The 70,904-nt window shown below is 46.9% G+C and overlaps 4 protein-coding genes across 6 annotated transcripts in view; 3 read left to right on the plus strand and 1 right to left on the minus strand.

Annotated features, from left to right (window-relative positions):
• Positions 1 to 13,947: 13,947 nt before the first annotated feature.
• Positions 13,948 to 27,874, minus strand: zc3h12ab (zinc finger CCCH-type containing 12Ab). The gene is made up of 6 exons (XM_055054973.1): positions 27,805 to 27,874; positions 26,980 to 27,432; positions 18,797 to 18,936; positions 16,365 to 16,599; positions 16,184 to 16,284; positions 13,948 to 15,795 (listed from the first exon to the last, which is right to left on the minus strand). Exons 2-6 carry the CDS (start codon positions 27,366 to 27,368, stop codon positions 15,005 to 15,007), a joined length of 1,656 nt encoding a protein of 551 aa, XP_054910948.1. The 5' UTR covers positions 27,369 to 27,432; positions 27,805 to 27,874; the 3' UTR covers positions 13,948 to 15,004.
• A 1,953-nt stretch (positions 27,875 to 29,827) lies between these two features.
• smim13 (small integral membrane protein 13) lies at positions 29,828 to 31,901 on the plus strand. Its single transcript, XM_055055011.1, has 2 exons — positions 29,828 to 30,202; positions 30,966 to 31,901. Exons 1-2 carry the CDS (start codon positions 30,127 to 30,129, stop codon positions 31,148 to 31,150), a joined length of 261 nt encoding a protein of 86 aa, XP_054910986.1. The 5' UTR covers positions 29,828 to 30,126; the 3' UTR covers positions 31,151 to 31,901.
• A 21,150-nt stretch (positions 31,902 to 53,051) lies between these two features.
• On the plus strand, positions 53,052 to 59,116 carry si:ch211-195b13.1 (STKc_SGK domain-containing protein). Its single transcript, XM_055054977.1, has 13 exons — positions 53,052 to 53,267; positions 53,564 to 53,639; positions 54,036 to 54,099; positions 54,814 to 54,854; positions 54,932 to 54,989; positions 55,064 to 55,147; positions 55,223 to 55,354; positions 55,427 to 55,539; positions 55,621 to 55,744; positions 56,975 to 57,070; positions 57,154 to 57,309; positions 57,382 to 57,471; positions 57,963 to 59,116. The coding sequence occupies exons 1-13, from the start codon at positions 53,198 to 53,200 to the stop codon at positions 58,125 to 58,127; spliced, it is 1,269 nt and encodes a 422-aa protein (XP_054910952.1). The 5' UTR covers positions 53,052 to 53,197; the 3' UTR covers positions 58,128 to 59,116.
• A 6,456-nt stretch (positions 59,117 to 65,572) lies between these two features.
• The window catches only part of eya3 (EYA transcriptional coactivator and phosphatase 3), a 13,413-nt gene continuing 8,081 nt past the window's right edge, over positions 65,573 to 70,904 (plus strand). The window contains exons 1-6 of one of the 3 annotated variants that reach the window (XM_055054971.1): positions 65,573 to 65,764; positions 67,620 to 67,717; positions 67,999 to 68,048; positions 68,127 to 68,221; positions 68,340 to 68,420; positions 68,491 to 68,542. In XM_055054971.1, the coding sequence (XP_054910946.1) occupies positions 67,694 to 67,717; positions 67,999 to 68,048; positions 68,127 to 68,221; positions 68,340 to 68,420; positions 68,491 to 68,542 (302 nt within the window). In that variant the 5' untranslated portion in view covers positions 65,573 to 65,764; positions 67,620 to 67,693. The remainder of the gene's footprint in view (positions 65,765 to 67,619; positions 67,718 to 67,998; positions 68,049 to 68,126; positions 68,222 to 68,339; positions 68,421 to 68,490; positions 68,543 to 70,904) is intronic. The other 2 variants (XM_055054970.1, XM_055054972.1) reach the window with 2 other exon arrangements.

Raw genomic sequence — 70,904 nt, forward strand, 5'->3', positions numbered from 1 at the left:
TGGCATCAGCCTGGCCTCAGCCTGGCATCAGCCTGGCTTCAGTCTGGCATCAGCCTGGCCTCAGTCTGGCATCAGCCTGGCCTCAGTCTGGCATCAGCCTGGCCTCAGCCTGGCATCAGCCTGGCCTCAGTCTGGCTTCAGTCTGGCCTCAGTCTGGCATCAGTCTGGCCTCAACCTGGCATCAGCCTGGCCTCAGTCTGGCCTCAGCCTGGCATCAGCCTGTCATCAGTCTGGCCTCAGCCTGGCATCAGCCTGGCCTCAGTCTGGCATCAGCCTGGCATCAGTCTGGCCTCAGCCTGGCATCAGCCTGTCATCAGTCTGGCCTCAGCCTGGCATCAGCCTGGCCTCAGTCTGGCATCAGCCTGGCATCAGTCTGGCCTCAGCCTGGCATCAGCCTGGCTTCAGTCTGGCCTCAGCCTGGCATCAGCCTGGCCTCAGTCTGGCATCAGCCTGGCATCAGTCTGGCCTCAGCCTGGCATCAGCCTGGCTTCAGTCTGGCCTCAGCCTGGCATCAGCCTGGCCTCAGTCTGGCATCAGCCTGGCCTCAGTCTGGCATCAGCCTGGCCTCAGCCTGGCATCAGCCTGGCCTCAGTCTGGTATCAGCCTGGCATCAGTCTGGCCTCAGCCTGGCATCAACCTGGCATCAGTCTGGCCTCAGCCTGGCATCAGCCTGGCTTCAGTCTGGCATCAGCCTGGCATCAGCCTGGCATCAGCCTGGCCTCAGCCTGGCATCAGCCTGGCTTCAGTCTGGCATCAGCCTGGCTTCAGTCTGGCATCAGCCTGGCCTCAGTCTGGCCTCAGCCTGGCATCAGCCTGTCATCAGTCTGGCCTCAGCCTGGCATCAGCCTGGCCTCAGTCTGGCATCAGCCTGGCATCAGTCTGGCCTCGGTCTGGCATCAGCCTGGCCTCAGTCTGGCCTCAGCCTGGCATCAGCCTGGCCTCAGTCTGGCCTCAGCCTGGCATCAGCCTGGGCTCAGCCTGGCAGGCATCAGCCTGGCCTCAGCCTGGCCTCAGCCTGGCATCAGCCTGGCGTCAGCCTGGGTGAAGGTCTGTCTCAGGGAACCTGCGTCCTCTCAGAAGAACATCTGGTTCTTCTCTGCTCAGTAAAGTCTGGGATCGTAGAGCTAGATGAAGGTTCTCCAGAGTGATTCCATCAGACTCTACCAGCTGATGATGGTCCTTGAAGCAGAGTCGTCTGAGGGGTCAGAGGTTACATTCTGCTATCTGAAATTTCTCCAGATCCACTCAAAGCCTTCATGATGTTCTTCCTATAACCTCGACTTTCATTAATTGGCTAAAGCCATGTGTGCGAAGATCACGGAGTGTAACTCCTCTGGTCTCTGGGCGAGAGGCGGTGTCCACCGTGGACAGGTCTGCAGTCCATCACAGGACAGACGGACACAGCCTTGCACACACTCACAGCCGAGAGCTGCTTGGAGACCAATTAACAGTCTTTGGATTTATGATCCTCTGGAAACCTTTGATCACCAGGAATAGGAACAAATCAGCGTAAGAATCGGCTGTTTTAAGTTGAGTGTCAATATTTAAAGTTGATGTCACCAGAACGTGAGTTTTGCAGTGCTGGTTCTGCTACGTTTTGTTTCTCTTTCAGACAACCTCATGGAGATGAAGATGAATGAAAAGGCAGAGTCTGTCATCCTGCCCTGTAAAACCACAGCTGGCCTGAAGGAGAACACAGTGGTGGAGTGGAGCCGGTCGGATCCAGATTTTAGGATTGTTCATGTGTATTCCAACACAAGTGAACGCAACACCAAACAGGATGACCTTTACTGCAGCCGTACAGAGATGAACACTGACCCGCTGAGAACTGGTGACCTCAGCCTGACCCTGAAGTTCCCCACAGAGAGGGACAGTGGAAGCTACATCTGTACCGTCTACAGAGATGAGGACATCTTGAGGCAGACAGTGGTACTGCACCATGTCACAGAAGGCCAGAGCTTTGCACCCAGAGAAAAGGACAATGGATGTCCTGCTGGCTCAAAGTACAGATGTTTACTGTAAAATCTAGTGGAGTAAAAGTTAAAAGTTCTCACCATCAAATCTACTCAGATAAAGTAGAGATACATGAAAAATGTACTGCAGTACAGTAATGAATAGTGACGCACGGCGAGGTTCATAGTTGGTGAACCAAAATCAGATCTATAAATATAGACCTGTTAAAACCCCCCAAGACCACTAAGGGTCAAATCTGGCGCTGGGTGTAATACAAAAAACAGTTCATGTTGTAGCAAATATGGATTATTTATTTACAGTGCAGGTAAAATCAACCAGAGCAAAAACAAAACCCAGGGAAGCTGAAAAAAAGTATAAAACCTGAACTGCCTGGCTGTGGCAGAGAACCCCGACCAGCACATGAACATCATGTCAGATCAACGCCCACAAACAAGAAGGGATCCAACACTGCTTGTATGAAGCTCTTTTCATTGCACCTGTGCATCTGAAACTCTAAGAGAGAGCTCTCTTATGAAGAAAGACCCTAGAGGTCAGTGACCTTAGCAAGACCCCTGCATGTTATTGTTTACATAGAGAAATTTCACGCATGCAGACAATTCTTCTGTCTGCCATCCATAGAATAACTCCATTAACTCAGTCAAACTTGGAAATTTAGGTGTTATTGGTTTCATGCTGTGCTGCACAGCAAAGGGAGAAACCCTTAAAGTCCAACTCAAAACCATTTCTTTCTCGCTTGCCATAGCAACTAACAACAACGCCACAAAAGCAAAACACTGAAATATTTCCCACTCAAAACATTCAGTGTGTTGCAGTGGTTTGGCTTTAGGCTGAATGTTTATTTTGTAATTATTAATAAATGATTCCTGTTGAACGAGGAGGAAACTATAAATATATCGCTGCACATATGACTAGCTCCATAGCTAGACTAGGGCTAGCTCCAGGGCTAGCTCCATAGCTAGCTCCAGGGCTAGCTCCATAGCTAGCCCTGGAGCTAGCTATGGCTCCAGGGCCCTCCATAGCCCTAGCTATGGAGGGCTAGCTCCATAGATAGCTCCATAGCTAGCTCCATAGCTAGCTCCAGGGCTAGCTCCATGGCTAGCTCCATAGCTAGCTCCATGGCTAGCTCCATAGCTAGCTCCAGAGCTAGCTCCCGGGCTAGCTCCATGGCTAGGTCCATAGCTAGCTCCATGGTTAGCTCCAGGGCTAGCTCCATGGTTAGCTCCATAGCTAGCTCCATAGCTATCTCCACGGCTAGCTCCATGGTTAGCTCCATGGTTAGCTCCAGGGCTAGCTCGATAGCTAGCTCCATGGTTAGCTCCATGGCTAGGTCCATAGCTAGCTCCATGGTTAGCTCCAGGGCTAGCTCCATGGTTAGCTCCATAGCTAGCTCCATGGCTAGCTCCATAGCTAGCTCCAGGGCTAGCTCCATGGTTAGCTCCAGGGCTAGCTCCATGGTTAGCTCCATAGCTAGCTCCATAGCTAGCTCCACGGCTAGCTCCATGGTTAGCTCCATGGTTAGCTCCAGGGCTAGCTCGATAGCTAGCTCCATGGTTAGCTCCATGGCTAGCTCCATAGCTAGCTCCAGGGCTAGCTCCACGGCTAGCTCCATGGTTAGCTCCATAGCTAGCTCCAGGGTAGCTCCAGGGCTAGCTCCATGGCTATCTCCATAGCTAGCTCCATGGGTAGCTCACAGTGTCTTCCTCTGCAGTGTGGAGTCTCAGTGTCTGGGATCATGAGCGCCCCCTGCCATGAGGCCAGAGAACTGCCTGCCTCACTGCCAGTTCTTTGGTTTATGATCGCTGCTCAGCACGAAACACGTTATACACACAGTTGGCGGCAACAGACACTGTACATCATATACCTGAGCTAAATGATAGCAAATCAGTTCATACATGAAATGTTTTTTAACCATTTTATTGACTCGTTCAGACAGGAGGAACCTGCTCCCATTAAATGGCAGCCAGACCAGTTAGTGAGGGTTGGGGTTATCCAGGTGAGGCTCACCTCACTGCATGTCACTGGTAATGAAGTATTGGTACTTTGCATGTCAGCACTGGAGTTGATGGAAGCCATTAGGCTAAAGAAAGATGCTTTTAGGGCTGGATTATTGGAGAGAGACATAACAGCTGGACCTGTTGCCCTCATGAGCTGATCTCAGATAAGCAGAAGAAAGGTAGATGCATGGGTTTAAATAATACATTTCATAAAAAACGTGAAACATGCCATCACATTGATGGTCTGCAGAGTTTATTCACTGCACCAGTCGGCCAATCAGAGTGAGCTCTCAGGGAAACTAAACATCCAAACAGGACAGGTCTAGATTTTCCATGCTGCTGATTCTCAGTTTGATGCATACAGTAACAATCATTTGAGTCCATTGCTGTATATAAAGGCTTCATGATCATGATGTTCTTCATTAATGATAATGTGGATGTTGCTACAGAGCCGTTTCCAGCATGGGCCTCAGCTCTCTTGGTGTCTGTGGTTCTGGTGTTGGTGGTTGTTGGAGGTTGCATTTGCTGGTATTATTTCTATGCTAAATCTGGTGAGTTTGCTAAACCTGCTCTGTTGCTTCATACAGGGGTTGAGCAACATTAGGATATTTGGTTTTATTTGAGCATATTTTGCTTCTTACCTGCACAGCCCTGGAGGGGAAAATAATGATTTTGTGTTTTGATTAGTTTCTGATTGGCTACTTTAAAGTGATAATATCTGTTGTAGGTTGAAAATGACAGGAAAACAGCAGGTGTGGCACTCTGCTGCTTTGCTACTGATCTCAGTGAATCTGAAATGTAAAGTCAGGTCTGCTGTGAGCAGAGCCACCTTACTCTAATTTGGATTCTTCAACTGATTCATCTCTTTTGGTGGCTGATGGAAAACAACCCACAGACTGCATGAATAATCTGGGTGCACCTAACCCTATGCCACAAACAGTTTCCAACGCATTTCAGGCTCAGAGAATTTATTCCACAGTTTTTGTTACCCTTTACAAGAGCATTGAATCTTAAATAACCTCCACGACAGGTTGGCCAGCGGTGGAGCCAGGGGTGGAGCCAGGGGTGGAGCCAGGGTGGAGCCACGGGTTGGTTGGGCTCCTACACATGCCGAACAGAATTACATGAAGACCAGATGAAAACTGGAGACTTCAGCCTGACATTGAAATATTCAACAGACTGGGACACGGGCACCTACAGCTGCAAAGTGTACGGAGCGAAGGGAACCATCCTGACGAAGAAACGCGTGGCGCTACGTGTCAAAGGTTTGGTGTCCATCCGTCAGTTGATGACTAAATGTAGCGCGAGACGCTTTGGGTCTGGACTTGATACAATGTGGTGTGAAGTACAAGCATTTCACACTTAAGGACACATATAAAATTTGGGTTTTTTTCTGTGCGTATCAATTTGCAAAATTAAAGTTGAATAACTTTGGATAAACATGTTGTTAGTTGCAGCCCTGAAGCTTTTAAATCTAATTAAATCTAAAGCAACTAGAGTCTAAATGAAGGTCAGATGTTGAAATTTGTTGGACTCTTACTGGACTCCAATCCTGCTCTTCATATGACAAATAGTAAAATACCGAGGCCAAAGAATTTGTGTTTTCTGCTTGAAAGCTGGCGCCTGAGCAGCAGATCATTTTGCTCATGTAACTGCTGACCCACAGCAGCAGCCATCCCAGAACCACAAGCACAGAACCTGCAGCTCGATCCAGTTTCCCCCAGAAAACCAGCAAAACCCAGAGGTTTGACAGGAAGTGTCAAATATTACTGGGTAATTATTTCACTGGCAGACATTGCTGACAATACTTAGACACAAACATGGACTCAAAAATAAAATTCTAAATGTTGGAGAAATTGTGATATTATTAATCAATTATTTGTTATTCTCATTGATCTTTATAATGTATCTTTAATTGATGCTTTCCTTAAAGTTAATCTCATTATAGAATTAAGAATGTTTCTTGTATTGTTGATTTACTCTGATTCCTTTCTCAGAAGGCCTCACTGACAGAGAGCAGAAACAAAATCTTCCTGCAGGTTTACCTCTTGGTGAAGAGCTCTGCTTCGGTTGAGTTGCTGGCCTCCAATAAAACCATCATTGATCACTACATATTTTATTAATCTTTGTGCCTGGAAGGACATTATCTAGTGCAGAATGATTGTGTGTTAGTTAGTGAATAACATTTGACGCTGTAGCTGTTTGCCCCCTCCCTTTAGAGCTACAGCGTCCTTGTGATTAGGGATCCTAGAAACAATAAAATAGAGGAGCAGACAGAATGTGCTTCAGAGCGGTAGGAGATTGTAACTGAAGCACATCTCTGTCCGTTCTCCTCGCGAGTGAAAAAGAATCTAACTCTTTTGTCTTTTCTGTCTTTGTTAATGTATGTTTAACAGGTGTTAACCCTAACATTTTTGGTCCTTCGAGCCGGAGGTCATATACTGGAAAGATTCCGGCAGGTGTGGCGGACCCCAGTAAGACCGTGCGCACGGCAAGAGAACCTGTTAAAGGACTGGGCTCGGCCTGCCTGCTGGGATCTGAAGGTTGACGACACTCCAGGGAAAGACAAGAGGGTGAGTGATTCTTTTTAAAAGTGGTGAATGACTGAGGGTCGTTGCGCGTACAGAGAAAACCCTGTCAATTCTAGACTCTAACAGGTAAAAATAGTTGCACAAAATCCGTGTAGGGCAGCGGAGTCCTGGCGCAAAAGTTCCGCGATAAAGTGTACGGAGCCTGGTGCTGCAAGGTTGGAGACCTTGTCCTGTTGTGGGCAACGGGGCCCGACGAATACCCGTGTTTAAACGGACGGCGGAGTCCGGCGATAACAGGCGCTTAAATTCCGTGATAAAAAAAAAGTGTGTATGTGAGTATGATTGGAGGTATAAATACCACTTGGTATTTTATCTCATATAAAACAGTAGGGTTGTAAGCAGCAAACCTCTTGTGGATGCACAGGCAAGAACTCTCCACTCGAAAGAGTTGAAGTGAGAGTTACCACAACAGGTTCTTTCAATTGCTGGCCTACTGAATCAGATCTCCAGTTTCTAGGACTCCCTAGGAGTCGGCAAAAACTGGTCCAAATTTAAATAAAAAAAAAAAAAATGGGTAAATGAATAAGTAAAACTAAGCCAACAGACAGTCTAAAATCAAACGACTGGAAGGTTATTAAAGATCAAGATAAAATAAAACAAAAAACAAATCCAAATAAAAATTGTACGAGGAAGGGTATGATGATGTACAATTTTGGTTAGAAGTAGCGCAAAAAGGAGAAAGTGGGGAGAAAGAAATTACAAAAGAAAAGGAAAAGGTTCCAGGAGCCTTTTTCCAGGATGAGGAACAAGTGTTTTATGAGGACAGGAGAGGAAGAGAAGGCTTTAGGGGCAGAGGTCAGAACCTTAGAGGTTTAAAAGGGAGACGTGGGAGAGGAAACTACAGGCACAGTTACTCAGGGTGCTGGTGTTGCGGGCAGGAAGGACATTTAGCCAGAAAATTGCCCAAGAAAAGAAAACAAAAAAACACAGGACAGTCAGCATGATTAAGATCAGAGAAATTGGGGAGTGAAGAGGTCCAGTTAAATCTTCAGGATTTACTTTCTATGGACAGCATAAGACCTGAAATAACTCTCCTAATAAATAGCAAACCTGTAAATTTCCTCTGTGACACGGGTGCATGTAGAACAACACGTAGAGAAAACATTCTTGGGGTAAAATATTTGTGGTGAAAATGTCAAGATCAGCTACAGGAATAAAAGAAGGGGACTTCTTTGTTGTCCAGGGACACAGGGAACTGTATTACTTTTATTCATTGGATGTGCCCAACAAACCCCCACACAACACTGCACAAACACTTCTGGCAGAGGGGCATAAAGCCATTTCTGCCCTACAGGATCAAAAGTCTCCTGATGATTTGCATGTCACACTTTGGTTCAAAACAGTTCCTGGGCCTGATAGGAACTATGAAGCGAGACTCAACAAGGTCACCCCAGCCAAGATAACTGTGACCTATCTGTACACAGACACAAAACATGTGCCTGATCCACACACATTGTTGAATTCTCTTAGATCAGATGCAAAAGTATTCACGGTTGTAGACATCAGTAAATGCCTTTTTCTCAATACCAGTAGAGAATGAGAGACAATATTGGTTTGCTTTTACTTTTGAAGGGAAAAGATACACATACACCAGACTACTTCAAGGCTACTGTGAAAGCCCTACAATTCTCTTTCAAGTAATGAGTGCAAGTATGTCAACTTTTCAACCCCCAGGAGGGAGCCAAGTTTGTTGTACATAGTTGATGTTTTATTGGTTTCTCCAGACAGGGAAACCTGTAAGCAAAACACTTTAGCGCTTCTGCAACATTTAGCTAAAGAAGGTCATAAGGTTAACAAAATAAACTTTAACTGTGTAAACGACAAGTAAAATATTTGGGTCATAATTTGAGTGAAGGAGGACGAACCATAGCGGAGGATAGAAAAATGACAATTCTCCAAGCTCCCAAACCACGAACAAAAAAAAACAGATGATGTCCTTTTTGGGGTTGACTAACTATTGTCGAAACTGGGTGCCTAATTATGCAGAAATTGTGGCAGCTCTGAATAAATTAATGTATAAAATTTTAAAATATCTTCTTCTTTGTTGTGGGCAGATGAAGCAGAAGAAGCACTTTGGAAACTAAACAGGCCCTCGTGTCAAGCGCTGCGTTAGCGTTACCAGATTATCAATAAAAAAAAACTTTTGTTCAGATGGTGGATTGTAAAGGTCATGTCATGACCTCGGTGCTAGTCTAACAGCATGGTGATAAAATGAGACTAATAGCATATTTTTCTTCAAACTTGATAGTGTAGCGTGTGCCTTACCACATTGTGTGAGAGCTGTAGTTGCTGCTTCTATGGCAGTAGAAGTTAGAGCTCCTATAGTTCTGTTCCACCCATTAACATCAAAAGTAACACATGCAGAATTATTAAAAGAATTATTATAAGTCATGCACCTACCAAAACAACTAGCAATCTGTAAATGTGCGGCGCACACTGCAGGGACAGATAAGGTGTCCCTAGGGAATGCTTTCGAAGACAAAATAATAATAAAAAAAAGCAGCTGAGGGAGAGATAAATGTATTACATGTGGAAAAAAAAATAAATAAAATAAATAAATTTATGAAAGAAACTTTAAGAGACATGCAACAATTAAGTCCTCAAAATGAAAAGGATTTATGGATAAAAAAATGGAGCAAAATTGGAAAATTATATAAAACTGAACCTATTTTACCAAGAAAAAGATGTGTATAAATGGGCTGCAATATTGAGCCATGGCGTTTTCGCATGTCTCAACAGGGGGGATGGTAGGATACATCGACATTACACTACTTATGGATTTATTTCTTATTTTAAAAAAATTCTGTAGGACCTGTTTGATATGTGCAAAACATAACTCTCAGGGCAATCTAAGATCACATAGAGGAAAGTTTCCTACTCTGCAATATCCATTTCAAGTAATGCACATGGACTTCATAGAATTGAATAAAAGTGAAGTATTGTTTAGAAATAATTGATGCTTTTCTAAATGGTTTGAACATTTCACTAAAAACCCAGATGCAGCGGAAAAGCCAACTTGGATACATTTAACACACTGCAAAAAGGAATTTAATTTCAAAAGTAATTGGGAAGCAAGCTCAAGACGCTCACCGACCTACAGGGCAAAGTCCAGGTTACAAAGGGGGTTAAACCGAATAGTTTTTCCGTCTCAAAACTGGTGAAGATTGTCCACAACCCTGTAGTGTCTTTAGGAGCAGAACGGACTTGCACATTAATGAAAATAACAAGTGAATATATCTTTTTGTTTTTATTTTGTGTTTTTCATCTGGGAACAATTCATGTCATAAATGAAAATGTATTTCTTGTAGCACTGTTTACAGAATGAGGATGGGTATTCAGGTGTGTTTTCCACCTAGTTCTGTTATCATTGTTTTAGTCTCCTGGGCAAGTATGACGTCAGCAAAATACAGAGATTAAACTTGATATATGACAAATGATGTTTTTAACATCTGACTGTTCTCTCTGTGAACAATGAATTTAACCCTGTCTTTCGTGCAGATGTCTGGTGGTGGTGCAGTGGTGACAAAACTTTTAATAGATTACCTAGGAAGGTAACAGGGATGTCTGCATTAATTTCTTTATTATTGCCTGTTTCTGTTTATCCTATGACTGCTGATCATCTAATTCATGCTTTAACTGATGTTGTGCCTCAGCAGTGGCGTCAGTTGCAGAAGCGAGACCTGACCTGGAGGAACAATGATCCTACATACATCGATGCCATTGGTGTTCCCCGTGGTGTACCAGATGAGTATAAATTGGCCGACCAAATTGCAGCAGGATTTGAGTCCACAATTTGTTGGTGGTGTACATTAAACAAAAACGTTGACAGAATCAACTACATCCATTACAATGTACAAAAACTGGGCAACTGGACACAGGCAGGCTTCGAGGCGGTGCATGAGCAGCTGACCGCTACATCACTGATGGCTTTCCAGAACCGTATTGCACTTGACATGGTGCTGGCTGAACGAGGGGGAGTGTGTGCAATCTTTGGTGAAAGATGCTGCACTTTTCTACCCAACAACACAGCGGCTGATGGCAGCCTGACGAAGGCCATTGAGGGGCTCCGTACCCTTAATGGTAAGATGAAGGAGTTCTCTGGAGTGAATACTTCCAGGTGGGACGACTGGATGAATGTTTTTGGAAAGAACTGAACCCTTGTGTCCTCTGCTTTAGTGCTGATGGCTGTCTTTGCTGCCATTCTAACCTTGTGTGGATACTGTTGTATTCCTTGCCTGCGTTCTTTGTTTAATAGTCTCATCACTACAGCAATTTAGCCCATGGGAACCAGATGATGCCGATGTATCCTTTACTAGTAAAAGATCCTGAGTCTGACAGAAAAGCTCTGATGAGGACTCTTTTGATGTGTTTCCTGATTCTAAGTTTTGGACTGAGTATAAACCTTGAGTGTAAACATGTTTGCTTTCTTAAAAAATATTAACTCCTAGTTGAAAATTGTTTGAAGTGGCTGTTTAGGAGAGATATGAGAATTAGAACAAATATTTGATAAACAGGGGGAAATGTTGGAGAAATTGTGATATTATTAATCAATTATTTGTTATTCTCATTGATCTTTATAATGTATCTTTAATTGATGCTTTCCTTAAAGTTAATCTCATTATAGAATTAAGAATGTTTCTTGTATTGTTGATTTGCTCTGATTCCTTTCTCAGAAGGCCTCACTGACAGAGAGCAGAAACAAAATCTTCCTGCAGGTTTACCTCTTGGTGAAGAGCTCTGCTTCGGTTGAGTTGCTGGCCTCCAATAAAACCATCATTGATCACTACATATTTTATTAATCTTTGTGCCTGGAAGGAGATTATCTAGTACAGAATGATTGTGTGTTAGTTAGTGAATAACATTTGACGCTGTAGCTGTTTGCCCCCTCCCTTTAGAGCTACAGCGTCCTTGTGATTAGGGATCCTAGAAACAATAAAATAGAGGAGCAGACAAAATGTGCTTCAGAGCGGTAGGAGATTGTAACTGAAGCACATCTCTGTCCGTTCTCCTCGCGAGTGAAAAAGAATCTAACTCTTTTGTCTTTTCTGTCTTTGTTAATGTATGTTTAACAGGTGTTAACCCTAACACTAATAAATCTACAATCTTTTGCACTGATGTGAAATCCCCACTAAGTGATCAGCCAGTGGATCTAAAACCATGATGCTGATCACATTTAGATCTGGCACACAGCACAAGGATCTTATCATCAACTACTGACATATTGATATGTGACCATTAAATTAAAATACAGGGTTTTGTCTCATCCAGAAGGCTGTTCCATAACATAAAGGGCAAAATCTTTCATATTGTAAATTTAGTAAAAACATAATTAAATTTTTACATTTTGTTTTATCTGCTGTATTAAAACAGAATAAACAGAATCTTGTTTTCTCACATTAGTGAAATATAACAGAACCTCTGAGGTTTCAGACAAAGAAAAAAACAAACCGTAAAATATGTCAAGCATGTAATTCCTCATGAACAGAGAGATCCATACAGCAGTAAGATGTGGTTGCTCTGGTGACCTCTGACCTCTGGTGGGTCAGAGGTCAGATGGTCTTTCTGCAGCCGGGTTGTTTTCTGCAACAGACACAGATGATTAGTTCAGAAACGTCTGGTTTCTGAACCAGACATTGTAAATGAGTAATAATAATAATAATCATAATAATAAAGTGCATTTGCTTTATTTTGGCAGACAGTATGCACTGGGTGCTGACTCCATAATGTCAACCCTCCACTGAAAAGATTATAACAGAAATATTAAGCAGTTATCAGAAAAATCAAACTCACAACTTGGAAATATGGCAGGTTAATAAATGCCTTGATCTGAACATGTTGGAACAAACTGTGTTAATGTAACTGGATTATTAGAATTAAACCAGAATTAAAGATGAATCCTTATTATATCCATAGATCCGTTTATTAACATTCAGAGATTTGGAGGCCACAGATGTTGAGCTTCAAACTGATTCTTCCTCCCCAGAATCGTTGGACTCATTGTTGCTTCCTGAACTTAGAGGATCAATAAATGATCAATATGTCTGCAGTCGATCAGTGGAACCAGCTGGCTCTTCTTCATCAGTTCTTCATCATTCTCCCTCTGCAGCTGCACAAAGACTTCTCAAATCTTCTCTTAGATCCTTTCCTCTCAATCACAGAATATGGAGGCTTTCGCAATCTGGTGCAACAGCTGCACGTCTATGTTTGGGCAGCTATCCCAGAGACATTCAAATCAGCTGCGCTGATTGGTGAAATGTGCACTAAGTTACCTAGCAAACACCCCTCATTGGCTAATTAGCTCCACTTGCTGTCACCCAGAATTCGAGTCTGTCAGGGAAATTTACTGATGAATGAGTCAGACGGTGGAAATGTTGGCAGTAATTTAGATGACATTGAGGCACATTGTAGAGAAAACTGCCTTTCACTTTCATTCTTTGTAGATCATTGTTGGGTGTTTCTCCTCCCTCCACACCCGGGAGAGCAGCCGCCACCGTCTGCCATAAGGAAACGTCTTGATCTCTTGTTGCAGAGCATCAGGTGGAGGCGCAGGACACGAAGGTCCAGCTTCCCTTCAGGACAACGCCTGAAATAACCCTGAGCTGCTGCTGGGCGACTGCAGAGTGGAGTGGCTGCAGGTTGAGCCCAAACACAGAATCATCCATGTGTGGGAGAATGGATCTGACCAACCTGGACCACAAACACTGAGGGGAAAGACCAGCATGGAAGAAAAGCTGATTACTGCTGGAGACCTCAGTCTGACCCTGGAAGGCTTCACAGAGGACAATTCAGGGAAATATAAATGTATAATTTATGGAAAGCATGGAAGAATCCTGCAAGAGAAAACTATTCAAGTTCAAATGAAAGGTGAGTTAATTGACCTATTTATTAATTTGTCCCAGTTTGTTTATCTGTCCTGTCTCCACTGCAGGGACAGTTCAGGTCCAGAACCAACCTGAGGACATCAGAACTGGAGGCCGCTCCGTTGACCCGACTCCTCTCATGGCTGACCATCATCTGTGACCGGATTAGATTATCTGAACAGAAGGATTGCCCACAACTAAAGAAATATAACAGTCATAGTTTCAAAATCCCATTTCATTGAAGAAACTCTTCTCTTTCAGTTGGACTTAGACTAGAAGTTCCTGCTTTAGTCATTTTGAAGAAATTACTAATCAGAAGTAATGCAATGTAGAAACAAGACTGGGTGTTCATTTATGTATTTTACCTGACAAATAATGCAAATATTAAAGATGATACAAGGAAACTTTGTGTTTCTGCTGAAATGTCCAATTGTTGTCCCACAATATCAATGCAACAAAAACCTGAAAGAGTGAAATAATCATAAAACCTCCATGGAGCAAAAGTCAAGAAGAAATAACAGAAAAAGGTTAAAATGGAAAAATGAAAGACTTTATTTCAGAGATTTTAAAGCTTTACACAAATGTACAGGTTCTGTCAACAGTCATGTAAAATATGGACTTTATTAAGATGCTGTTTTTATAATAAGCCACTTAGTTTTACATCCATGTGAACAAACAAATGATTAAAAAATAAAACAGAACAATGAATAGTTTTACACAAATAAAATAAAGATAAGAAAATAAAAAGAGTAAAATTAAAAATAATTCCCAGAGAATCAGTTCCCATGCAGGATTAGCTCAAGCTAACCAGCTGACCTGTCTGGTCCAAACCGGTTCAGATTATTTTATTGGACTTTATTTGGCAGAGACACTTCGACTAACCCAACAAAACAGGAGACACATGTTTGCATCTGAGTGCAATCGGATTAAAACGGTTCCAGAGGTCAAGAAACTTTCCTCTTCAACCCAAACCGTTCTAGAACCTTCCAGTACCTTCCAGAACCTTCCAGAACCTTCCAGAACCTTCCAGTACCTTCCAGAACCTTCCAGCACCTTCCAGACAGATTTACAAACTGTTGCCATGATTTCCACCGCAGCGCGTTGCAGCTCACTGCTGCCCCCTCTGGCCTGATTTAACAATACTTCCTTATTTCCTGACATGAAAATGAGATTCTATCACAGGTCGGTTTAGAGGCCCGTTTGGTCAGAACCTCATGGTTCTGCTCATCTGGACCGGACCAGTCGGCCTAAACAACATTACATTAATTTTCACATGAATTTATTTGATATAAATGATTATTATGACTTGGGTCAAAGGTCGAGGTGATTCTGTCTGAATGAGAACATCATGGAGGAAAGAGTTCTGGAGGTTCTGACCCGGTAAATCTCTAAACGGGCCAAGCTCAGGCCTGTTAGTTACATTAATTAAATAAAGATACAATTTGTATCAGATGATCTGACCCGACCCGGTCCGATCTGACCCGACCCGGTCTGGATCCAGAGCGCTGGGATTATTCCCAGGTGGATACCACGATACCAAAACACAACTGATGCTGGTCTGAGGGTCGGTCCGACCCGACTGGACTCACCTCAGGGACCGGTTCTGACTCTGGAGGGCCAGGATCTCTGCCACCAGAACCTGCGGGTCCAGAACCTGGGGGAACCGGTCCATGGCTGTGTCCACCAGCTGGGCGCTGAAGATGGCCAGGAGCTTCTTTCGGACCACCTCTCTCTGCTCCGGTTCTGGGCCCGGTTCTGGACCCGGTTCTGGACCCGGACCAGTCTCCCATGAGTCCTGGTCCCCTGCCGGGCCGTGAGCCTCAGGGATCCGTCCGAACGGGTCGGACCAGTACCGTTGCTGGTGGGTTTGGACTCTGTGGTGCTGGAAGTCCGGAGGCTCGCTGCGAGCCAGCCTGCTGAGCGGAACCGGGCCACAGCTGGTGTACCAGGTCGGGTTGTAGCGGGCCGGGTCGGCCGGAACCATCTGGAACGTGCCGTGAGAGCAGCAGCTGCAGAACCGAACCGACCCGGATCCGTACGGCGCGGCGTACTTCGGGTCGGGGAGACTCCACGGGTTCTGACTGTCTATGGATCCCAGGCCGGAGTCCAGCTGGTCCTGGGAGCCCTGGTTCCGGACGGGTCCGCGACCCGGATGCTGGCCCGCTCTCTCCTTTGTGGACTGGGACTTCCTGCCGGAGCGGTGTCCGGACCGAACCGGTTCCGGTTTCCTTCCAGAACCGCTGCCGTGGGCCAGAGTCAGCTTCCGGGCCAGGTCGTCCACCAGAGACGGGTTCGGGTCCGGAACCGGGCCAGGGTTCTGTTTGGACCGCTCTGGGTGGAGGAACTTACATTTGGTCCCGTACGTACATTTCTTCCCTGGAAGCAGAAACCAGAAGGTTCTGTCAGGACCGACCCGTCCAGAACCGGGCCTCACAGAACCGCATCAGAACTCAATTTAAATTTATAGTTTATATCCACAAACTAAAACATTTCCTCTGACAGAACCCGTCCAGGCCCGGTCAGCGAGATCCGACTGGACCAGCAGAACCCGGCCAAAACCGGACCCGTTTACCTGGAAGCAGAGGCAGAGAGGGACCGGTTCTGATCTGATCGGTTCTGGGCGTTTGGGTCGGTCCCATCTGAACCCGGTAGAACCAGATCAGATTCTGGTCTCCTATTGGACCCTCAGCTGAATGTTTCTGCTTCCTGTTTGTGGAGCCTGAGACTGGAGGACTTCCTGCCGCAGCAGGAAGTGACGTCTCACCGTAGGGACACGCCGGCTTCTTCTGCGCCTTTGGGAACTTCCGGAGGAAGTTCTCCAGGTCGGGTCCGTGTCGGCCCAGCGGGTCGTCCGGCGGCATGAACCTGGCGGGAGGAAGCGAGCCGTCAGTGAAACCCGGTCTGGCGGTGGGACGCGGAGGGGGCGGAGCTTCCCTGTCGCTCACCTGTCGTTGACGAAGGAGTACATGAGCAGCCGCTGCTCGATGAAGCGGCGCCACTCGGGCTTGTCGCCCTGCAGGTCGCGGTAAAGGTCGTTGGACACGATGACGCCGTCCGACTCGAAGGCGTGCTTCACGATGAAGCAGTCGTCGTTACAGACGACGCGTTTCCCTGCGACGCGGCGGGACGGCGTGAACACCAGGATCTTCTTCCTCTCCAGCTCCCGCAGGATGTGCTGATCTGCTCAGAGGGCAGAACGTTCGCGCTGTTAGCTTCCTGCACCGCCGCCAGGGGGCGCCGTTGTAACGGCAACATGCTTTCATGTGGAGGAAATGGTGGAAATAGAAGTTAAAACATGTCAGTCAGTTTCTTTTAACAGCAACTGAAAATGAAAACAAAAGTCTAAATAAAATACATGTTTTCACAATAAATCAATCGATGCGATAAATGATCAATTCTGGTTGGAACCGTGGAAATCTGTCACAATAAGTAACATAATCAATTAAATCACAATTTTAAAAAATGTAATCTATAATTTCCATTTTCATAAAAAAAAGTTTGCCTGCAGCCTTTCTCCACTGGAGGCGGCCATGTTGGATTTTTGAGTCAACAGTCGGTCAGGATCAGCTGCTTCTTCATGTGACCTGCACCAGTTTTTTCTGACCCTGACCTTTGACCTCTGGGTCCATAGCTGCGTTCAGGTGAAGTTATAAACTCACAGGCGTTTATAAATCTCCAGGGAAACAGTTTGGATCAGAAAGCGTCCGTAACGAAAGGAAAGAATTTCAGTTTCAAGGTCATTTCATCTCGTTTGAGTCCTAAACTACGACTCCAGTCTCTGGTTCTGACTCCGTGCCAGGTTCTGGAAACTTGCTGCTGTTTCTTGTAGAATTGGGTTTTTCTCTGCAGTCTGATGTGACCTGGTTAGTTAGACTCACATCCTGCAGTTTATCTGCATGAACAATCTGCTCATTTTCATGATGCAAACAGCAGCGTTTTCCTCCAGATGAAGCTGCGGCACGCGCTCGTCTTTTTGGTGTCAACCAGCGGAAAAAACAACATTTTATTGTCATGATTTCAGAAGAAGAAGAGCAGATAAAGCTGTTCACTCTGGAAACATGACGGAGAAGTGACCCGAGGGTTTTTCCCATCAGAGCGTCACCGTTAACCACGTCCTGCTGCAGAACCAAGCGACGCTCAGCACCGAGCTTCACCCCGCCACAAACCCACTGCTTCATTCTGCCAGGATGAAGACTGGGACAGTTTGACGTTTGGTGAAGTTAAGACGTCAACGGCGTTCCATGACAACCAGAGTCTCTGAGGATCCAGTCTGAGACCAAATATGAGAAAATAATCATGAACTGATGACAGATGGATCGGTTCTTCTGCAGAGCAGGAACCTGGAGGACCATCAAGAGGCTAATGTTAGCTTAGCTGCGAGTTATTCTGATTTAAAGGTTTTATAAATGGTTTCTATCTGTGATTTTTTTTTACATTTCTGGTGTTTTCTTGTTGAAAACATAAAAAGTCCTGATTGGTTTTGGCCACAGCTAGCTAAAATGCTAGCTGTCAACATTAGTTCTGCTAATGCTAAAAGCTAACCAATGTGGTGTTTAGCAGAAGTTTAGCTTTCCCTACATTATTCTTTCCAGATTAATTCTAAACTGCTCATTTAATGTGGATGTTTTATAAACTTAATACATTTGAAACTGTTTCTTGTTGAACTATAGCAATGCATTCTGGGTAGAGAATAATCGTCATTTCCTGCATCACGAGTGGAGAAGTGAGCAGTCTCTCAAAATAATTCATGTGTGTAAATATTTTTATGTGTTTGTTTCTTCTGTCGTTTGTTGTGTCATATTCTGGATACATAATTTGTTTGTTGTACATAGAGGAAGCAGAACCGCCTCTTAAACAGACTTCAAAATAAGAGCATTAAAACAAAAGTCTAACTAGTTGGAGTCAAACATCAAAGCACATCTGTTGAACTTTGTTCAACTGACAGTTTATGAAACAGCCAAGAAAATACTTCAGAATTCATCTGAAAAAATTAATTTACGGGTCGTTTGGTGTGTCAAACATTAGCAAAGTTAGCAGACATGCTAAGCTAATGATTAGCTCACTGACTAGTGGATTAGCAGAGTGGAGGAAGTTCATCAGTTCTGCTTCTGGACACAGAAGTTTTCATTTTCAAACTGGTTCTGATCCAGACGCTCCGCCCCGTGTTTTGCAGCAGTCGTTCTGTGTTGGAAGCTGTTCGCTGAGGAGAGCAGGTTCCACCGGCTGCGGGGCCCCCAGGCGCACCGGGCCCCCAGGCGCACCGGGCCCCCAGGCGCACCGGGCCCCCAGGCGCACCGGGCCCCCAGGCGCACCGGGCCCCCAGGCACACCGGGCCCCTGCAGCACCGGGTGCTGAGCCACACCTGGAGCCCTCCTACCTGTGATGGGGACGTCCGGTCTGGGCTGCTCCTTCCTCCAGGACGGGACGAACACGGTGACGTCACTGTGGCCGCGGTCCAGGAAGAAGTTGACGGCCAATTGGATCCCCAGGCAGGAGAAAACCTCCTTGTTACCATGGCTACAGGAAAACACAAAAACCAGGAAAAGAATTGGTTGAGAACAAAGAGCCCGGAGTTTGACCCGCATGTTGGTTCTGGGGCTGCACATGCTGGACCCGGATCCTACGAGCCTGGACCAGAACATCCTGGACCAGAACATGCTGGACCAGAACATCCTGGACCAAAACATCCTGGACCAGAACATCCTGGACCAAAACATCCTGGACCAGAACATCCTGGACCAGAACATCCTGGACCAAACATCCTGGACCAGAACATCCTGGACCAGAACATCCTGGACCAGAACATCCTGGACCAGAACATCCTGGACCAGAACATGCTGGACCAGAACATCCTGGACCAGAACCTGCTGGACCAGAACCTGCTGGACCAGAACATCCTGGACCAGAACCTGCTGGACCAGAACCTGCTGGACCAGAACATCCTGGACCAGAACATCCTGGACCAGAACATCCTGGACCAGAACATCCTGGACCAGAAGATCCTGGACCAGAACATCCTGGACCAGAACATCCTGGACCAGAACATGCTGGACCAGAACATCCTGGACCAGAACCTGCTGGACCAGAACCTGCTGGACCAGAACATCCTGGACCAGAACATCCTGGACCAGAACATCCTGGACCAGAACATGCTGGACCAGAACATCCTGGACCAGAACATGCTGGACCAGAACATGCTGGACCAGAACATCCTGGACCAGAACATGCTGGACCAGAACCTGCTGGACCAGAACCTGCTGGACCAGAACATCCTGGACCAGAACATCCTGGACCAGAACATCCTGGACCAGAACCTGCTGGACCAGAACCTGCTGGACCAGAACATCCTGGACCAGAACATCCTGGACCAGAACATGCTGGACCAGAACATCCTGGACCAGAACATGCTGGACCAGAACATGCTGGACCAGAAGATCCTGGACCAGAACCTGCTGGACCAGAACATCCTGGACCAGAACATCCTGGACCAGAACATCCTGGACCAGAACATGCTGGACCAGAACATCCTGGACCAGAACATGCTGGACCAGAACATGCTGGACCAGAACATCCTGGACCAGAACATGCTGGACCAGAACATCCTGGACCAGAACCTGCTGGACCAGAACATCCTGGACCAGAACATCCTGGACCAGAACCTGCTGGACCAGAACATCCTGGACCAGAACATGCTGGACCAGAACATCCTGGACCAGAAGATCCTGGACCAGAAGATCCTGGACCAGAACCTGCTGGACCAGAACATCCTGGACCAGAACATCCTGGACCAGAACCTGCTGGACCAGAACATCCTGGACCAGAACATGCTGGACCAGAACCTGCTGGACCAGAACATCCTGGACCAGAACATCCTGGACCAGAACCTGCTGGACCAGAACATCCTGGACCAGAAGATCCTGGACCAGAACATGCTGGACCAGAACATGCTGGACCAGAACCTGCTGGACCAGAACATCCTGGACCAGAAGATCCTGGACCAGAACATGCTGGACCAGAACATCCTGGACCAGAACCTGCTGGACCAGAACATCCTGGACCAGAACATCCTGGACCAGAAGATCCTGGACCAGAACCTGCTGGACCAGAACATCCTGGACCAGAACATGCTGGACCAGAACCTGCTGGACCAGAACATCCTGGACCAGAACATCCTGGACCAGAACCTGCTGGACCAGAACATGCTGGACCAGAACCTGCTGGACCAGAACATCCTGGACCAGAACATCCTGGACCAGAACATCCTGGACCAGAACCTGCTGGACCAGAACATCCTGGACCAGAACATCCTGGACAGAACCTGCTGGACCAGAACCTGCTGGACCAGAACATCCTGGACCAGAACATCCTGGACCAGAACATCCTGGACCAGAACATGCTGGACCAGAACATCCTGGACCAGAACCTGCTGGACCAGAACATCCTGGACCAGAACATCCTGGACCAGAACATCCTGGACCAGAACATCCTGGACCAGAACATCCTGGACCAGAACATGCTGGACCAGAACATCCTGGACCAGAACATGCTGGACCAGAACATGCTGGACCAGAACATCCTGGACCAGAACATGCTGGACCAGAACATCCTGGACCAGAACATCCTGGACCAGAACATCCTGGACCAGAACCTGCTGGACCAGAACCTGCTGGACCAGAACATCCTGGACCAGAACATCCTGGACCAGAACATCCTGGACCAGAACATGCTGGACCAGAACATGCTGGACCAGAACATGCTGGACCAGAACATCCTGGACCAGAACCTGCTGGACCAGAACATCCTGGACCAGAACATGCTGGACCAGAACATCCTGGACCAGAACATGCTGGACCAGAACATCCTGGACCAGAACATGCTGGACCAGAACATGCTGGACCAGAACATCCTGGACCAGAACATGCTGGACCAGAACATCCTGGACCAGAACATCCTGGACCAGAACATCCTGGACCAGAAAATCCTGGACCAGAACATGCTGGACCAGAACATGCTGGACCAGAACATGCTGGACCAGAACATCCTGGACCAGAACCTGCTGGACCAGAACATCCTGGACCAGAACATCCTGGACCAGAACCTGCTGGACCAGAACATCCTGGACCAGAACATGCTGGACCAGAACATCCTGGACCAGAACATCCTGGACCAGAACATCCTGGACCAGAACATGCTGGACCAGAACATGCTGGACCAGAACATGCTGGACCAGAACATCCTGGACCAGAACCTGCTGGACCAGAACATCCTGGACCAGAACATCCTGGACCAGAACCTGCTGGACCAGAACATCCTGGACCAGAACATGCTGGACCAGAACATCCTGGACCAGAACATCCTGGACCAGAACATGCTGGACCAGAACATGCTGGACCAGAACATCCTGGACCAGAACATCCTGGACCAGAACATCCTGGACCAGAACATCCTGGACCAGAACCTGCTGGACCAGAACATCCTGGACCAGAACATGCTGGACCAGAACATCCTGGACCAGAAGATCCTGGACCAGAAGATCCTGGACCAGAACCTGCTGGACCAGAACATCCTGGACCAGAACATCCTGGACCAGAACCTGCTGGACCAGAACATCCTGGACCAGAACATGCTGGACCAGAACATCCTGGACCAGAACATCCTGGACCAGAACCTGCTGGACCAGAACATCCTGGACCAGAAGATCCTGGACCAGAACATGCTGGACCAGAACATCCTGGACCAGAACCTGCTGGACCAGAACATCCTGGACCAGAACCTGCTGGACCAGAACATCCTGGACCAGAACATCCTGGACCAGAACCTGCTGGACCAGAACCTGCTGGACCAGAACCTGCTGGACCAGAACATCCTGGACCAGAAGATCCTGGACCAGAACATGCTGGACCAGAACATCCTGGACCAGAACCTGCTGGACCAGAACATCCTGGACCAGAACATCCTGGACCAGAAGATCCTGGACCAGAACCTGCTGGACCAGAACATCCTGGACCAGAACATGCTGGACCAGAACCTGCTGGACCAGAACATCCTGGACCAGAACATCCTGGACCAGAACCTGCTGGACCAGAACATGCTGGACCAGAACCTGCTGGACCAGAACATCCTGGACCAGAACATCCTGGACCAGAACATCCTGGACCAGAACCTGCTGGACCAGAACATCCTGGACCAGAACATCCTGGACCAGAACATCCTGGACCAGAACCTGCTGGACCAGAACATCCTGGACCAGAACCTGCTGGACCAGAACCTGCTGGACCAGAACATGCTGGACCAGAACCTGCTGGACCAGAACATGCTGGACCAGAACATGCTGGACCAGAACCTGCTGGACCAGAACATCCTGGACCAGAACATCCTGGACCAGAACATCCTGGACCAGAACCTGCTGGACCAGAACCTGCTGGACCAGAACCTGCTGGACCAGAACATCCTGGACCAGAAGATCCTGGACCAGAACCTGCTGGACCAGAACATCCTGGACCAGAACCTGCTGGACCAGAACATGCTGGACCAGAACATCCTGGACCAGAACATCCTGGACCAGAACCTGCTGGACCAGAACATCCTGGACCAGAACCTGCTGGACCAGAACATCCTGGACCAGAACCTGCTGGACCAGAACATGCTGGACCAGAACATCCTGGACCAGAACATCCTGGACCAGAACCTGCTGGACCAGAACATCCTGGACCAGAACATCCTGGACCAGAACATGCTGGACCAGAACATCCTGGACCAGAACATCCTGGACCAGAACCTGCTGGACCAGAACTTGCTGGACCCGGACTCGGCCCGATTTGAACGTCACCCAATGAACTAAATCAGAAATAATCAAACACATCCATAACTGATTTATGGATGTAATTCAATTTAACTTCCTCTTCATGTTGCAATGTTTAGTATTTAAACTGCGCCATAGTTGGAGTTGAATCTGATTGGTCGAGCTCCACCTGCAGCAGTTAGCCCCGCCCCTAAATGACAACATTTATCTTAATTAATTAACTATATGTTTATTGTTCTTTTGAATGATTTTACATTAAAGTAAATATTTTATCAGATTTTCATATTTTGAATCTTGACAGTAGAAACAGGCGGGGCTTATAGTTAGATGTGATTGGACTAGACCACAGGTGTCAAACTCCAGTCCTTAGCGCCGCTGGCCGTCCTGCAGGTTTTAGATGAGCCGCAGGAACAAAACCCTGGAATGAAACGGCTTCATGGCCTCCTGGTGTGGATCGGTTCTCCAGAACCTTAATGACTCTTTATTCTGTCCAGGTGCTGCAGAGGCTCAGCTAAAGGCTGCAGGACAGACAGCCGACCTCCAGGACCGGAGTTTGACCCCCTGGACTGGACTCTTCTCATGGTGATGGTTAGCTAATCAAAGTTGTCATTTGATTAGCTAACCGATGACTTTAAGACAGAAGTTCTTAAAGTCATGCGAACAGGATAGAGGTTCTGGTCCTGGTTCTGGTCCATTAAGCTCCACAGCATGTCTGACGAGCTTTAACTAGGCCATAATGTGTAATGACTGATCAGCGAATCGTCCTGCTGAGGTTTAGATCTGAACTGATAAAAATACTGATTTATTACCTGATTATTGATCAGCAGCCACTGCAGCTCTCCAGACTGTGTGTGTGTGTGTGTGTGTGTGTGTGTGGGTGTGTGTGTGTGTGTGTGTTAAGGCTGAAATGATTAATCAATGACTAATTAAATGATCAATCGGTTAATCAGTGTTTTCAAGCCGATTACTGAAACAAACCAAAACATTGAGATTTTTTCACCTTAAATCTGTTTTTTAGTTTTAGTTTCATCTCCTATTAACTGTCTGCATCCAGTTATTAATCGTTAATCAATAATTTGATCCTACTCTGTATTGATCAGCTGAGGTTTTCTCATGCTAGATTTTTTCATCCTTTCATCATAGAAATGTTCAAACGTTCACCAACTGAACGCTATTATTGCCTTTTAAAATGTTCATTTTCTTACAAATAAAAAGCTAATTGTGATATTTATTTTCATTCCCAAACATTTCTAATATTTTATGGAATATGCTTTATAAAAGCATATTTTAAATTAAACATATGCTGAATTTGTCCTTTTTTGTTCTGATTATCAGAATAATTGATTACTACAATAAGTGGACTTGGTGAGGAGGAAGCAATGAACTGGACCGACGGACCGGATTCTCTGCTGCTGAATCCGTCTAAAACAAAAACTACAATAACTGAGTGAAAAGAATGAAACCCAGAGGTGAGTGAACGCCAGAGGAAACTATCAGGTTCATCCAAAACAAACAGCTTTCATGTTCAGATTTATGCAAAGCAGAGCTAAATGTTCCCAGCCCTCAAAGGTCAGCGCCGTTTGTGACCAGCAGAAATTCAGCTGGTGAAAAAGAGTCCAGAGGTTTTTATGAAGCCCGACGTCCAGGATCCGTTCAGCCTGAAGCTTCAGAAACCAACCGGACCGAGTCATGGATCACCGCAGAGAAAAAGCAGAAAACTGAAGCAAAGCCTTGTGGATGAATGTTGGGCACTATTAGAGCTCCGTACTCTGGAGGGATTTTAGAAAACACCAAACATTTTCAATAAAAGCAGATAAAGTCAGACTGGACAAGCTGCTGCTCTGGGTTATTAATATTCATAACTAACATTGTTCAGGAAAAACCTGCAGAATTCGGACAGGAACAGAACCAGAACCGCTCCAATAACAAGCGGCTTTGGATAAAAGCAGGACTCTTTCTGCTTTTATCATTGATAAATGGGACTTTTGGCCCTGATCAATAATAATAATCACTGTTTTCAGTCCATGCTGAGCAGGTCCAGTTTACATGATCAGAGTAAAGAATAAGGTTGTGGAGACTCAGCCCTGAGGAACCCCAGCCTGGATCAGGACCTGTTCCAGTGTCTGTAACGCTGTGTGAGATCTGCTTGTTATTCTGGTGATCAGACTTTGGATGGTCTGATGTTTGAAGCAGCAGATCGTCCAGCGGTTCGTCTCGTTCCTCCCTCAGGCTTCAGGCTGATCGCTTCTCAACCCGCTGACAGGAACAGAATCGTCTCTTCCTGTCAGCCGGTCGCTGGGAAACGTCCCGATCGGCGGGCGTTCGGTCGAGCCTTCTGAGGAGCCGCCGGGCCGGTTCCTACCGCCAGGCCGGTTCCTACCGCCGGGCCGGTTCCTACCGCCGGGCCGGTTCCTACCGCCGGGCCGGTTCCTGCCGCGCTCCAAACACACACATCTGATTTGCATAAAGCAGAAGAAGCCGCGGCGTGTCAGAGCCTGCATGGAGAGGCGGAGCTTCACAGCGCCGAGGCTGAGCAGAGTTCAGGTTACCGTCTCTTTAAGAAGCCCAGCTGGCGCTTTTACAACCAATCAGATTCAGATATTCGTATCCCAAATGGATGTTACAGCAAGAACTAGAAGACAAAGTATCAAAGGTTAAGAATAAAAAACCAAACGGTCATGAAATAGCAACCAATACATAATGCATCCATCAATGCCACAAACAGCAGAACTTGGATCAGAACCAGTTGCTTTTACACCAGGAAGGCAGAAACAGGAGCGAAGAATCAGCAACAATAATGATTTGTTTATTGATCAGTTCTGTGATTAGCTTTGATCGACTAACATCTTATTGCTGTATGAATTATTCTGCTACCGGAGATTTCCGATCTATAACCTTTGACCTCCAGGCGGCAGCTGATTGGCTCTTTGACTCGTCAGGAAACCTCCGGAACAACCCGGGTCCAAACCAGTCGGGCTGCAGAACCTGGTTCTGGTTCAGAGTCTGCAGTGAAACTTCACACGGTTCTGTTTACCCGATCCCACCAACTGACCCAGTTTCTCTCTGTGCTGCTGCAGAGTTCAGGAGATCCAGAACCTCACCAGAACCTCACCAGAACCTCACCAGAACCTCATCAGAACCTCCTGAAGTTCAGGAGGGAATCGCTCTACCTCTGGTTTTCCAGCCTACATGAGGAAAGTCAGCAGCTGCTTCTGCCCAGAAAGTTTGGAAATTGGAATCATGAAAATAAATTTGCTGAACGAAACACAAATTTTAAAAAATAAATTAAGATTTCAGTGAAACGTTTGGCTGAGGTTGTTTTCTCCAGCCGGTTTGAATCTGATCGGGTCGGAACCACTGGGCCCGATTAGATTGGAATAGATTCAGGTCTTAGAACGGCCTAGTCAAAGTCAAGAACTGAAACCTGCAGCCACAGAGAGGCAGCTGCAGGCCACACTTTTCAGATTCCCACTAGTGAGTTTGGAGCTGCAGGTGTGAAAACTTTTACGGGTTCTGGAAGTTTCCTCCAGAACCCTTTGACTTATCAATAAAAACAGCCAGAACCAGAACTGGACCGGAACCGGGTCAGAACCAGAACTCTTTGGTTCTGTGTAACATCTGGGTCCAATAATCAAAGGATTAAAGATTTAAGGAGGAAAATGAAACATGAGATGAATGAATGAATGAAATTCATTCATTCATTCGGTACTGATGAACTACAGAATGAAGTCCCTGACCTCTGACCTCCAGGTTCTCACCTCATGGCGACATTGCTGCCGTCGATCACCACGGCCCTCAGGGCGTCTCCGTCCTCCTGGTCCCGGTTCTGGTCCCGGTTCTGGTTCCGGGTGGGCGGGTCGGGGACGGGGATCAGCAGCTCGGGCCCCGGGGCCTCGGGGTCGCCTCGCGGCACCAGGCCCGACACGGCGGTCCGCGGGCCGGCTCCGACCAGGACCAGCTGTCCCAGAACCTTGTCGGTGTCGGCGCCGAACTTCCTCTGGACCGCCCGGACCTGAGCCGTGGAGAAACCCAGCTTGTGGAAGAAGTCCAGCTGGGGGTCAGAGGCCATCGTCCCCTCGTCCGGCTGCGTGGCGGCGGTTCTGCTCCACGGCTCGGCAGCTGGAAATGGACCCGCTTCGGCTTTCATATCAGAACCGTCATGACCGACCTGCTGGAAAACAGCTGGTCAGGGTCGGAGGTCAGGGGTCAATCTGCAGGAAGAGAAACGCTTCATATTTAGTTATTACTAATTATAATCTGAGATTATAATCTGATGAGCGAACACTGAAGAATAAACTAATTATCAATATTAATCATGACTTCATTATAATTCATCAGTTTTAATATTGTAATTTCACACGTTTAGAAAAAAGAAAAACTTTCATGATTTAACGTCATCGATCTGTCAATACTTTCAGATTTATTATCAATATTCCTGATCATTTGTGACTCGGAGGAGGTTCCGGACCTAAAAGTCTCTCAAGCTGCTAGCAGTAAAGGTTCCGGTCCAGTTACGGACGAAAAGCGGATAGAAAGTCTCGGTACCGAACCGAACCGGGTCGAACCCGCCGCCTGCAGCTCACCTGTTCCCCAGTTGTGTCTGTCCCTCCAGGTCCGCGTCTCGGTCGAATCTGGCAGGAACGCGGAAGGAGAGCCGCTCTTCTTCTGCTGCTCAGCAACATGCGGGGTCACGTGACGCAGGGGCGGAGCCACAAGAAGCTCCGCGGGACGTCCGGCCCCCCTCCCTGCCCTCCCTGCCCGGGGCCCCCCTCCCGGCCCGGGGCCCCTCCCTGCCCGGGGCCCCTCCCTGCCCGGGGCCCCTCCCTGCCCGGGGCCCCCCTCCCGGCCCGGGGCCCCCTCCCGGCCCGGGGCCCCCTCCCGGCCCGGGGCCCCCCTCCCGGCCCGGGGCCCCTCCATGAAAGAAACAGTTTAGAGCCACAAAAACTACCAGAAACATTGAAGGTTCTGTTCCCCAGAGCGTTAAACACACTGACATGTTCAGATCAACACATTAATAATAATCATAATAATAATAGAGGCGTTCTGCACCAGATTACACTCTAATCCCATTTGTATCTGAATTCTCTTCATAATGTTTGATTTTCTGTCATTTCTATAGTTTCATTATTGGTAACCATGACGACAGTTGATTCATCTGATTGAATCTTTGCTGAAAATCTTCAGAGAAACAAAATCAATGAGTTTTTCTCTGGATCTTCCTGTTTGCAGTTTATTGGGATTCACTGAGCTGGAGGAGAAAATTCATCAGATCAATCAGATCAATGTGTTTCAATAAGAACCGATCGGAGCCAATCAGATCGTCTGGTTCCAGAATCGTATCGGTTCCAGCAAACAGGTTGCACAACTCGCATTCAGCCTGCAGCACAATTTCACTGCAATATGCAAATTGAGCAGCAGCTCCAGCAGCAGCAGCTGCAGCAGCAGCTGCAGCAGCAGTACCAGCAGCAGTACCAGCAGCAGCAGCAGCAGCTGCAGCAGCAGTACCAGCAGCAGCAGCAGCAGCAGCAGCTGCAGCAGCAGCAGCAGCAGCAGCAGCAGCAGCAGCAGCAGCTGCAGCAGAACCCGACTGATCAGAAGAGACTGAAACACCTGAACTGAATCCTCAGCTTCACCTGCGAGCCTCAGAAAACAGCATTTATGTTTCAGCAGATTTAAAATGAAAGAATATTATTTAGCATAACTGTACAGCTGTGGTTTCTGATGAATCAGCTGGAAACCGAATTAAAATTTAAAACTGCTGATCAAACATGGAGGACAAAGATCCAGGCAGGCAGTTTATGTCGCATGGAAAACTCTGATTTATGGGATCAGTTTCGGATCCATAGTCATAAAAATAAATCTTCTCTATGATCCCAGTCAAACCACCATGAAGCTTCTGCTGCAGACCTGAACCTCCGTTAGAGCCCTGACCCTCTGGATCACATCTGGGTCCGCTTTCTAGAACCTTCTGGAGGTGCACCTGCCTATATTCCTTAACTGCTGTAAAATAGTTGTTTACAATAAAAAGCAGGAATCTATGGAGGACTGATACTGCCAGAATTGATAATAAGTAAATAAGTAAGCAGACAGATAAATATTGTTTTTTTTTTTTTTTTTGTCAAAGCAGACTTGTGAGGTGTGTTCTTGTATTCTCTCTATGCTTCTTTCTGGCCTGTTCTCCTATATTTTTCTTTTCTATTTAAACTTCCCCCCCCCTTTTTTTTTATTTATTTACGTGTAATTACTTATGAAATAAACCCAAGGCAATTTCTAATAAAGAAAAAAAACTGTGATTAAATAATTAAGAAAACAAGGAAATAAAAATAGCAATGAATGAATTTGGAAATAAATTTAAAAATCATTAAAAATTAAAAATGTCATCAAATCACCAAATAAATAAATCAAAAAGTAAAACTGTAAATCAATAATGAACAAAAATAGGGAGTATAATTGAAAAGCAGATAATTCATTTGGTAATAAATATATTGTAATTATTTTTTCCTCACTTTTTTAAACATTAGTAATTATGGCAGGCCCAGTTCTCCACAGCTGAAAAAAGAGTGCTGGAACTACAGTACCCAGAAGTCAGCGGGAAGCTGCGCAGCCTCAGTTGACCTCTGGTGTTGTTGTCTAACCGGGTCACAGTTTCTCTCCGTGTCGCTAAATAAAGTTCGGGATCCAGACCCAGCAGCGGAGCGTGGGCCTGCTGAGACCAGCTGGAACCGGTTCGTGTCCGCCCACGGTCCTCCTGGTCCGGTCCGGACCGTCTGCGAGGCGAGGCTGAGCTCGTCAGCGGGCTCGCAAACCCCGAGGCCGGCGCGGAGAGTGAGATGACCCGCTGCTGGCGCTGCAGGCCGGGCGCATCTGAGTGAGAGGCCGCCGGCGGAGCGCCGAGCCCCGCAGGCATGTGGCAGAGCCTCGGCCTCACCCTGCTGGTCATCGTGGCCACGCTGCTCTGCGTGCTGCTCTTCATGCTGTTCGGTGAGCCCTCTGTCAGAACCGGCCGGAACCGAGCCCGAACCCCGCAGAAATATCGGATCGGAGGCTGGCCATCATGGCTGCTGGTTACGGTTCTGGTTCTGGTCCTGGTCCTGGTCCTGGTTCTGGTCCTGGTCCTGGTCCTGGTCCTGGGTCTGGTTCTGGGTCTGGGCCTGGTTCTGGTTCTGGTCCTGGTCCTGGTTCTGGTTCTGGTTCTGGGTCTGGGTCTGGTCCTGGTCCTGGGTCTGGTTCTGGGTCTGGGTCTGGTCCTGGTCCTGGGTCTGGTTCTGGTTCTGGTCCTGGTCCTAGGTCTGGTTCTGGTTCTGGGTCTGGGCCTGGTTCTGGTCCTGGTCCTGGGTCTGGTTCTGGTCCTGGTTCTGGTTCTGTTTGGTTAAAAGTTTCTAACTGATTTGGTTTCATCAAGTTGTTGCTGTGTGGCGACAGTAGAGAGAAACAAAGCAGGACCAGAACCGGTACCAGAACCAGCACCTGAACCGAGACCAGAACCGGGACCAGAACCAGCACCTGAACCGAGACCAGAACCGGGACCAGAACCAGCACCTGAACCGAGACCAGAACCGGGACCAGAACCAGCACCTGGTCCAACCCTGATTTTAGTCAATGTTCAGAATATTTTATGACTTCAAAAGGTGATGAACAGGAACGGTTCCGAGCCAGATTTGTCCCGTACCGGGCATCAGATTGGGTGAAGGTTCTGGTTCTGGATGGATCGGGTCTGCAGTCACGGTTCTCTCTTCCTCCTCAGGTTGGTACGTCGTCTGGCAGCTCTTCCTGTCCAAGTTCAAGTTCCTGCGGGAACTGGTCGGCGACGCCGGAACGCCTCAGGCCGAGACCCGGCCATCAGAACCCGAACACCCGGCCGGCGCCCCGACCAGAACCAGGAACCGGACCGCACGCCAAAGACTCTCCTTCCCGGAGAGCAACTCGTAGCGGGTCGTCGCTCCTCACTGGACGGTTTACAGGAACCAGCCGGTCCAAGGGAAGTCCTGTGAGGACGGTCCAGTCCGGTCCGGTCCGGTCCGGTCCGGTCCGGCTGCTTCCTGCCGCCTGCAGCTAGGGGGCGGGGCTTCTTGGCGTAGATGACCTCCATGACCTCAAACTGCTAATCAGTGAACCGACGACCTGGACGTGTGACATCATGCTGTCAGAAACCGTCTTCAGGAAGTCACATGGTCTCTTGTGTCCAATCAGCTGCTGCCAGCTGACCTCATCAGTATTTCAGCACTTCCTGTGGCTTTTAATCAGCTGGGGAGGGCCGGGGGGTCTTTATTAAGATGAAAATCCTTTAGCTAAATAAATTAATGCCAAACAGGAAATGAAGCGAGTCTTTTGTGGCGATGTTAACACGCCCCCCAGTGGTTAGTAGCAGCATTACATAAAAAACAGATACAGGTTCTGGATTTAAAACATTTATCCAAGTTTATTAGCTGCTGCACAGCATCTTTATTCAATGAAAATGTTCTGACTGGTTATGGAAAATACATCAAAGAAATGCAGAGAAAACTAATGGCAAATTATTAAACCCCAGAATCAATAATTGATTTTAGATCCATTAAAATGTATATCGTTTTCACTGTTCCAGAAATGTAATTTGGAAAATAGAATTTAATGCAGCAACTACATACAACCTAACAAATTTTCTGTTCTGTAAATCATGCCTATAAAAATATTTAACCTCTGAGTTGATGTTTGTGTCTCTGCCTGCAGACAATAACAAATGAAAAGCATAAATGTTTTATAATATGTGACAATCCCTTTCATGCTGCCCATCACAACAGGAAAAAAGTTCAGATTCTTTATTTCAAACTTAAAAATATGAACAGACACCGAAATGTATAAACATACAACAACAAAAAGATGTTTCTCAACATAAAAATGCAACAAGTTTCATATAAACTTTATTTATACTGCATTTATCCAGATCGTTTGATCAGGTCTGACGTTTCAGCAGGAAATCAACCAGACTTGATCAGCCGCTGGCCAATCAGAAAGGAGCTCCTCCTGCAGAAACATTTACACCAATCAGCCTGCAGGTGGCGCCGCAGCAGAGGACAGAACCACAGCAGCTGCATGGAGGAAGAAGAGCTTGACCAGTTCATCATCTTCATCCTCAGGCCTGGAACAAAATTCAAGAAATTAGCCTTTAATTTAAGAATACTGCATCCTCTAAAGAAGTCTGGAATTCTTGAAAATTTAACCTCAATTCTTTTTCAGACTACAGGACCACAAACACAACATCCTGACCTTAAACTGTAAGAATCTCATCTTTAAATCCTGCTGCCCCCATGTGGACACACAGCATTACTCCAGTTTTCCGTTTCTGAACTGATCTGACTGAAATGAGGCCGACCACACACACACACACACACACACACACACACACACACACACACACACACACACACACACACACACACACACACACACACTTCAGGAGTAAGCCAGTGTTTGTTTTGGAGGTTTACCTAAAGCCTGCAGGTGGCGCTGCAGAGCTGCAAACTGGCTCCAGTAGCAGAGTCAAGAAATGCAGGAAATGCACCAATCGCAGCGGCTGCATGGAGGAAGGACAGCCTGACGAGTTCAGCCGACTCCAACGCAGGCCAACGGAATCACCTGGATTAAATGGATTACATTTCAGTTCAGGAAAATTAAGTAGTGGAAAAAAAATTCATAGAAATATAAATAATGAAAAACTACTTTTCAGCCAATCCTGTTTTCTCTCAGTGTTTTATTTATCAGATTTAATTACACAGAAAGGAGGAAATGATTATTCTGCTGGACCTTCATCTCAGATTTCTGTATTTTTCAGCCCATACAGACAATAAATCAGCTTTATAAAAGCTCTGACTGGTTAAACAACTTTTCTCACACCTGAAATATAAAAACCTAAACAATCAGACTCGAGTTATGTTAGGAACACAACCCTAACAGCTGCAGCTTAACAGGAAAACCTCACACTTCAGAAGTGGTGAAATGTCGCCCCCTGCTGGTCATCAGCAGAACTACAGGACGGTTCTGAATCTGGGCCCAGAAAGGAGAAAGACCCGCGCACCATGTGGTTCTGAGCGCCGACAGCAGAACTTATGAACAGTTCATGATAAGAATAAATGATTCCTGTTGGAGGCTTACCTAAAACCCTGCCGGGAAAAGCCGCAGCGGGCCTCAAACTGCCTCACTTCTCTTTAGCAAACCGTGTAGGAAAGGACAGAACCACGGCAGGCTCAGCCTCGCTGGAAACGGCTGCAGCAGGAAACATCACCAAATGGCGTTTAAAACCACCCGTTTACCGGCGCCATCTTCACAGGAGACGAGCAGCAGCACGCTGCTGATCATCCGTTAGAAACTCCGGATTTAAAATAACATCCTGAACAAAACTGGTCAGGAGCAAAACTTACCTTCCTGCAAACAAACCGGGTGGTTACTAAGTTCAGACTTAGCGCCGCAGAAGGAGGATGACGGCGGATTAACGTCCCACACGCCGCCATGTCTGACCGGTAAATGCAACTGAACGGCAGAGAAGGAAGGGGCGGGACGGACCGCTGTCCTTATATGGAAACAGGATCACTGCACTCCGGAAGTGAAGGGGGCGCTATGTCCTATAGTATACGGGGTCTCCCGTTTGTATTATCTTTTGAAATCTGATATATTTTCATCTTTCGGAAGGTTTTCACTCTCAGCAGGTATTTAAAATTCTCTCTTTGATTCACCGCAGCTCAGTTTTCACAGCAGCTTTTCTAAATCTGCTGTGAACCTAAGTCACTTGTTTGTCATTGACTTTTGCTCAATTAAATTTCTTATGTATACATTGCAAATTGTACTTTTATTATAGTTGCTCATGTTGTTTTTTATGTCTCCTTGTTTCTTTTGTTCCTCCTATAATTGATGGAGATATATAGATATCATTTATAATGCATAAAAGTATTGTTGATGACATCTAATTAACTCTCGATTCTTAAGTAAATTAAAAAATGCGATGTTTTATAAGATGATTTATCTTTTACAGTCCCAGTAATACCAGAATGAATGATAAATAATAAAGACTTTGTGGTATTCTGATTTAGTAATATAATGACATCTTTTTCTTCTTGAAATTTATTGGCGGTTGGTAAGAAAGTATAGTAGTGTGGACCACATGACATAAAACAAAACAAAGGAAAAAACCCTTTGTCTTTTTACACAACTTACACTCTTTTAAAAAATCAAATATAGCTTGATATCTTCTGCTTCCTGAATCCTTTTGCAGTAAATCAACAATGTCAAATTTCATTTATTGCCAAGGTTCCTAATTAACTTGTTGGTCTGAATCCGGTCATTTCTACAATGCAAGATAACAAGTTCCACATTTCCCTATTTATGTTTCCCTATCAGAAATAATGAGCTACTCACTCATCTTATTCTAACATGTGAATAATTATCTCTTCTCTCCTGTTTCTTTCTGTTCTTCTCATTTGTCCAATTCTCTTTTGGATTTTATAAAACCACCATTTCCTTTCTTCTAGCCATAAGGTTTGCCACCTCTCTTTCAGTTTTGATAACCAAAATTCTAGAAAGTTTTTAATCCATTGAAACATACAACCATTTACACCTGTTCTTCTTATTTTGATTAATAACCCTTCCTTCCACATTATATCGTAAACTCTCAATATTAAAAAATACAACTTTCAGAATATTTTAAATCCATGAATCTACAGAAATTTCCGAATTTATATCCAAACTTTAAAGAGTATTTTTTTAAAAAAATTCTTATTAATCACAGGTTAAGTTACTGGGGTTATAAAGTTCAACAGTCTACCCACAGGGTTAATATTATTCACTGAGTTTATCAATAAAAGTGAAAACCTCCGGGAGCCACGTGCAGTTCAGACTCAGGCCACTAGATGGCAGCAGACCTCCACGAGATGCACCATTCCCTGGACCGGACCAGGCGCGTCTGTCTCCAGACTCGGACCTCCACCTGATTGGATAAAACCTGCAGCTCGGGGTGACGTCACGAGGCTTTGTGGGTCAGCTGAGCAGCGGAACCGGCAGGAAGGCGTGACTAATGGGCTCAACGTGAAAAACATGAAGTTCTTCTGGTTTTTCTGATGGAACAAACTCAGCATCAATATGTCTAATGATTTGTTCAGCAGTAGGAATGAAATGAAGCCCATGCTTTGACTGGGCCGCTGCGTCTCTTAAAGTCAGCTCCTATTGCGTAACTCTGGAGGTCCGGCTTGGATCCACCAAGTCACATTTAGATCTGCACAGAAACAAATGCTGCTCACATGACACTCGTGATACTCTGTGCTTGAAAGGAGCTGACAGTGCCTCAGGAAGAGGAAGCGTGACCTTTGACCTCATGTCTCTAACAGCTGGGAGTCAGTGGATGGATGGATGGATGGATGGATGGATGGATGGATGGATGGATGGATGGATGGATGGATGGATGGATGGATGGATGGATGGATGGATGGATGGATGGATGGATGGATGTTTATGGTCAGAATATTCCCCTGCAGAGGGAAGAGCTCAGGGCAGCCTGGACTGAACCGGGTCGGAACCGGGTCAGAACCCTCTGCAGACGAAATGCCTGGCGTTCGGCACGTGAATCTCTCTAAGACGTTTTCCAGAACACGATCTGCTGAGTCAGCGTCTTAGCCGCTCTGGCCTGATGCAGGATGTTCTCCCTCTCACTGTGACTCAGCACTCCTCTTCCTCCTCATCATCACCACCCTCCTCTTCCTCCTGATCTCCACAGCAGCAGAGGTGTGTGTGTTAGAGTGTGTTAGAGTGTGTGTGTGTGTGTGTGTGTGTGTGTGTGTGTGAGAGTGTGTATGCAAAAGGCTTCTCCACTGCACAGTAGCTTTCATTAGATCTACAGATACTAGAGACATCTTCATCTTCATCTTCATCTTGGTTGTGATGTGTTTTTCCATCTGGGGAATAAGCAGCATTTATGGCTCCATGCTGGGAACGTGGCAGTGGAAAAATCCACAGTGGGAATTTGTGGATCTCGATCAACTTGTTCCCCCAGGAGAAACACAAACATCTGATAAAGTTTTTATTTCTCAGGGGATTGAAACTGTTCGCTATCCAGAAAAAACTGAACAATATTCATCTAATGTCAAATATTCATGATGACCATGTAAAGGTCATTTTATTTCTAGAGCACGTTTTCAGCAACAAGACAATACAAAGTGCTTTAAAGGAATGAACTCAGCTCGGACACAAGTATCCGCTGGTCTGATTCCTTTTCTGGGTTGGAAGAACAGATTTTGGTTTTTGAATCCTTCAGGTATTTATCCTGAGGGATTCATTTATTTAGGCTCTTATTTTGAAGTCTGTTTATGCAGCAGCACTGTTTCCTCTCTTCACTTTCTTTTTTCCTAATTAGTTTATTTAAAACCTAAAACATGCAGGAAGAAATAAAACATGAAGTAAAAACATGTGAATCATCTGGTGTCAACATGGCTGAAGTTAGCACATTAGCATTAGCTTCTGCTAACCACTGTGTACTTGTAGCACTTTAGCTTAATTACTGTTTATAATTAGTGCTTCAGGGTTAGCGCAGCTAGCTTTTTAGCTAGTGGTTATACCTGGAGAAAGTTCTGCAGACTGATTGGTTCTGATGGACCAGGTAGTGTACTCAAAACCACAGGCAGGTTCTGATTGGTTCTGATCGGGTTAGCTGATTCTGGTTTGTCAGTAATGATGAAGTAAGGAGACAGCTGGAAGTGTGTGTGTGTGAGAGTGTGTGTGTGCACAGGGGTGGGGACGGTTTTGGTTGGTTCTGGTCGGTGGTGGGTTCAGGACAGGATGTTCTGATCTGTTGCTGTGGGTCAGAACTGAGCTGATAGAGTGGACCCCCCACCAGGGGTCAGGGGTCACACAGTGGGTCAGAGGAACAAGAACTTCTGTGAACGCTGACTAATGGGAACATAGTCGTTTCCTCTGCTGGATTAGTTCTGCATGACGGACCTCATCTGGTTCTGATCCAGTTCTGCGGGTCGGAGCGGGAAACGGTTCTGAGAACTTACTGTGATACAGATCACAGTCTCCAAATGAGACCTCTAATCTAATCTAATCTAATCTGTGTGGTGGAAACGTGCCAGAGGATCAGAGCGTAACTGAGCGCGCTCAGATCAGGCCTTCACTGATTGGCTGTGGTGAGCCAATCAGAATCAGTTGGAAATAAACAGTTGGATCCAAATCAAACCTGGAGAATTCACTGTGAAGATTTTCTCTGCAGAGCTCTGAGCTAGATTTACTAACACCGTAGATCCAGACTATGTCGATCAAAACTGAAGAATTAAAATGATAAAAGGAAGAAATGAATCTTTAAAAATCAAATCTACATGTAACCAGGGTAAATCTGTCAATTTCTGTCAGGTTCACTTTTATTTATTTTATTAATTTAGAGATTTATTTTAAAAGTCCTCAAGAACAAATCTCGTTCAGTGTGTCTGTTCTCGCGTGGTTTTAGCGTCACACGTCAGCGTCTTAACGGATAGCTGCTCTGTTAGCCGCGGTTCGCCGGTCCCGTTTCTGTCTGTTTCTTAGCTGCAGTCAGAGGCTCGTGTTGCTCCTCTGAACCTTTAGATGTGATCGTGGATCAGAACCTTCTGCTGATGTCACGGTTTGACTTCTTGGAACTGGTGTGAGGCTGTTTGGGAGCTAGCATGCTAGTCGTTTGGGAGCTAGCATGCTAGTCGTTTGAGAGCTAGCATGCTAGTCGTTTGAGAGCTAGCATGCTAGGCGTTTGGGAGCTAGCATGCTAGCGCTATCCCACTGGTTGTTTGGGCTGCTTTCAGTGGAAACTAACTGAGTATGTTAGCATTTAAACAGAAAAGTACGTTGAATGGTGAAATAATATTTATGAACAAGGATGAGGCTGATTCCTTCTGGTTCTGGTTCTGGTTAACCCAACCTCGGTAAATATTAACCAGTTATATTGAACTGGTTAAATATCTTATATTTCTGCAGCAGAGGCAGTAGGAACAGGTTGTATTTTATTATTTGTGCAACAACTATAAAAATAATACAGAAATGATTTTGTACTATGACATGTATCTGATCATGCTAGCTTGGTGTTCTTGGTGAAACAGGAGCTTAACTCAGCTCGGCTCACTGGTGTCTGCAGTTCCCCTCAGTTCAGCCTGAACAATCAGCTGCAGAGACGGATGTCTGTTGGCGTCTCTGCAGGACAGAAGGACTGTCCACCATGAAGTGTCCTCCACCAGCTGGATCCTAATTGGCTCCTGTTTCAGTCTCACTTCCTCTGCATGAAACCAGCCGGGTGAGGGAGATGATTCATTTTCATTCATTCATTCATTCATTCATTTTATTTTTGTTAACTGTCCACATCACCAGAAACAACAAAGAAATAACAATAAACAATAAGTAACCCACAATTTACCAAAAAAGGAAGAGGCTGAAGCAAAGCTTATTCTTGCCTACCCTATTTTTTTTTTACCCTTTAACCTACCAGGATATTTTCACAATACATATATATATCTAAATAATAGCGTAAGATTTTATCATTTTACATCTTAAAGCTCTTTTAAAGTTTACTAAAAAAGAACATAACTTAAATTCATCACTTAATTCATTCCACAATTTCACACCAATAACTGAAATACTCTTTTGCACATTCAAATATAAACAAACCTCGCAAATTATATTTATTCTCTCTTAACTTAAATAATTTCTGAATACCTGAAGGGAGACTTTTGTTCAATGCTTTAAACATTACTTCCAGTATTTTTATATAGACAATATCTTTAAATTTTAAAATATTACTTTCACTAAAAAGTTCATCCGTTGGTTCCCGATATCCCACTTTATTAATAAGCCTTACAGCTTTTTTTTTAAGCTTAACTAATATTTCAATAATTGTTTTACTTGCATTTCCCCAGATTTCAGAGCAATAAGACAAATAAGGCAAAACCAAAGAATAATAAATAATATGCAAGCCTTTTACATTTATTAAATCTTTTATTTTAAACAATATTCCGATAGTTTTTGCAACTTTGTTTCTAATATATTGTATATGAGGCTTCCAGCTAAATTTATTGTCTATAATAATTCCTAAAAATTTTGTCTCATAGACTCTTTCAATTCCAACTCCATTTATGGATAACTGTACATTATTATATACCCGATTACCAGAGAACAGCATAAATTTAGTTTTTCCTTCATTTAACGACAACTTATTATAGTCAAACCATGTTTTCAACTCTACTAACTCTTTTTGTACTATTTTAATTAATTCATCCATATTTTTTCCCGAAAAAAATTAATTTGTATCATCCGCAAACATTATAAACTTTAAAATACTAGATACTGCAAAAATATCGTTTAAATAAAGTATAAATAATTTAGGGCCAAGAACTGAGCTTTGAGGAAGGCCACATGTTACTTTGTCTGTTTGTGATTTTATATTGTTAATTTGTACATATTGTAATCTATTACTCAAATAGCTTTTTAACCACTGATATGTAATCCCCTGTAGGCCATACAATTGACATTTACTTAACAATCGTGCATGGTCAATAGTGTCAAATGCCTTGCATAGGTCAATAAATACTCCTACAGTATTATGCTTCTGGTCAATTGCCGCAGCAATGTGCTCCACAAACTCCATCACAGCTAAAGTTGTGGAGCAGTTGTTCCTGAAGCCGTACTGCTGCTCGTTCAATATATTATTTTTATTAAGAAAGGAGTCCAGCCTTTTTGTGAATATTTTTTCCAAAATTTTTGAAAATTGTGATGGCAATGATATTGGCCTGTAGTTTGTTAATATTTGCTTGTCTCCACTTTTATGGACTGGAATCACCTTTGCTATCTTCATTTTGTCCGGAAAGATTCCAGTTAAGAATGATCTGTTACAAATGTATGTAAGGGGTTTAATAATGCTATAAATTACCTCTTTCACAATAATGATCGACTGAGATGCTGCGTCAAAGTGATCTCACACACATGCATCACACACAACTGAGCTATTTTTACCAGCCATGGACTGATTGTTGTAAATGAGAGCAGAATGAAATGAGATGTGAGGAGAAAATAATCCTCAGTGGTTCATAAAACAGAAATCAGTTCATGTCTTTGGCCTGAAAAGCAAAGCACAGGGAGAAACTTCCCAGACTGGTTTATTATACTGATTTTATTCTGAATGAAAGTTGCTGCAGTGACGCATTTCCACCTGGGAAATGAGAGTTTCTGCTTCTGGGAGGAAACGAGCAGCGTGTGAGTGTGCGTACATATTAAATATGAAATCAGAGCTGCAGCTCTGGTCTTTCTGCAGCCTCACAGGAAAGTTTGGTGAAGGACAAATGTGAGTCTGTTGTATAATCTGCTCTGAACTCGACCCAACAGCCCGGTTAAACAAAGCTGCAGCTATTTACAGAACCTCCGTCCTGTAACTGGAGCCGATCATCCTCTGCTCTCATCACACATCAAACCGTCTATTATTGGCAACAAACCTTTAAAACAACGTTTTAGGGATGAAATTCTAACTCGCGAGCAACAGGGAGAAATGATCAATAATCATTAAGCTGAACACAGACAATCATTAACCAGTGGAAGAGTGACTGGACTGCAGGAGGAGGGCGGAGAACCCAGAGAGAACCCACTGGGAGACTCCATGCAGGAAAACTTAGAGGAAAGTTCACGTCATCATCATCGAGTTAAAGAGTTCAGATCTGATCTGAACAAAAGGACGGGCTGCTGAAGATCTAAAGAACCAGAGAGTCACTGGTCTGTCTGTCGGTCCATGGTGGAAGGACAGACTTGAGTCTCCAGGAAACCAGTTCAGTGTGAAAATCAATAAAATGATTTATTCTGACCAGAAGAGCTTTTTAATGCTCTTTACTTCCTGTAGTGTCACCCCATTAAAAACAGAATTAAATGCATTTCTGCTTTTTTTACATACAAAAGTTAACTTTTGTATTTGGTTGTTTCTGGTACGTCTGTAAATATGACACACAGCTACATCAGCTAACAGCAGCAACGTAGCTGCTCTCTGGATAATTTCTGCTTCTTTTGTCCAGAAAAGACTTATTTTGTTCAAGTTGTGCTAAAAGCAGTTAGCCTATCAGTGAAGCTATGCTAGCCCAGGATTCCCCCCAGTGTATCATAAGCCTGACAGCCCGCCATGCTTAACTAGCCCCCCCGCCAGGCTAAGCATTGCTTGTTTTTGTTTTTAGGGGAAAAACATTGTTAATGTTCTATTTATGTTTTTTAAGCTGGACTGCAAATGTCTCTGTTGCGCTGAGCATTTAACTGATGAAGCAGAATTTCGAATATAGATTAACAGAACATCGGTTTTAGTTTTCTGGGCCCCATATGGACCCAAAAAATCAACTGGGCACAACGTTCATACATAAACCTTCACACACATTTGTATTCAAACTCCACTGAAGTTTATTTCACACTTCATGTTGCAACGAAACAAACATTCATTCATCTCTAAGGTGAAACACTTCTGTGACTGTTTTTGGGTTCTTTTCATACCGCTTCCTGCGCCCCCCCAGGGGGCAGTGCCCCACATTTTGCGGACCAATCGCATAGCAGGCACACGTTGCCTCTACAGGTTGCCACAAACGTTGCCTCCACACGTTGCCTCTCCAGGTTGCCTCCACACGTTGCCTCTACATGTTCCTGCACGGCTCATTCTGTGCTCCTGTAAACAAGCATATACTGTATCTCTGTCTTGAGTCTGGAGGAAACATGATATTTTATTTCTCAGTAAAGAAGGGCTCAGTGAATGCGCAGGTGAAGCTGGTTCGGTTGCTGGTTCGGTTGCTGGTTCGGTTGCTGGTTTGGTTCCTGAGAAAAGAAGCCGTGGTTCTTGCTCCGGCTGCAGCTCCAGGTTCTTCATTCTCAGATTCTTTAAAGATTTTAATTTTCTGATTTTAAAAGAACATTCTGTCTTTTTCAGATGTTTTCTGTCTCACTAACATTTCTCTCTGACTCTAGAACCGGTTCTAAATTGGCCCTTCAGGTTCTGCAGACGTAAACAGGAACTTTCTTCAGTTTAGAGTTCGATCAGAACCAGAACCGGTCCTCTGCTCTGTGATCTCCTCTGCTTGAATAATGGATGAGTCTAGCGCCACCTGAAGGTCAATGAGGTAAATCATGGCAGATGACAGGAAGCTGGGAGTTCTGGACACCGGCCCGGCCCGGCCCGCGGTACCGTCAGAACACGGATGATTTAATTACTGTGCTGGAACAGTTACATAAGCAGCAGAGAGAAACAGAAACGTAGAGCAGGAAACGCAGAACGTTCTCACATCTGGATCCGACCAATCAGAATTCATTTTTAATCCATCTCAAAGTCCTCCGGAAAAAAACTAGATTGAAATATTGAAGTTTTATTTTCTTGCTGAACATGTTTTTTCTTTCGGTGAATGTAAATTAATATGATGTGCAAAATGTAGAAAAGTCTCTCTATCCTCTTGCTTCACTGACAGAGAAAAACATTTCATGGAAACTAAATGTTGTTCTCTTCCTGTTTTGGATGAAAAAGAATTAAAATAATTAGAAAAATCAGAAATAGTTTTTTATCTTCCCTGCTGAGTCTGAATCACAAACTGGGATTTTAATCTTCAGTTTCTGTCGATGGAGACGTCAGCAGCTGGAATCCCTCAGGAAGCTCCGGCGGATTTAGTGCCGCAGATTCTCGTCAGTGGATCCCAAACATGAACGATTCGGTGGGAGCGCCGGGTCAGAACCGCACAGGGCCAGCAACGCTCCGAGCAGCTGCAACCCAGCAACCCTCAACAACCGGCAACCCACAACAACCGGCAACCCTCAACAACCGGCAACCCTCAACAACCGGCAACCCACAACAACCGGCAACCGGCAACCCACAACAACCAGCAGCCCTGAACAACCGGCAACCCTCAACAACCAGCAGCCCTCAACAACCGGCAACCCTCAACAACCAGCAACCCTCAACAACCGGCAACCCTCAACAACCAGCAACCCTCAACAACCGGCAACCTGAACAACCAGCAACCCTCAACAACCGGCAACCCTCAACAACCAGCAACCCTCAACAACCGGCAACCCTGAACAACCAGCAACCCTCAACAACCAGCAACCCTGAACAACCGGCAACCCACAACAACCAGCAACCCTCAACAACCGGCAACCCTGAACAACCGGCAACCCTCAACAACCGGCAACCCACAACAACCAGCAACCCTCAACAACCGGCAACCCTCAACAACCGGCAACCCTGAACAACCGGCAACCCACAACAACCGGCAACCCACAACAACCGGCAACCGTCAACAACCGGCAACCCTCAACAACCGGCAACCCTCAACAACCGGCAACCCTCAACAACCGGCAACCCTCAACAACCGGCAACCATCAACAACCGGCAACCCTCAACAACCGGCAACCCTCAACAACCGGCAACCCTCAACAACCGGCAACCCACAACAACCGGCAACCCACAACAACCGGCAACCCACAACAACCGGCAACCCACAACAACCGGCAACCCACAACAACCAGCAACCCTCAACAACCGGCAACCCTCAACAACCAGCAACCCTCAACAACCAGCAACCCTCAACAACCGGCAACCCTCAACAACCGGCAACCCTGAACAACCAGCAACCCTCAACAACCAGCAACCCTCAACAACCGGCAACCCTGAACAACCAGCAACCCACAACAACCAGCAACCCTCAACAACCGGCAACCCTCAACAACCGGCAACCCTGAACAACCGGCAACCCACACAACCGGCAACCCACAACAACCGGCAACCGGCAACAACCGGCAACCCTCAACAACCGGCAACCCTCAACAACCGGCAACCCTCAACAACCGGCAACCCTCAACAACCGGCAACCCTCAACAACCAGCAACCCTCAACAACCGGCAACCCTCAACAACCGGCAACCCTCAACAACCGGCAACCTGAACAACCGGCAACCCACAACAACCGGCAACCCACAACAACCGGCAACCCACAACAACCGGCAACCCAACAACCAGCAACCCTCAACAACCGGCAACCCTGAACAACCGGCAACCCTCAACAACCAGCAACCCTCAACAACCGGCAACCCTGAACAACCGGCAACCCACAACAACCAGCAACCCTCAACAACCGGCAACCCTCAACAACCAGCAACCCTGAACAACCGGCAACCCACAACAACCGGCAACCCACAACAACCGGCAACCCACAACAACCGGCAACCGTCAACAACCGGCAACCCTCAACAACCGGCAACCCTCAACAACCGGCAACCCTCAACAACCGGCAACCCTCAACAACCGGCAACCCTCAACAACCGGCAACCCTCAACAACCGGCAACCCTCAACAACCGGCAACCCTGAACAACCGGCAACCCACAACAACCGGCAACCCTCAACAACCGGCAACCCTCAACAACCGGCAACCCACAACAACCGGCAACCCACAACAACCGGCAACCCTCAACAACCAGCAACCCTCAACAACCGGCAACCGTCAACAACCAGCAACCCTCAACAACCGGCAACCCTCAACAACCGGCAACCCTCAACAACCGGCAACCCTCACCAACCAGCAGCCCTGAACAACCGGCAACCCTCAACAACCAGCAACCCTCAACAACCGGCAACCCTCAACAACCGGCAACCCTCAACAACCGGCAACCCACAACAACCGGCAACCCACAACAACCGGCAACCCACAACAACCGGCAACCCACAACAACCAGCAACCGTCAACAACCGGCAACCCTCAACAACCGGCAACCCTCAACAACCGGCAACCCTCAACAACCGGCAACCCTCAACAACCGGCAACCCTGAACAACCGGCAACCCTCAACAACCGGCAACCCACAACAACCGGCAACCCCGAACAACCGGCAACCCTCAACAACCGGCAACCCTCAACAACCGGCAACCCTGAACAACCGGCAACCCTCAACAACCGGCAACCCTCAACAACCGGCAACCCACAACAACCGGCAACCCACAACAACCGGCAACCCTGAACAACCGGCAACCCTCACCAACCGGCAACCCTCATCGCTGTCTCCATGACAACCAAGCGACTCGGGGTCAGCCTGCAGGTGGAGCTGATGATGTCAACCTTTGCCTTTGACCTCTAGGGAGGCTTGAAGTCTCAGCTTCATGTCGGCGACCTGAAATCATCTCCGCGCCGTCAGAGCCGCGACCCAGAGGTCACCATCGCTCCGACTCAACATTCTCAAGTTTCCACCTGCGGTTCTGATCTGGCTCACATTCTAATCCAGTAGATTACATTTTCTCATGAGAGGTTCTGAGCAGATCCAGGTTCTGCAACACCTTCCATTGTGACACTTCACTGAGCCCAGTGGGTCCACCAGAACTCAGTGGATCCACCAGAACCCAGTGGGTACTCCAGAACCTGCCGTGTCAGTCCAGTTTGTACTGGGGGCAGTCCCGGTTTAATGGATTATTGAACTGGTTAAACTGGAGGAGTTCAGATTGGAATGATTTCTTCTAGTTCTTTCATGGATCACAACCACAAACTAAACATCTCTTCCCAGTCAGACTGGGTTTAGTCAGGATGTTTAACTGGTTGAACTGGGAATTGTCTGTGGGAAGAACCAAAAGTCATAAAAATAATTAATGCAGGAACAAAGCCTCCTGGTTCTGGACGGGACCGTTTGGGTCAGAAGCTGCTTTGTTTCCAGCTGATGGCTCTGAATGGCTTTTCTCTGATGTCATATTCAAATCTCTGGTTTCCAGATGACTCACTGATAAGTCGACCTGCTTTGCATACAGCAGCTGGTTCTGGACGGGTCCATTTGGGTCAGGCAGCTGCTTTGCATACAGTCACTGGTTGACCCAGTTTGGATGCTCTATTATAAACCCAGTTTTCCTCCTGAGGGCTTCAGATGCTGGAAAACCATCCATCCATCCATCATCTATCCATCCATCCAACCACCATCCAACCATCCATCCATCCATCCATCATCTATCCATCCATCCAACCATCCATCCAACCATCCATCCATCCAACCATCATCTATCCATCCATCCAACCATCCATCCATCCATCATCTATCCATCCATCCAACCAACCAACCATCCATCCATCCATCCATCATCCATCCATCCATCCATCCAACCATCATCTATCCATGCATCCATCCAACCAACCAACCATCCATCCATCCAACCATCATCTATCCATCCATCCATCATCTATCCATCCAACCAACCAACCATCCATCCATCATCTATCCATCCATCCATCCATCCATCCATCCATCCAACCATCATCTATCCATGCATCCATCCAACCAACCAACCATCCATCCATCCATCATCTATCCATCCATCCAACCAACCAACCATCCATCCATCATCTATCCATCCATCCATCCAACCATCATCTATCCATCCATCCAACCATCCATCCATCCATCCAACCATCTATCCATCCATCCATCCATCTATCCATCCATCCAACCATCCATCCATCCAACCATCATCTATCCATCCATCCATCCATCCAACCATCCAACCATCCATCCATCCAACCATCCATCCATCTATCCATCCATCCAACCATCCAACCATCCAACCATCCATCCATCCAACCATCCATCCATCCATCCAACCATCCATCCATCCAACCATCATCTATCCATCCATCCATCCAACCATCCAACCATCCATCCATCCAACCATCCATCCATCTATCCATCCATCCATCCATCCAACCATCCAACCATCCATCCATCCAACCATCCATCCATCTATCCATCCATCCAACCATCCATCCATCCATCCATCCATCCATCAAGCAAGCAAGTCGTTCTCCGGCTCCAGTTCTTCCCACAGCATGCTTCTGCCACCACCGACCCTTCCTGTGTGAAGGTTTCTGAGTCTGTTGGACCGAAGTGAACGTGTCAGAGCGTTATGTAAACGTTTTGATGAGCAGCGAAGCATCTTCTCTCCATCAGACATCTCCATGGTGACGTAACCGCCTGCAGCTTTCTGACCGTCTAATCTGGACATCAGGATTAAAATGCTGCGCAGAACGAAAATGTCTGAGTTCACATTTGTTCAAGTTTTGTTCTGTTTGCACCATTAAACTGCAGAACTGTTTTGGTTATGGTCCAGAAAAGTAGCATGTTTAGCACTGAGATGCTAACTCCTGCTAGCAGCCCGTAACTCCGTTTAGCATGACTTGAACAAGCAGCAGCGTTTTCCGTCAGATCGACTGAAGCCGAGACGGACCACAGAAAAGAGAAGCAGCAACCGCTAGCAGCAGCAGTTAGACGGTTACCAACCTCTAGTGGCAGCAATTAGACGGTTACCAACCACTGCTAGCTTGTACAGTATATGGGTGAACCAGAAACAAGCTATTACAAAGGTTCTGACCAAAACCTTTTCACGTGAAACATAAAAGCATAATTAAATACTTTTGTGGTCAGATTAGTCAGTAAAGATAAAGATTTGGACGGACAGGTTGGGCTTTAAGACAGGAGAATAAAGTCAGATCAAAGATAAATCCGTCTGGTTCTGGTTCTGAAACCCTTGATGGAGATAAAACTGAGCTGATCCTCCTTTTCCATCCGAGCCTGAAACTGATCTGGCTTTGTGTCCTTTTCCATGCCAACAGTGACTCAACGCTGAGGATCCCACGGTTCTTAAAGGATCACAGTTTTTCTATTTCTGCAGTCGAGAACGAAAAGGTACCGCGAGTGAGCAGAGCGCTGGGCCCCTTGGGTCCCTTAGGCCCCTCTAGTCTCTCGGGTCCCTCCGGTCCCTTAGGCCCCTAGTCTCTCGGGTCCCTCCGATCCCTCCGGTCCCTTAGGCCCCTCTAGTCTCTCGGGTCCCTCCGATCCCTCCGGTCCCTTAGGCCCCTCTAGTCTCTCGGGTTCCTCCGGTCCCTTAGGCCCCTCTAGTCTCTCGGGTCCCTCCGATCCCTCCGGTCCCTTAGGCCCCTCTAGTCTCTCGGGTTCCTCCGGTCCCTTAGGCCCCTCTAGTCTCTCGGGTCCCTCCGATTCCTCCGGCCCCTCTAGTCTCTCGGTCCCTCCGGTCCCTCCGGTCCCTTAGGCCCCTCTAGTCTCTCGGGTCCCTCCGATTCCTCCGGCCCCTCTAGTCTCTCGGGTCCCTCCGGTCCCTTAGGCCTCTCCGGTCCCTCCGGTCCCTTAGGCCCCTCTAGTCTCTCGGGTCCCTCCGATCCCTCCGGTCCCTTAGGCCCCTCTAGTCTCTCGGGTCCCTCCGGTCCCTTAGGCCCCTCTAGTCTATCGGGTCCCTCCGATCCCTCCGGCCCCTCCGGTCCCTTAGGCCCCTCTAGTCTCTCGGGTCCCTCCGGTCCCTTAGGCCCCTCTAGTCTATCGGGTCCCTCCGATCCCTCCGGCCCCTCCGGTCCCTTAGGCCCCTCTAGTCTCTCGGGTCCCTCCGGTCCCTTAGGCCCCTCTAGTCTCTCGGGTCCCTCCGGTCCCTTAGGCCCCTCTAGTCTATCGGGTCCCTCCGATCCATCCGGCCCCTCCGGTCCCTTAGGCCCCTCTAGTCTCTCGGGTCCCTCCGATCCCTCCGGTCCCTTAGGCCCCTCTAGTCTCTCGGGTCCCTCCGGTCCCTTAGGCCCCTCTAGTCTCTCGGGTCCCTCCGGTCCCTTAGGCCCCTCTAGTCTCTCGGGTCCCTCCGATCCCTCCGGTCCCTTAGGCCCCTCTAGTCTCTCGGGTCCCTCCGGTCCCTTAGGCCCCTCTAGTCTATCGGGTCCCTCCGATCCCTCCGGCCCCTCCGGTCCCTTAGGCCCCTCTAGTCTCTCGGGTCCCTCCGTCCCTTAGGCCCCTCTAGTCTATCGGGTCCCTCCCTCGATCCCTCCGGCCCCTCCGGTCCCTTAGGCCCCTCTAGTCTCTCGGGTCCCTCCGGTCCCTTAGGCCCCTCTAGTCTCTCGGGTCCCTCCGGTCCCTTAGGCCCCTCTAGTCTATCGGGTCCCTCCGATCCATCCGGCCCCTCCGGTCCCTTAGGCCCCTCTAGTCTCTCGGGTCCCTCCGGTCCCTTAGGCCCCTCTAGTCTATCGGGTCCCTCCGATCCCTCCGGCCCCTCCGGTCCCTTAGGCCCCTCTAGTCTCTCGGGTCCCTCCGGTCCCTTAGGCCCCTCTAGTCTCTCGGGTCCCTCCGATCCCTCCGGCCCCTCCGGTCCCTTAGGCCCCTCTAGTCTCTCGGGTCCCTCCAGTCCCTCCGGTCCCTTAGGCCCCTCTAGTCTCTCGGGTCCCTCTGGTCCCTCGGGCCCCTCACATCCCTGGGGGCCCAGATCCGCTCCTGGCTGCTAGTTCTGACCCAAACACCAGAGTCTCCAGAGCCTCTGTGGTTCATTCAGGTATTCCTGCAGGTGAGTGGTTGCCATTGACACACACGGCTCCACATTTAGCCTGCCAGCTGCTAATCCTGTTAAAGCAGGAGGAGGCTGTTCACAGAGTGACCCACTGTACAGACAGACTGATCCCAATCCCTGACCCCTGACCCCTGCTGGAGGACGGACTGGAGGACATCTTGGATCCTCCTGCAGACTGGGAGTTTATTAAAACTGACAGGAAAAATAAAACTAGACATTCAGATTAAAAACTGTCCAAATGAGTTAATCAGGACTGAACTCATTTGGAACGGGTAGGAAGCTAACAAAGGACAGAAGCAGCAAAATTTAAATAATTTCCATGAAAAAACTTATTTTTTTGGCATTTCAGATAATCAGTTAGCGCGCTAACAGAGCGAAGGCAACATGTAGCAGACGCTTCCACCCACTGCTGGGTCTGAGCCCGACCAGAGGAACCAGAACTCTCTGCTCCAGTTAGCAGCCTGTACTTCCTGTTAGCAGCCTGTACTTCCTGTTAGCAGCCTGTACTTCCTGTTAGCAGCCTGTACTTCCTGTTAGCAGCCTGTACTTCCTGTTAGCAGCCTGTACTTCCTGTTAGCAGCCTGTACTTCCTGTTAGCAGCCTGTACTTCCTGTTAGCAGCCTGTTCCTCCTGTTAATCAATCAATCAATCAAATTTTATTTGTATAGCACATTTCAGCTACAAGGCATTTCAAAGTGCTTTACATCATAAACAGAAAACACAGAGGCATGCAACATAGAATAAAATACCAAGTGTTTTTTTTTTTTTTTTTTTTTCCTTTCTTTTTGTCACGGAATTTAAGCGCCTGTTACCGCCGGACTCCGCCATCCGTTTAACCACGGGTATTCGCCGGGCCCCGTTACCCACAACAGGAAAAAAATAAATAAAATTCCATACATATCCACAAATACAAATCCATACATATTACATTTCAAATAAAACTCTAAACAGGTGTGTTTTTAGTTGAGATTTAAAGGAAGTCAGGGTTTCTGCTGTTTTACAGTTTTCTGGAAGTTTGTTCCAGATGTTTGGTGCATAGATGCTGAAAGCTGCTTCTCCTCTCTTGGTTCTGGTTCTGGATGCAGAGCAGAACCAGAACCAGAACCTGAGAGTCTGGAAGGTTGATACAACAACAGCAGATCTTTGATGTATTGTGGTGCTAAACCGTTCAGTGATTTATAAACTAACAACAGGATTTTAAAATCTATTCTTTGAGCTACAGGGAGCCAGTGGAGGACTTTAAAACTGCTGTTATGTCTCTATCTTCCTGGTTTTAGTGAGAACAGGAGCAGCAGCTTCTGGATCAGCTGCAGCTGGAGGATTGATTTGTTGGACAGGCCTGTGAAGACAGCCTGTTCCTCCTATTAACAGTCTTTACTTTTTGTTTATCCCATGAGGAGTGTCAGCATCTAATGACCTCACGCTCTGTATCGCCTGGTTGATTCTCTCCAAACTGAAAGACAGAAACACAACTAATTCACTATTAAAAATTTGCTTAAATTTTTATGACAGTGAGATAGAAACATCACCAGTAACAGAAATACATTTTGAATCTAATAAAACAAATTCCAAACACGAGTAACACAAGAAATAAAATGGTAAGATTTAACAGTAAAGGTAAATAGAAACAAACTGAAGAGGCTCAGAGTGATGCTATTTGAGAATAAATATTAATATTTTATATTTTGTGATAATCAGGATGAGAAACTTCTTTATCTTCTCCTGAGGTTCCTCTGAATCGCTGCCTCAGGTTCAAAGGTCGAGCTAATGCAGCAAGCACATCAGGAATCCCCAGAGGGATAAGCAACCAGATCAGCATGTTCAGATCCTTGTTGGTGCCAGCCAATCAGGAGCCTCCGCTGCCTCTCCTGTGGATCCAGCGTCATGGAGACCGACTCCGGGGGGAGGAGCCGCAACCAGACACCTGTTGATCATGTCCCCTGGCGGAGGGGGGCGCTGCGGGGGGACAGGTGAGGACAGTTAGAAGGGTTCAGATAGAGCTGCAGCTGGACGCTGTGCAGACGCGGATCAGATCCATCAGATCCTGTGGATCCCTGCCATCCGGACATGAAGCGCGGGAAGCGATCCTTCATCGGTACGTTCTGCTTTTCTTACACAGACCATAGAAACTGCTGAGTCACCACAGCGGTGTTGGCTTTAGTCCAGAACCTCCAGAACCTGATACAGAGGAGGAACTTTCCTCCGATCTTCCCGGCGTTCCTTTAGTTCCTTGTGTTTCTCCTCGGCTTTTCCACAGCATTTCGATCGATCTGGACTTTGACTAGGCCATTGCAGAACCTTGACTCTCCTCTGTTTAAGCATCCTGTTGCAGATCTGCTGCTGGGTTTGGATCACGGTTCTGATGATGACTTGGTTCACATTAGATTTTAGAACACTTTATGGTCCAATCAGAGACTGAAGGTCCAAACCGTCTGCTGGTTTATCTGGACCAGAACCAGAACAGTTCTGCAGTTTAATGCTGCAAACAGAACAAAACCTGAACAAACTGTGAACTCAGACATTTTAGTTCTAATCTGTCGCTGGGAGAACCTCAGTCAGATTCTGGTTCTGACCCGGTTTGACTGCAGAAGAGAACACGAATTATTCACTTTGAGAGCAGGTTAGGTTAGAATGGGGCCCGAACAGAACCTGGGAGACGAGCCGGACTCATGCAATCAGAGCCGCAGTGAAAACAGAGCCGGCGCCGAGTCTGGGCTCAAGTATCGGACCGGTTGAACCGGTTCTGCTGATGGTTCTGGTTCTGGATTGTCTCTGCTTCCTCTGAAGGAGGTTGGCTGTCATAACCCCGAGTTTCCCCCTCAGCGGATCAGAACCTCTAACCCAGAAGAACATCTCAGAGCAAAACAGAAACAGGAAGTAGAACCTTGGAAGGTTCTTTAAAGATCCAGGAGGAACCGCCGGGCCGGCTGCGACCTGTCCAACATGGAGACTGCTGCTGGTCTCCCTGGCAACAAGATGTTACGCTGTAAAAAATGAACATTGATAATTTGAGTTATTTAATGTGTGGTTTCAGATGGAGCTGAATATTCAGTTTGGGGCCAAAAGGACATGAAATGATCAGTGACGTCATAGTTCGACCCTCCTTGTTTTGGGCTGTGAGCACCGGTTCCGAACTGAACTGGACCGGATTATGTAACTGTGGGTTTGTGGAGCAGCTGGACTCTCCGCTGCGTGACGTCACAGTTCCGGCTTTACGTAACCGCTGGCCCATAAGCCGCTCTGGGTCAGAACCAGCGGAACATCTGGGCCTCTGGTTCCGAAAAGGTTTCGGGGTCAAAGGTTGCAGATGTTGCAGCGCGTGGTGGGGCCTGAGGAAGAGGAGGAAGGACAGAAACTCTTCATCTTCCTCCTTTTCATTACCTCGGCTGCCACAGCGGAATCCCGTGACGTCACGGCCCAGTTGCTGTGGTGACCGGTGACGCAGCAGTGGGCGGGGTCTGCCGGAACCACGTGTCCCTTATAAAGCGGCGCGTCGGGCTCGCGCTCCGCAGAGGAGATTCACAGGATCGTCGGAACCGGGTCGGAGCCGAACCGCGGGAGGATTTTGTGTATTTTCTGCGTTTGGAGATCCGGTTGTGATTCCCGTCCGAACTGGCCTCCCGCTGCGCAGCGCTCAACATGGCGGTGACCGAGGCGGGATGCGACCTGACCTACTGCAGGATGCGGGGGATCGTTGCGGTTCTGACCGGTGAGCCTCCACCGGAACCGCACACCAGCACTCGAACCACAACTTTTGTCCGTTTTCACGGAAATGCGGTTTAAATTTAAATAGCGGAGCCAGTGCGCCTGCGCAGTAGGACTGTGTGAGGGCTGAATGGAAAAAGCCGCATGAATGGAAACCCGGCTGGTTGCGTAACTAATAAGCCGCAGCTTTGCACAAATCTTTAACGATCACGCAACTACTGACCGCAGAAGGAACGTTCAGATGTCCAGAGACAGTTCGGATCGTTCTTAATCAGACCGGTTCTTTTTCTTTCTCTGCAGCTTTCATCAAGGAGAGGAAAATGGGCCTGAACGATTTCATCCAGAAGCTGGCGGCGACCCCGCACATCTGCCAGCAGTGAGTATGTGAGGGGGCAAAGGCAGGAAAACTGCCCTGGGTCTGGGGTAAAACTGGCCCGGGTCAGGGGTAAAACTGGCCCGTAACTGCCCCAGTACAGACTTCCTGCCCCTGCTGCTAATCTGCCTCCAGGAAGCCAGAATAGTCTAATCCCTGATGTTCCTGGAGGTAAATCTGGTTGGGATTAATCCGTGACTCACCGTACAGCTGCTGCTGCCGCCTGCAGGAGAAAGTCAGACATCCTGCGGCGGCTCTAAGCCGATCCTCAGACGGGAAAGGATGTCAGAGGTCAGCCAGAGGTCACCTGCTGACCCCTGACCTGCGCATCCAGCGGTCTGATCAGAAAAATCATTTCAATGTTTATATTTTGAATGTTTCTCTGTTTTTGTGCTGCAGCTCTGAGGTGAACAACTTCCTGAAGATCGATGAGAATCAGAACGAAGCTGAAGATGGAAGTCCAGTAAGTTCATCTCTTCACTTATCTAAAATAAATCAGTTCCTCCAGCAGAGGAGCCATAATAATAATAATCTGGTTTCAATCTGACATATTTATGCTTTCTATAGTTTAAGTTTGATATGTTGTCAAACTCCTGACCTGTCTGTGTTTTGTGTTTTTCCTTTGAATCTTATTATTAAAACTAATACCTTAGTAACATATTTATACAATAAACAGAAAGAAGTAGAAAAACAGAACTAATGTGTGCATTGTTCCCAAATAAAGTCCAAAAATTAGAAACAGGGTTTGAGGTAGAGTTCAGAAACCATAATAACTTTGAAAGTAATGTTAAATATCAAGAGAGAATCTGAAACTAAAGTATCGATCTGACACTCTCGGGTATCGATATCCATATTTTAGATCGTTTGTTTTTGTCAGATTTTCGGATTTTTGGGATCTGCTGTAAAAACAATTTTTTTTCCTCGTTTAAATTCTTCCAAAAAATGTACATATAAAAATAAAATAACTATTGAACAGAATGAACAGAAACATTTTTATTCTCTGAAGAAGTGAAACCGACTTCACATAAAGTGGGAAATGCTGCCACCTGCAGGTGGGATGGCGTCATCAGACCTGATGGTTCTGATCAGTTTTAACTGGTAGTTATGGATCAGAGTGAGTCGATCTGCTGGTTCTGCTGGTTCTGACTTTCTGTTATTTCTTCTGCTCGTCCTTCAGATGTACCTGAGTCCGCGCTCGTCGCTGGCTGAGGACACTCAGTGAGTTTCTGCTCATTTCCTGTTTTATGAAGTGAAGCTGGTGATCAGACAGGAAGTTGATTTATTCTGTCTGTCAGGATCAAGCCGTGTGACTTTGACTACCTCAAGATCATCGGGAAAGGCAGCTTTGGGAAGGTGAGCGATCTCTGCTTTGCCCTTGGCGTCGTTTCCGTTTCTCCTGTGACGGTTCTGGACCCGGTTCTGCTCAGGTTCTGTTGGCCCGGCACAAGGAGACCACCAGGTACTACGCCGTCAAGGTTCTGCAGAAGAAGATCATCCTAAAGAAGAAGGAGGTGAGTTGGTGGCGGCAGCAGGTGAGCGGTTCCTGTGGGACAGAGTGTAACGGTTTTGGTCCGGTTCTGATCCAGCAAAAGCACATCATGGCGGAGCGCAGCGTGTTGATGAAGAACGTCCAGCACCCTTTCCTGGTCGGGCTGCACTACAGCTTCCAGACCACCGACAAGCTGTACTTCGTCCTGGACTACGTCAACGGAGGAGAGGTCAGTGTGCAGCTGGAAGGGACCGGTTCTGTTCGGTCCGGTCCAGATGCTGACTCCGTCTGTTCCCTGCAGCTCTTCTACCACCTGCAGAGGGAGCGGGTCTTCCTGGAGCCCAGGGCCCGGTTCTATGCGGCGGAGATCGCCAGCGCTCTGGGCTACCTTCACTCTCTGCACATTGTGTACAGGTGAGGCTGATCCTGCAGCGCCCTCCGGTGGCCGCTGGGGGTCACAGGTTCTAATGCCGCCTGCTGTCCGGTGTTCCTCAGGGACCTGAAGCCGGAGAACATCCTGCTGGACTCGCAGGGCCACATTGTTCTGACCGACTTCGGACTCTGCAAGGAAGGCCTGGAGCCCAACGGAACCACGTCCACCTTCTGCGGGACGCCGGAGGTAAACGACCCGAAAACATTTCAGCTGTTATTAAATCTGGTTAAACTCAAAGTAATAACAGAATCTATCAACAGGAAATATTCGAAAATGCTTGCAGAAAGAGAACATATGGATTTTAAAAATTATAAAATAAGAACAATGTGGAGAGACTTAACGAAGCTGCATGGATAAAGAAATGAAAAAATATATAATCATAAATAAGTTAAAAATAAACGGTTATAAGGAAGATGGATACACATAAACTGTAAAATAATACAGAATATTCTTAGACCACTCAGATATATGGAGCATAAAATTATGTTTTCTCGTGATTGATAAATATATTTTGACATAAGGGTATATTAAAGAATAATATATATGAGTTTAAACAAGTGTAAACTTTTCTCGCTGTCTGAATAAACCAGTAGCTAAAGTGATTCTCATCTTACACATTATTGGGGTTTTTGGACACTGTAAAAACTCAAAATCTTACTCGATCATTTTGTGTCGTTTCTATGCAAATATCTCATTTCACTTGAAATCAGATAAAACTGATAAGTTTGTATGAAGTGCACAATTCAGAGACTGAGGTCCAGACAAAAGTCAGGGAGCAAAAACAATCTTTAATACATCTGCAGACAGAGAGCAAGAAATCCACTGCATTAGGCACAAATTAGGATCCGCTCTGAGGAACCCAGAGTTGCATAGTTACTTTATTCATCTCTCTTTACTACCGAGGCGGAGACTCAATCTTCTAAGACCAAACAAAAGAAACAAAGCAAAACATACAGAACCTTGTATGTAATATAATGTAATGTCTATGGGAGGTGAAAACTAAACACTCTATCTCCATGCAGGGAAGGCCACGGGAAAAACAGCCAGTTCCCAAATAACTGTCTGGAAAACTTACTGCAGTAGACACATCTTGGTTCATTAGTTTGTTCACCTTTTCCAGCTGCACAGAGAAACACCTTGACTGTGATTCAAAAAACATTACATGTATATGACACATAAAGGAACATCATTTAATACGAATAAAACCTCTTCACATTTGTTTTCAGCAAACAAATAGGAGCTTATTTTATGTAAATAAATCCTTAATAGTGATTTTTTTTGCCATATAAATTAAACATTTTAAAAAACCAATATTAAGGAATTATTTACATAAAGTTCTTATATCTTATGTTACTTGTCAGTTAGTAACATTTCAAGGTTGAACATCTAACGGTTTGTAACGGTTTGGTTTCCCAGTACCTGGCTCCAGAGGTTCTGCAGAAGCAGGCGTACGACCGGACCGTGGACTGGTGGTGTCTGGGCTCGGTTCTGTACGAGATGCTCTATGGACTCGTGAGTCTCACTCTGTCCCATTTCTACTGCTTTCCGCTCTTCTGTGTTGAACCGGTCGCTAACCGGCTCACCGTCTCCCTCAGCCGCCGTTCTACAGCCGCAACACGGCTGAGATGTACAACAACATCCTGCACAAGGCGCCGGTGCTGAAGCCCAACGTGTCCAACTCTGGCAGGGAGCTGCTGGAGGGGCTGCTGCAGAAGGAGCGCTGCAGCCGGCTGGGGGCCAAGGACGACTTCGTAAGTCTGCTTGAACCGCCGCGGCGCCGTCCCACAGGGACCGGACCTCATAGTGTTGGTGTTTCCCTGCAGCTGGAGCTCAAGTACCACTCCTTCTTCTCCCCCATCAACTGGGACGACCTGATGGCCAAGAAGGTGGCGCCTCCCTTCGTCCCCTCCGTGGTACGGTCACACCAACCGATGCTGTTCTGATCCGGCCCAGAAAACGGATCAGAACCAGCAGCTAAATGTTGAGCAGTGAATCATTCACTTTGTCTTTAAGTAGAAAGCCATAAAAAATGATCATAACTTAGTTTGTTTAATTTTGAGTAAAAAATAGAGGCTCATTTTGTAAAGTCATATTTCCATCATGTTATTTATAAATGTCAGTTTCAAACTAAATATTTAATTAGAAGGCTAAAGGTTTATCTCAAATTAAAACTAAATATTCAGAAATTTAGCTTACCTATTTAGTCTGAAGCAAAATATTTAATTTCATAAATAAATTGGCTTCTAAGTTAACTACCAGCTAAATATTTAACCAGTTAACTAATTAGTTCATTTGAAACTGATATTTATACATGACAGTAAAAATAAACCACTGTTGTTTTGTTAGGCTAATAAATCTGAATTGCTAGCCCCGGTTCTGACTCCCGGTCCGCTCTGTTCTCCAGTCCGGTCCCACCGACCTGCGGCACTTCGACCCGGAGTTCACCCACCTGCCGGTGTCCGCCTCCCTCTGCAGCGACTCGGCCGCGGTGACCGGCAGCGTCCGGGAGGCGGCCGGAGCCTTCCCGGGCTTTTCCTACGGGCCCCCGTCCGGCCACGCCTTCATGTGACAGGACCGGTCCGGACACGAGCAGCTCTGGTACCGACTCAAAGCAGATGGGCTGAAGGGACTCGTGTTGCAGCACCATCGGCCCGACAGGCCGAACCGAGCCGACTGGAGAGCATGTGCCAAGTGGAGGCGTTTCCGGACCGGAGGTGTGTTTGGGCTGGTTCTGGAGCCGCTGGTGACGTGACATGAAGTGCCTGACGTTGGGAATGAAGCTGCGTCGCCGTTTGGACCTCGGAGGAGACGCCTTTGATGCCGCACCGGTTCGGTTCTGCTCGTCCTATTCCTGTTTTCACGCAGAAGCTGAATTGCACTCGAGGAAACGAGGGTCAAAGAGAAACCAAACAGCTTCGGATCCAAAGGGTCCAAACATCTCTGCATCCGGTTCCGGGACCAAAGTGACGCTTCCTTAAACCCGTTTGTCCTCTGCAAACGACCCGAACCCGTTTACCTTGAACGACCTGCAGCTCTTCCACCTGTACATATCATAGAGGATAATCCCAGCTGGTTCTGACGGACACGTGTCGGGTCAGAACCAGCGGTAAACCGGTACTGTTCGGTTCTGTCCACCACCACCATAGCGTCTGTGTTTATGCATCATGTAGAGCAGAACTGTGTCGTCTTGTGCCTGATCCATGTTGAAACATATCTCCGTCCCTCCAGAACCTTCTAGAACTTTAGTCTTAAAGAAGTGCTTCGTTTGGTCGGACAAGAACCGCAGGCTGGAGCCGGATCCGCCTCGGCCCGGTTCTGGAAAGTGCAATAAAATGTTCCCACAGAATATCTCCTGATCTCGCGTGCAGAAGGTTGTTCCTGACTGAACTGGAGAGGAAATGTTCCCGGAATGAAAACGGTCCTGAAGTTCTTCCATATTTGGAAGCTTGTTGTTTTTTTTCTGTTTTTATTTTCATGTAATGCAGAAAATTGGCTCCTTGAAGTGAAACTGAGCTGATATCTGGATCAGAAATGATAAATAAAACCTTTCAAACTCAACCTGACTATTTCCTTTAATCCCACAGAAAAACCCGATCCTGTCGTTCCAGAGGGAATGAAAATAGTCGCTCAGAAATGATTTTAAACGTCACTAGATGCTCACATTCATCAACAACTAAAATCCAGAGGTTTGCATCTCAACCTGACTGCTGATGGATCATAAAATGAAAGTTCAGTCATAGATGGAATCATGTTCACGCTTCAGTTCAGAGGCGTTTCTTCCTCCTGGCCACCAGGGGGCTCTACAGCTGCATGTCAGGCTCATCAGCATTATATCACGTTTACTGCGTCTTTTAAATGCTTTAAAATGGACGATAACTAAACTACAAAGATTAATTTGGGCTGTTTTAGTCAGTATTACATTATATTTGTTGGTCAATGCAGTTTGTCGCGCGGAGGCTGCCGACGGAAATGACGTCAGACAAAAAGGCGGCGTCAGCCCAGGGGCCCGAGGGTTATACATCCATCCTCAGGATCCTGGTGGATAAAACATCTCAACCTGCTCATGTTTGGTTTCTCCTGTTCATTTTTACAACGGGAGAAACCAAACCAGCATCATTTTCTGCACTTTGAGTCTCCTGAAGATCTGGAGACGCGGAGGGAGCCGGCAAGATGGCGGCGTGAGTAGTCGATCTTTACAAGCTTTTCCAAGAATGTTTTAATAAGGAGCCTTTATAGCTACTTTAATACAGGGAAACACTTATTTTGAGACTTTGCTAGCTATTGTGTTCAAATAGACACTCCGAAGACTTCAAAGAATGGCTGCTAGTGGTAAACGTAAATCCGTGAGCACAGAAAGTACACCAACTAAAATGTCGGCTAAAAGTCACAAGTCGGCGGAGGACCAGGACCTCGCTGAAAACATTATAGCAGCTTTAAAGTCGACGATAAATGAGAGAGCGGACGGTCTTCAAGCCAGCATAAATGAGCTAAAAGATTCGGTGGATTATATTCATGCCGAAATGAAAGAAAAGATGACAGAAACCGTGAGGAGAGTGGAGAACTCGGTAAAAGGTGCTGCAGGTGGAAATGGCGGCGAGCTGCTCGAGCTTTCACGTTATAAAAGAAGATGGACCTTACGTCTTTCAGGATTAACTGAAGAAGAAAGGGAAGATGTTCGCAGAAAGGTTATTTCCATTTGCCAGAATGCACAGAAAAACTGCCAGACGTCATCGACAGCGTACATCGGCTGGGTCGCAATAAAAGCACAGGGCGTCCTTGAGAAGTGATGATCCAGTTCTCCATGAGACACTAAGGGACACGGTATGGAAGGCGGCTAAGCAGTCATCTTTCCTGAAGTCAAGCAACCTGCGCTTTAAGGAGGACCTCTCTCCAGAGGACCGTCAGGAAGAAACATGCTGTGGCCACTGGTGAAAAAAGCATGCGAAGAAGGGAAAACAGCCTCTACATTGGCCCCAAAGCCTTCGTCATTGACAGGGATGGAAAAAGAAGAGAACTTGTTCCCGGTAATGTCTAGAAGACATTTTGAAACAAAGAGCTAACAGTTAAGTAATGACACTAAAATATTATAAAGGCTCCATTCATTATTTAATTTTTTGGACGGGAGAGTTTGTAAGATTTCCTGCAACTTAATTTTCAGGGTTAGTAGCTACAACTCTTAGTAGCAATTTTATGTTTAAAATTATTTCACTTAATGCTCGAGGGTTAAGAAACAATACTAAAAGAAAGGCAACTTTCCTATATCTTACAAATTTTAAAGCTGATTTCTGTTTTATTCAAGAAACTCATTCCACTACAAATGATACCAAATTCTGGAAAAGTCAATGGGGGACGAGTTATGGCTGGCACATGGCACTACTCAATCAGCAGGAGTGGCAATATTACGAAACAACTTCAATGGAGATGTTTTATGCTCACTCTTAGATACATATGGACATTTTGTTTTATTAGCTGTATCAATAAATGAAGATTTTTTTTTTGTTAGGTTCTATCTATGGGTATAATACCAAAGCAGAAAATACGCAACTTTATGACAGATTAAGTAACGGGGTGAATTATCTATGTGACAAGTATCATAATATGAATATTATTATTGGTGGGGACGTCAATTCAACTCTTGATGATTCATCAGACAGATTTCCTCCAAAGGCTGATATAAATACAAACACAGCTCTTAAAGACTTTATATCAACCTTTGGCCTGATTGATGTATGGAGACAAAAAAATAGCTCAAAAATTGAATTTACATGGCAAAACAAGTCGGGCTCCTTTCAATCAAGAATTGACTTTTGGTTGATATCTGATTTAATAACAGATGAAATTAAGTCGGATATTCTACCAGCTCCTTTATCAGATCACAAGCTAATTTTGATTGAAAAAACTAAATTAAATAAGTACAGAAAAAATAAAATTACAGCTTACTGGAAAGTCAATTAGTCACTGTTAGAAGATAAAACAGTAGAAGAAAATATTAAACAAACAATTATTAAGTATTGGAATACAGCTTGTAGCCAGAAGGAATTTAGTAAAAACTGGGAACTCCTCACATATGAACTTCAGAAAATTTTTATGAAAACTGGAGCTGAATTTGCTAAAAAAAAAAAAAGGAGGAAAATAGAATCAGAAATAATAAAAGAAATTATCTCTTTAAATAATGTTCTGCCAGAAAATATATCTGAAGAACAAAAGATTAGATTAAACCATTTCCAGTTGAACCTGGACAATATTTACACATCTAAAGCTAAAGGAGCCTACGTCAGGTCGAGACAGAAATGGTTAGAAGAAGGAGAAAAAAACTCTTCTTATTTTTTTAGGTTAGAAAAACAGCACCAAAAGTCTAACAGTATTATGAAACTTCAAATTAATAACAGTATAACTGAAGATCCTGTTCAAATCTCTTCTTATTGTGAAACTTTTTTCAAAGAGTTGTATCAGTCACGGTGTTCTGATGAAACTATTACACTATTTATTAACGCGATGAATAATATGCATCAAATCAGTAAAATTAATAAAGACCATTGTGATTCTCTGATCACTCTTGAAGATATTCAAAAGTCTATCAATAAATTAAAATTAAATAAATCTCCAGGGACAGATGGTCTCAATGCAGAATTCTATAAAAAGTTTTCAGAGCAATTGTCGCCATTTTTACTTCAAGTTTATCTTGAAAGTTTGGACTCTGGATCACTTCCACCTACAATGACCCAACGCCTAATTACACTGATTCCTAAACCACAAAAAGACAAGCTTCTTCTAGATAATTGGCGACCAATTACATTACTACAAAATGATTATAAAATTATTGCAGGTTGCATTGCTACAAAAATTAAGAATACTCTTGAAGAAGTGATTGATGAAACTCAATCTGGATTCATTCCGGGTAGACATATAACTAACAATATTAGACTTATAATGGATTTGCTAGATTATTCAGATTTAATTCATATTATTTCTGGATTTTTTTAAAGCCTTTGACACAGTGGAGCATACATTTTTGTTTAAGGCATTAGAGGTATTTGGATACGGACAAATCTTCATTAAAAGCTGTCAAATGTTATATAGGAATTGCAATGCGTCTATAAAATTGTCACATGGCTGCTCTAAAAGATTTGATTTGAAAAGAGGTCTCAGGCCAGGATGTCCAGTATCTCCATACTTATTTATTCTGGCCATGCAAATTCTTTCTATCAAAATCAAAGAAAAAATAACAGGGATTAATGTTGCAAACAAAAATATTGTAATCTCTCAACTTGCTGATGACACTGCACTTTTCTTAAAGAATAAGTGCGAAATAAAAAAATCTATTGAAATTATCAACTCATTTTCCGAAGCTTCCGGTTTAACTCTAAATCTAAATAAATGTGAAATACTTTCCATTAAATCTCAATTAAAAGGCACATTTTTCAACATTCCTATAAAAGATAAAGTTAAATATCTTGGAATCACAATAATTAAAGATCAAAATATAAGATCAACAGAAAACTTTAACCCTATTATTAAACTGGTTAACAAAGATTTAATCTGTGGCTACAGTGAGATCTCTCTCTCTTAGGACGTTCATTATTGGTCAAAGCTGAAGGAATATCTAGACTCGTTTACCCAGCCTTTGCTCTTGACGTTCCAAAACAAGTCATTACTAACATTAATAAAATAATTTTTAACTTCATATGGAAAAAAAAAGTCATCTCATTAAGAAAAGTAGTTTAATAAATAAAGTTGAAAAAGGTGGAATTGAAGCCCTTGACTTCATATCTTTAAATAATTCATTCAAAATTAAATATTTAAAAAATCTCTATATGGAATGCTATTCCAATTTACAACTTCAATAAAATTGGAGGTTTACCTTTCTTCTTAGATGCAATTACAGTATTCCCAAAATACCCTTAAAATTATCTACGTTTCATAAACAAATGCTGTTAAGCTGGACACTTTTGTACAAACACAATTTCTCTCCTCATAAATATTATATATGGAATAATGAAGACATTAAATACAAAAATAAGACAATATTCTATAAAAATGGTTTGATAAGGGAAATTTCTTGTAAGCCAGTCACTAAATCCAGACGGCCATTTATTGTCTTATTCTGACTTTATGTAACTTTTCCAATTTCCTGTTACTCCTAAAGAATATGCAGTGGTATTTGATGCAATCCCTAACTCAGTGCTTCTCAATTATTTTCCGTTACGCCCCCCCTAGCCAGAAGAAAACTATTCGCGCCCCCCATTCCCCACCGTGACTATCCATCTCTGCATAACATTTTTTCCTTATTAACATTTTTTTCGCTGAAAAAACTCTAGCGGCTTATCGGCGTGATTGGGATGTAACGTATTTAAGTGACGCGCTAATTTATTTGGCTTCATGCTGTCCGCTGCGAGCATTTTTAGACACAGCAAACACACCGGTCTTTCCTCTTCTCCAACTGTAGTCACAGTGAAGCCAAGCGCTAAATACGCTTCGTCGTATTTCCTCTTCTTAGCTTTCGGTTGACTTTCTGTTGTCTCATTATCTTTGTCTCTCTCCGCTTTTCTTTTCATCCCTGTGAAAAACTTTTTCATGTTGGGGGTTGTTGAATAACGGAGGCCAGAGACAGAACGCAGTCGGAGCTTTTTGTTGACTTAACACTGCTAACCAAGGCAAACCTGTTGTAAGTCATGAAATGTTGCACTGTCGCAAACGTGACAGAAGTAACAATGAGAGCGCCACTGCTGCCTACTGTGCGCAATTACACTTTATACTTTATACCAAAAAAAAGCCTGTTCCCCAGGTATCGCACCGCGCCCCCCCAGGTATCGGGGGCGCGCCCCCCCAGGTATCGGGGGCGCCCCCCCCCCAGGTATAATACCGCGCCCCCCCAGGTATCGGGGGCGCGCCCCCCAGGTATAATACCGCGCCCCACCAGGTATCGGGGGCGCGCCCCCCAGGTATCGGGGGCGCGCCCCCCAGGTATAATACCGCGCCCCACCAGGTATCGGGGGCGCGCCCCCCCAGGTATCGGGGGCGCGCCCCCCAGGTATAATACCGCGCCCCACCAGGTATCGGGGGCGCGCCCCACTATTTGAGAAGCACTGCCCTAGTGGGTCATTAAAGCTTTTATCATCTTCACCTCCAGGTCAAACTAACTCTATACCAAATTTTGATCCAAATTCCATTTATATTGACTATGATTGTCCTTTTATAAGTAAGAAAGCAAACAACAAAATGTTAAGAAATATTCTATTAAGAGATATGGTTTTTTCACCATCTTGTGTATTTTATTGGTCCAGAATTTTCGAAAATATAAATTGGAAATGGACTTGGTTGCTCCCTAAAAATACTTAATAAATAATAAAATAAAATAAATTTCTTATAAAATAATTCAGTGTGTATCCCAGTAAAACATTTTTGATAAAAAGATATAAATGGGATTTGGATCCTATGTGTACTTTCTGTAAAAATAATGAAGAAACTCTTGTTCATCTTTTTTGGGATTTTAATTACACCAAAATTCTGGAGAGATATGACAAATTATTTTCATCAAAAAAATGTAAATATTACTTTTACAGCTAAGGATAAACTGTTTGGGATGGACAAATGTAAACTTGTTAAAACAAAATTATTATACGTTGTTAATTTTTTTATTATTTACAGTAAATATCATATTCATACCTCCAAATATTCAGAGCACAAACCTAACCTTAAGATTTTATTATCCTCTATTAATATTTATATAGAATCTTTAAAAATTAGCTCAAATGCCAAAGCCATTCAAATCTTAGATGCCCTTAAGGAAATAAAACCCTGGAGCAGCGATTCGATGTCAGTATTGTAAAACAATTGTTCTATGTTCTATAAAGCCCTTTATTGTTGTAAATGTATCTGTTTGTAATTAAGAGTGTTATATGTTGTTTATGTTTGTTCTGTTTTTGCAATGAAAATAAAAACGATCTGGAGACGCAACTGCTGCTGCTCATCTTCACGGGTTGACGAGCAGCAGCAGTTGCGTCCTTCTGGCAGGATTTGACCTCTGACCCCGCTCCTATTCCCGCCCACCTGGCGACCTCAGCAGTGTGAGCGTTATGCGCATGCGCCGCGGATCCCGTAGGAGCTCCTTCCTGCCAGATAGTGCTCCCTAACAACAGACAAAGCTTTCCTGCGTGGATTCCCGGGGAGAGAGTGGATCGAGGCGCTTCCGGATCCCCTTCCATGGTAAGGCCGGCCTGCGGGCTGCGGTGTCCGGGCAGAGGGCTGCCTGGGAGCCGGGGGCTGTTTGCTGCTCCGGGGTTCAGAAGCTGACACACAATACCTGGTGGGACAGACTAATCCCTGGAGCAGAAAACTTTCCCCGGAGCCTGGTTCCGTCGGAGCCTGGTTCTTGGTTCAGGAGCGTGGTTCTGCCTGGTTCCCCCGGAGCCTGGTTCTTGGTTCCGGAACCTGGTTCTGAATGAACCCAGGAATGAGTGTCGCTGACGGCGCAGCTTCATCCGACACAAAGGAAGTTAGCTTCAGCAGGCTAACGTCAGGACTTTGCGTTCCCGTTGCTGGGTGCAGACTAACTCCTGGTCTGTAGTGTTCCGGTCCAGATTCATGTTTCGGTCGGGTTTCCTCAGAGATGAGTTGCTTCCTTCCAGGAAGTAGCCGGTTCATGTACTCGGTGGGGTGTATTTCCTGGAGTCTAACAGCAGCAGCAGGATGTTTACCTGCGGCCAGGTAAACAGAGCCGGTTCCGGACTGAAACAGATAAGGGAAGAACCGGGTCCAGAACCTCCATCCCCGCTCAATACCTGAATCAGATTCCCTCACATCATCCAGGTCTGCGGAGACCCGGTTCCGATCCAGTCCAACACTCAGTCAGAAGCACCAACTGTGACCCACATCAGACTGGATCCGGACCGGTTCTGGTTCTTCTCTCTATCTACTGAGCTGAAAACACCTCCACTCCTCTCCTCAGTCCTCCATTAATGACTTCAGCTGGTTTATTCATTGTTTGTTTGGTTTTCTCAGATCCTCTGAAACACAGACATCAAAACATTTCTTCCATTTTTCTGAGCACAAATATCTGGAACCAGCAGAACCCGCCGCCACCCTTCATGGGCTTTGATTGCAGCTATTCAGAGACTGATCAGGGCCCAGTTACCCTGAAAACCAACTGGATGGTGGAGGGAGGCCACAGGGCTGGCACAGAGCAACCCAGACCGTCTGTCTGTTTGAATGTTTGATGGTTTGAATGTTTGCATCAGTCTGTCTCCATCCGTCCTGATCTGATTCTTGATCTCAAACAGGAAGTAGTTTTCTCTGAGGTCATTGCTGATGTGGTTCCTTCTGGGCGTTGGGGTTTGGAGGTCGGAGACGTTCTGCCTGTTCTTTTCCTGGTTCCAGGAGGTTCTGAAACCTGGAAGCATCAGCCCAGTTCTTCCCAGTCCTGGTCCAGTTCTGGTTCTGTTGAACTGGTTGCTTTGCTGTCTTGAACGCTGCTGAACTTTGTGAATCTTTTTTTGCTTGTTTTTTGCGCTCTGGCCTCCTTTCCTTGCTGTTGTGACAGTTTAGTGGTGCAGTTATCTAAAGCTTGTGTAAGTAGTTATTGGGGCTGAACGGACGGATTCACGCGGCACGTTTCTCTCCCAGAACGTGTTCGGCGAGGAGCTGGCCGACACGTCTGCCGGTTTTAAATTAGCTGTCTGACCCACTTTGGGCCTCTCGGCATTATGTCAGGCAGATAACGGCTGGGCGCCTCCAGCTGTGGCCGATGGACAAATCCAGGTTAGATCTTATCCGGCCAGGCGAGTGATGCTGCACCTGGGCTCATAATGCTGGGCGGAGATGTTTTCCCTGAATGTAGGTTAGGCCTCGTGTAAGGCGGCCCGCTCCCCTAATCCACAGATCACCACCATGATGGAGACGCTGGTCAACGCCAGGTCCACACGTGCCTCACCTGCAGGTCCCGTGCTGCGGATCAGAGCGAGGTGCTGCACTTCCTGTGGCGCCGGGTGGGGCGGGGGCGCTGGTGGGTATTTATGGGGCGGGAGGAGTGGAGCCGCCTCACAGCGCCGGTGTTTGTGTGAAGCAGGGTCCAGAGCGGCGGTCTGACTGCAGAGCGTAGCTGAACCCGGAGACGTGGCGGTGCGCCCCGCCGCAGAGATGGACGACCCGCAGGAGCAGCCGGTGAGTCGCAGCGCGGCTAACGCAGCGATAGCCTTCACATGGAGCTTTAATCTGAACACGTCTGGTTTTACTGTTTGGTGTTCAGCTTGAAATGCAGCCGGTGACACAAAGATTCATTCATGCTTTTATTCTGGAGATGTGATGAGACGATTTCCCATCTAAAGACGTAGAACTGGTTTAAAGTAGCTGGAAAACAATAAATAATCTGTTATTAATCTAACGAGCGTCACAATAAACGGTTTCTTTCCAACGCTGAAACTCGGCTTGTTTGGTTTGTTCAGGCGAAGAAGGCGAAGCTGGAGGCCGACGGGGAGCAGGAGTCAGAGCTCAGGTTGGATTATCATCATTTCTCCTCAGATTAGCAGATTAGCATTAATCTGTAACTCAGATGAAGGTTCTCTGCTCTCAGGAGTCTGAGTGCAGATGGGACTCCAGCTGCTGCTCTGGCTTCATCGGAGGAGGAAGGCTCCTTCTCTGCTCTGTCTGCGGCCCGGCTGGACCCAGGTGAGCAGAACCAGAACCTCCTTCCTTCCTGTTCTCCAGATGTTTTCTCTGAGCCTCCTGTCATTAGCATGTTGCTCCAGCGCGTAAAGACACCTGCATGTTTTTGTTGACCCTGCAGGTGAGCAGGATCAGCCGAGCGGCGCCAGAGGAGAATCGGACCGGCCGATCGGCGACACCGTCGACTCCTTCTCCCATCCAGGTACGGCCTCGGCGCTGAGGAAGCTCCTGTGTCAGGACCGGACTCACTCAGAACCTGTTCTGTCTTCCAGATGGTGACTCGGCCCAGTCCGACTACAGCCAGCAGGTCTACCAGGAGGCCAGGTGAGGTTCTGACAGAACCGACCGGTTCTGGGAGTTCATGCTAACATTTAGCAGTCACACCTTGGGGTTAGGAAGAATGAGTCTGCTGCTGTTTGTTTGGTCCTGTGATGCAGCAAAGGATTGTGGGATGTTAAACTGAAACAGTAGAGGTAGAGGTTATTGATCAGTTCATCCCGATATGATCAGTATAAATTTTGATCAGTCACATCTCTGCTCAGGTGGTTCTGGTCGAGTTCTGGTCGCAGCCGGGCCAGAGCGCCAGACTCGAGGGCCCCAGACTCGAGGGCCCCAAACTCGAGGGCCCCAGACTCGAGGGCCCCAGACTCGAGGGCCCCAGACTCGAGGGCCCCAGACTCGAGGGCGTCAGACTCGAGGGCCCCAAACTCGAGGGCGCCAGACTCGAGGGCGTCAGACTCGAGGGCGTCAGACTCGAGGGCCCCAGAATCGAGGGCCCCAGACTCCAGGGCCCCAGACTCGAGGGCGTCAGACTCGAGGGCGTCAGACTCGAGGGCCCCAGACTCGAGGGCGTCAGACTCGAGGGCCCCAGACTCGAGGGCGTCAGACTCGAGGGCGTCAGACTCGAGGGCGTCAGACTCGAGGGCGTCAGACTCGAGGGCGTCAGACTCGAGGGCCCCAGACTCGAGGGCCCCAGACTCGAGGGCGTCAGACTCGAGGGAGTCAGACTCGAGGGCGTCAGACTCGAGGGCCCCAGACTCGAGGGCGTCAGACTCGAGGGCCCCAGACTCGAGGGCCCCAGACTCCAGGGCGTCAGACTCGAGGGCCCCAAACTCGAGGGCCCCAGACTCGAGGGCATCAGACTCGAGGGCGTCAGACTCGAGGGCGTCAGACTCGAGGGCCCCAGACTCCAGGGCGTCAGACTCGAGGGCCCCAGACTCGAGGGCGTCAGACTCGAGGGCGTCAGACTCGAGGGCCCCAGACTCGAGGACGTCAGACTCGAGGGCCCCAGACTCGAGGGCCCCAGACTCGAGGGCCCCAGACTCGAGGGCGTCAGACTCGAGGGCCCCAGACTCCAGGGCCCCAGACTCCAGGGCCCCAGACTCCAGGGCGTCAGACTCGAGGGCGTCAGACTCGAGGGCGTCAGACTCGAGGGCCCCAGACTCCAGGGCCCCAGACTCGAGGGCGTCAGACTCGAGGGCGTCAGACTCGAGGGCGTCAGACTCGAGGGCCCCAGACTCCAGGGCCCCAGACTCGAGGGCCCCAGACTCGAGGGCCCCAGACTCGAGGGCGTCAGACTCGAGGGCGTCAGACTCGAGGGCCCCAGACTCGAGGGCCCCAGACTCGAGGGCCCCAGACTCGAGGGCCCCAGACTCGAGGGCGCCAGACTCGAGGGCCCCAGACTCCAGGGCCCCAGACTCCAGGGCGTCAGACTCGAGGGCCCCAGACTCGAGGGCCCCAGACTCCAGGGCCCCAGACTCGAGGGCGTCAGACTCGAGGGCGTCAGACTCCAGGGCCCCAGACTCGAGGGCCCCAGACTCCAGGGCCCCAGACTCGAGGGCGCCAGACTCGAGGGCCCCAGACTCCAGGGCCCCAGACTCGAGGGCCCCAGAATCGAGGGCCCCAGACTCGAGGGCCCCAGAATCGAGGGCCCCAGACTCCAGGGCCCCAGACTCCAGGGCCCCAGACTCGAGGGCCCCAGACTCCAGGGCCCCAGACTCGAGGGCGTCAGACTCGAGGGCGTCAGACTCGAGGGCCCCAGACTCGAGGGCGTCAGACTCGAGGGCGTCAGACTCGAGGGCGTCAGACTCGAGGGCCCCAGACTCCAGGGCCCCAGACTCCAGGGCCCAGACTCCAGGGCCCCAGACTCGAGGGCCCCAGACTCGAGGGCCCCAGACTCGAGGGTCCCAGACTCCAGGGCCCCAGACTCGAGGGCGTCAGACTCGAGGGCGTCAGACTCGAGGGCGTCAGACTCGAGGGCCCCAGACTCGAGGGTCCCAGACTCCAGGGCCCCAGACTCCAGGGCCCCAGACTCGAGGGCCCCAGACTCGAGGGCGTCAGACTCGAGGGCCCCAGACTCGAGGGTCCCAGACTCCAGGGCCCCAGACTCCAGGGCCCCAGACTCGAGGGCGTCAGACTCGAGGGCCCCAGACTCCAGGGCCCCAGACTCGAGGGCGCCAGACTCGAGGGCGTCAGACTCGAGGGCCCCAGACTCCAGGGCCCCAGACTCGAGGGCCCCAGACTCCAGGGCCCCAGACTCCAGGGCCCCAGACTCCAGGGCCCCAGACTCCAGGGCCCCAGACTCGAGGGCCCCAGACTCCAGGGCGTCAGACTCGAGGGCCCCAGACTCCAGGGCCCCAGACTCCAGGGCCCCAGACTCGAGGGCCCCAGACTCCAGGGCCCCAGA

The sequence above is a fragment of the Poeciliopsis prolifica genome, unplaced genomic scaffold (genome assembly GCF_027474105.1).
Source record: "Poeciliopsis prolifica strain line A6 unplaced genomic scaffold, Auburn_PproV2 SCAFFOLD041, whole genome shotgun sequence".
Taxonomy (NCBI): domain Eukaryota; kingdom Metazoa; phylum Chordata; class Actinopteri; order Cyprinodontiformes; family Poeciliidae; genus Poeciliopsis; species Poeciliopsis prolifica.

Coding starts and splice junctions, on each gene's coding strand:
- zc3h12ab (XM_055054973.1), bottom strand. CDS start 27,368: ATGAAAGCCGAAGCGGGTCCATTTCCAGCTGCCGAGCCGTGGAGCAGA. Junction 16,600..18,796: donor ACCGGACGTCCCCATCACAG/GTAGGAGGGCTC, acceptor CCCTCTGAGCAG/ATCAGCACATCCTGCGGGAG. Junction 16,285..16,364: donor TACTCCTTCGTCAACGACAG/GTGAGCGACAGG, acceptor TCCTCCCGCCAG/GTTCATGCCGCCGGACGACC.
- smim13 (XM_055055011.1), top strand. CDS start 30,127: ATGTGGCAGAGCCTCGGCCTCACCCTGCTGGTCATCGTGGCCACGCTG. Junction 30,203..30,965: donor GCTGCTCTTCATGCTGTTCG/GTGAGCCCTCTG, acceptor CTTCCTCCTCAG/GTTGGTACGTCGTCTGGCAG.
- si:ch211-195b13.1 (XM_055054977.1), top strand. CDS start 53,198: ATGGCGGTGACCGAGGCGGGATGCGACCTGACCTACTGCAGGATGCGG. Junction 53,640..54,035: donor ACCCCGCACATCTGCCAGCA/GTGAGTATGTGA, acceptor TTTGTGCTGCAG/CTCTGAGGTGAACAACTTCC. Junction 55,745..56,974: donor CCTTCTGCGGGACGCCGGAG/GTAAACGACCCG, acceptor TTGGTTTCCCAG/TACCTGGCTCCAGAGGTTCT.